The sequence below is a fragment of the Arachis stenosperma genome, chromosome 4 (assembly GCF_014773155.1).
Source record: "Arachis stenosperma cultivar V10309 chromosome 4, arast.V10309.gnm1.PFL2, whole genome shotgun sequence".
Taxonomy (NCBI): domain Eukaryota; kingdom Viridiplantae; phylum Streptophyta; class Magnoliopsida; order Fabales; family Fabaceae; genus Arachis; species Arachis stenosperma.
In genome coordinates this window covers 43,478,322-43,550,410 of record NC_080380.1, presented here as the reverse complement: position 1 = coordinate 43,550,410, position 72,089 = coordinate 43,478,322, and the positions used below count along the sequence as shown (strand labels likewise).

The following is a 72,089-nucleotide window of genomic DNA, read 5'->3' as shown; positions in this document are numbered from 1 at the left end:
ATGATTGGCTTCTATAGGAACTCAGAATCCAGATAGTGTTATTGATTCTCCTAGTTAAGTATGATGATTCTTGAACACAGCTACTTTATGAGTCTTGGCCGTGGCCCAAAGCACTCTGTTTTCCAGTATTACCACCGGATACATACATGCCACAGACACATAATTGGGTGAACCTTTTCAGATTGTGACTCAGCTTTACTAGAGTCCCCAATTAGATGTGTCCAGGGTTTTTAAGCACACTCTTCTTGCCTTGGATCACAACTTCATTATTTTTTCTTTTTTTTTTTGTATTCACTGATTTTTCTTGCTTTAAGAATCATTTTTATGATTTTTCAGATCCTCAGTAACATGTCTTCTTTTTCATCATTCTTTCAAGAGCCAACATTCATGAACAAAAAATTCAAAAGACATATGCACTGTTCAAGCATACATTCAGAAATCAAAAGTATTGCCACCACATCAAAATAATTAATCTGTTATAAAATTCAAAATTCATGCAATTCTTCTCTTTTTCAATTAAGAACATTTTTCATTCAAGAAAGGTGATGGATTCGTAGGACATTCATAACTTTAAGGCATAGACACTAAGACACTAATGATCATAAGACACAAACATGGATAAACATAAGCATGAAAATTCGAAAAACAGGAAAATAAAGAACAAGGAGATTAAAGAACGGGTCCACCTTAGTGATGGCGGCTTGTTCTTCCTCTTGAAGATCTTATGGAGTGCTTGAGCTCCTCAATGTCTCTTCCTTGCCTTTGTTGCTCCTCTCTCATGATTCTTTGGTCTTCTCTAATTTCATGGAGGATGATGGAATGTTCTTGGTGCTCCACCCTTAGTTGTCCCATGTTGGAACTTAATTCTCCTAGGAAGGTGTTAATTTTCTCCCAATAATTTTGTGGAGGGAAGTGCATCTCTTGAGGCATTTCAGGGATCTCATGGTGAGGAATTTCCTCATGCTCATGTCCATGAGTGGGATCTCTTGTTTGTTCCATCCTTTTCTTAGTGATATTCATGAAGACTTGGTCCAACCTTTGATCAAAGTTGACCCTTTTTGAGTTTGAAAGGGACCTCGGGGATCACCTTCTTCATGGCCACAACTTCATAGAAGTGGTCTTGATGCACCCTTGAGATGAATCTCTCCATCTCCCATGACTCGGAGTTAGAAGCTTTTGCCTTCCCTTTCCTCTTTCTAGAGGTTTCTCCGGCCTTAGGTGCCATAAATGGTTATGGAAAAACAAAAAGCAATAGTTTACCACACCAAACATAGAAGGTTTGCTCATCCTCGAGCAAAAGAAGGAAGAAAAGAGTAGAAGAAGAAGAAATAGAGGAGATGGAGGTGGCTTTGTGGTTCGGCCAAGGGAGAGAAGTAGTGTTTAGGTTGTGTGAAAATGAAGGAGTGAAGATGGGTTTATATAGGAATGGAGAGGGGGTGTATGGTTCGGCTATTATGGGTGGGTTTGGGAGGGAAAGTGGTTTGAATTTGAATGGTGAGGTAGGTGGGGTTTTATGAAGGATGGATGTGAGTGGTAAAGAGAATAGTGGGATTTGATAGGTGAGGGATTTTTGGGGAAGAGGTGTTGAGGTGATTGGTGAATGGGTGAAGAAGAGAGAGAGTGGTGGGGTAGGTGGGGATCCTGTGGGGTCCACAGATCCTGAGGTGTCAAGGAAAATTCATTCCGGCACCAAGTGGCGAGCAAAAATGCTCTTTATGCCAATTCTGGTGTTAAATGCCGGGCTGGTGCCTATTTCTGGCGTTTAACGCCAACTTCTTGCCCTTTCCTGGCGTTTAACGCCAGTCTGGTGCCCCTTTCTGGCGTTAAACGCCCAAAATGGTGCCAGACTGGGTGTTAAACGCCCATTTGCTGCCCTTACTGGCGTTTAAACGCCAGCAAGGTTTTCCTCCAGGGTGTGCTGTTTTTCTTTCTGTTTTTCATTCTGTTTTTGCTTTTTCAATTGATTTTGTGACTTCGCATGATCATCAACCTACAGAAAATATAAAATAACAAAGGAAAATAGATAAATATAGCATTGGGTTGCCTCCCAACAAGCACTTTTTTAATGTCAGTAGCTTGACAGTGGGCTCTCATGGAACCTCACAGATACTCAGAGCAATGTTGGAACCTCCCAACACCAAACTTAGAGTTTGAATGTGGGGGTTCAACACCAAACTTAGAAGTTAGTTGTGGCCTCCCAACACCAAACTTAGTGTTTGACTGTGGGGGTTCTGTTTGACTCTGTTTTGAGAGAAGCTTTTCATGCTTCCTCTCCATGGTAACAGAGGGATATCCTTGAGCCTTAAACACAAAGGATTCTTCATTCACTTGAATGATCAATTCTCCTCTGTCAACATCAATCACAGCCTTTGCTGTGGCTAGGAAGGGTCTACCAAGGATGATGGATTCATCCATGCACTTCCTAGTCTCTAGGACTATGAAATCAGCAGGGATGTAACGGTCTTCAATATTTACCAGAACATCCTCTACAAGTCCATAAGCTTGTTTTCTTGAATTGTCTGCCATCTCTAGTGAGATTCTTGCAGCTTGTACCTCAAAGATCCCTAGCTTCTCCATTACAGAGAGAGGCATGAGGTTTATACTTGACCCTAAGTCACACAGAGCCTTCTTAAAGGTCATGGTGCCTATGGTACAAGGTATTGAGAACCTTCCAGGGTCCTGTCTCTTTTGAGGTAATCTCTGCCCAGTCAAGTCATCCAGTTCTTTGGTGAGCAAAGGGGGTTCATCCTCCCAAGTCTCATTACCAAATAACTTGTCATTTAGCTTCATGATTGCTCCAAGATACTTGGCAACTTGCTCTTCAGTGACATCTTCATCCTCTTCAGAGGAAGAATACTCATCAGAGCTCATGAATGGCAGAAGTAAATCCAATGGAATCTCTATGGTCTCAGTGTGAGCCTCAGATTCCCATGGTTCCTCATTAGGGAACTCATTGGAGGCCAGTGGATGTCCATTGAGGTCTTCCTCAGTGGCGATCACTGCCTCTTCCTCCTCTCCAAGTTCGGCCATGTGGGTCATGTTAATGGCCTTGCATTCTCCTTTTGGATTCTCTTCTGTATTGCTTGGAAGAGTACTAGGAGGGAGTTCAGTAATTTTCTTGCTCAGCTGTCCCACTTGTGCCTCCAGGTTTCTAATGGAGGATCTTGTTTCAGTCATGAAACTTTGAGTGGTTTTGATTAGATCAGAGACCATGGTTGCTAAGTCAGAGTGGTTCTGCTTAGAATTCTCTGTCTGTTGCTGAGAAGATGATGGAAAAGGCTTGCCATTGCTAAACCTGTTTCTTCCACCATTATTGTTGTTGAAACCTTGTTGAGGTCTCTGTTGATCCTTCCATGAGAGATTTGGATGATTCCTCCATGAAGGATTATAGGTGTTTCCATAGGATTCTCCCATGTAATTCACCTCTTCTATTGAAGGATTCTCAGGATCATAAGCTTCTTCTTCAGATGAAGCGTCCTTAGTACTGCCTGGTTGATGAGCGGATAATTTATACGCTTTTTGGCATTGTTTTTATATAGTTTTTAGTAAGTTTAAGCTACTTTTAGGGATGTTTTCCTTAGTTTTTATGTTAAATTCACATTTCTGGACTTTACTATGAGTTTGTGTGTTTTTCTGTGATTTCAAGTAAATTCTGACTGAAATTGAGGGATTTGAGCAAAACTCTGAAGAAGGCTGACAAAAGGACTGCTGATGCTGTTGGATTCTGACCTCCCTGCACTCAAAATGGATTTTCTGGAACTACAGAACTCCAAATGGCGCGCTCTCAACGGCGTTGGAAAGTAGACATCCAGGGCTTTCCAACAATATATAATAGTCCATGCTTTATTCGAAGAATGATGACGTAACTTGGCGCTAAACGCCAAGTTCATGCTGCTGTCTGGAGTTAAACGCCAGAAAAACGTCATGATCCGGAGTTGAACGCCCAAAACACGTCATAACTCAAAGTTCAACGCCAAGAAATGCCTCAGCTCGTGGATTGATCAAGCTCAGCCCAAGCACACACCAAGTGGGCCCCGGAAGTGGATTTATGCATCAATTACTTACTCATGTAAACCCTAGTAGCTAGTCTAGTATATATAGGACATTTATCTATTGTATTAGACATCTTTGATCTCAGTTTTACTTTATTCTTCATCCTAGGAGATCATTGATCACGTTTTAGGGGGCTGGCCATTCGGCCATGCCTGACCCTCTTTCACTTATGTATTTTCAACGGTGGAGTTTCTGCACACTATAGATTAAGGGTGTGGAGCTCTGCTGTACCTCAAGTATTAATGAAGTTCTATTTTCTTTTATTCAAATCTCTCTTATTCTTATTCCAAGATATTCATTCGTACCCAAGAACATGATGAATGTGATGAGTTAGATAACCCTCATTATTATTCTCACTTATGAACGCGCGTGATTGACAACCACTTCCGTTCTACATGCAAAGAAGCTTGAATGTGTATCTCTTAGATTCCCCAACAGAATCTTCATGGTATAAGCTAGATGGATGGCGGCATTTATGAGGATCCGGAAAGTCCAACCTTGTCTGTGGTGTTCCGAGTAGGATCCTGGGAATCCGGAAAGTCTCACCTTGTCTGTGGTATTCCGAGTAGGATTCCGGTAATGAATGACTGTGACGTGCTTCAAACTTGTAACCTGTTGGGCGTTAGTGACAGACGCAAAAGAGGGATTCTATTCCAGTAGGGGAGGGAACCAACCGGTGATTAGCCGTACTGTGACAGAGTGCGTGAGCATTAGTTTTCACTGCGAGGATGGGATGTAGCCATCAACCATGGGTGATGCCTCCAGACTGGTTAGCTGTGCGAGTGACAGCCGCATAGGATATTTCCCCGAGAGGAAGAAAGTAGCCACAGCTGATGGTGAACCCCTATACAAAGCTTGCCATGGAAAGGAGTAAGAAGGATTGAGTAGAAGCAGTGGGAAGGCAGGCGTCCTTGAGTCATACAGCATCTTCATATACTTAACTGATACCTCTACTAATGAATCTACATAAGTATTCTATCCCTTTTATTATTTTTATTTTATTATTTGAATCTAATTAAGTATCATGTTTAATCCGCCTGACTGAGATTTACAAGGTGACCATAGCTTGCTTCATACCAACAATCTCTGTGGATTCGACCCTTACTCACGTAAGGTTATTACTTGGACGACCCAGTACACTTGCTGGTTAGTTGAACGGAGTTGTGAAAATAAACAGTGCCCTAAGAGTATATTCATTCAAAATCCAAGAAACATATAATGATGATCACAATTTCGTCCACCAAGTTTTTGGCGCCGTTGCCGGGGATTGTTCGAGTATGGACAACTGACGGTTCATCTTGTTGCTCAGATTAGGTAATTTTCTTTTCAAAAATCTTTTTCAAAATTTCTCTTTTCTTTTTCGTTTTTCTAACCATGTTTTTCGAAAAAAATTTTTAATAAAAATACAAAAAAAAAAATTAGAAAATCATAAAAATCAAAAATATTTTGCGTTTCTTGTTTGAGTCTTGAGTCAATTTTTAAGTTTGGCGTCAATTGCATGCTTTTAAAATTTTTCTTGCATTTTTTCGAAAATCTCATGCATTCATGGTGTTCTTCATGATCTTCAAGTTGTTCTTGATAAGTCTTCTTGTTTGATCTTGATGCTTTCTTGTTTTGTATTGTTTGTTGTTCATGTGCATTTTTGCATTCATATTTTCCATGCATTAAAGATTTCTAAGTTTGGTGTCTTGCATATTTTCTTTGCATCAAAAAATTTTTCAAAATTATGTTCTTGATGTTCATCATGATCTTCAAAGTGTTCTTGGTGTTCATCTTGACATTCATAGCATTCTTGCATGCATTCATTGTTTTGATCTAAAAATTTCATGCATTGAGTATTTTTGTTGTTTTTCTCTCTCATAATTAAAAATTCAAAAATAAAAAAATATCTTTTCCTAATTTTTCTCCAAATTTTCGAAATTTTGGGTTGACTTGGTCAAAAATTTTCAAAATTAGTTGTTTTTTACAAGTCAAGTCAAAATTTCAAATTTTAAAAAATCTTATCTTTTCAAAATCTTTTTTTCAAAAATCATATCTTTTTCATTTTTTTTATTTTTCGAAAATTTCAAAAATCTTTTTCAAAATATTTTCAAAATCTTTTTCTTATCTTTACATCTAATTTTCGAAAATTAACTAACAAGTAATGTGATTGGTTCAAGAATTTGAAGTTTGTTACTTTCTTGTTAAAAAAGGTTCAATCTTTAAGTTCTAGAATCTTATCTTGTAGTTTCTTGTTAGTTAAGTAATTTTAAAAATTAAATCTTTTTCAAAATATCTTTTTCTTAAAACTTTTATTTTATTTTTATCTTATCTTTTTCAAAAACTTTATCTTTTTCAAAATTTGATTTCAAAATATCTTATCTAACTTCTTATCTTTTCAAAATTTGATTTCAAATCTTTTTCAACTAACTAACTAACTTTTTGTTTGTTTCTTAACTTTTTCAAAACCACCTAACTACTTTTCCCTCTCTAATTTTCGAAAATATCTCTCTCTTTTTCAAAAATTCTTTTTAATTAATTAATTGTTTCATGTTTTAATTTTAAATTACATTTTATCTCTAATTTTCGAAAATCACTAACTCTTTTTCAAAATAATTTTCGAAAATTATCCCTCCCCCATCTTATTCTATTTATTCATTCATATCCTAACATCTCATCTCACATCTCTGCCATCCTCACAGTTGTGTTTCTTCCATTACATTACATTCTTTGTCTCCCCCTCTTCTTCTACCCCTTTCTTCTTCTACTAACATAAAGGAATCTCTATACTGTGACATAGAGGCTTCCTTTTCTTTTCTTGTTTTCTTCTCTTTCATATGAGCAGGAACAAGGATAAAGGCACTCTTGTTGAAATTGATCCAGAACCTGAAAGGACTCTGAAGAGAAAATTGAGAGAAGCTAAATTACAACAATCCAGAAGAAACCTTCTAGAAATTTTCGAACAAGAGAAAGAGATGGCAGAAGAAAATAATAATAATAATGCAAGGAGAATGCTTGGTGACTTCACAAAGCCAACGTCCAAGTTTGATGGAAGAAGCATCTCCATTCCTGCCAATGGAGCCAATAACTTTGAGCTTAAGCCTCAACTAGTTGCTTTAATGCAACAAAACTGCAAGTTTTATGGACTTCCATCTGAAGATCCTTACCAGTTTTTAACTGAGTTCTTGCAGATCTGTGACACTGCAAAGACAAATGGAGTTAATCCTGAAGTCTACAGACTCTTGCTTTTCCCTTTTGCTGTAAGAGACAGAGCTAGAGTATGGTTGGATTCACAACCCAAGGATAGCCTGGACTCATGGGATAAGCTTGTCACTGCATTCTTAGATAAATTCTTTCCTTCTCAAAAGCTGAGCAAGCTGAGAGTGGATGTTCAAACCTTCAAACAAAAAGATGGTGAATCCCTCTATGAAGCTTGGGAAAGATACAAGCAGCTGACCAAGAGATGTCCATCTGACATGTTTTCAGAATGGACCATATTAGATATATTCTATTATGGTCTCTCTGAATTTTCGAAAATGTCATTGGACCATTCTGCAGGTGGATCTATTCACCTGAAGAAAACGCCTGAAGAGGCTCAAGAACTCATTGACATGGTTGCAAACAACCAGTTTATGTACACCTCTGAGAGGAATTCCGTGAATAATGGGGTACCTCAGAAGAAAGGAGTTCTTGAAATTGATGCTCTGAATGCCATATTGGCTCAGAACAAAGTGTTGACTCAACAGGTCAACATGATCTCTCAAAATCTGAATGGATTGCAACATGCATCCAACAGTACTAGAGAGGCAGCTTCTGAAGAAGCTTATGATCCTGAGAACCCTGCCATGGCAGAGGTTAATTACTTAGGTGAACCTTATGGAAACACCTATAACTCATCATGGAGAAATCATCCAAACTTCTCATGGAAGGATCAACAAAAACCTCAACAAGGTTTTAACAATGGTGGACGCAATAGGCTAGGCAATAGCAAGCCATATCCATCATCTTCTCAGCAACAGACAGAGAATTCTGAACAAAACAATTCTAATTTAGCCAATATAGTCTCTGATCTGTCAAAGGCCACTTTCAGTTTCATGAATGAAACCAGATCTTCCATTAGAAATTTGGAGGCACAAGTGGGCCAGCTGAGTAAGAAAGTTATTGAAACTCCTCCCAGTGTTCTCCCAAGCAATACAGAAGAAAATCCAAAAGGAGAGTGCAAGGCCATTGACATAGTCAATATGGCCGAATGCACAAGGGAGGAGGAGGACGAAAATCCTAGTGAGGAAGACCTCCTGGGACGTTCCTCAAGCAAGAAGGAGTTTCCTATTAAGGATTCTGAGGAATCTGAGGCTCATCTAGAGACCATAGAGATTCCTTTAAATCTCCTTCTGCCATTCATGAGCTCTGAAGAATATTCATCCTCTGAAGAGAATGAAGATGTGACTGGAGAGTAAGTTGCTCAATACTTAGGAGCTATCATGAAGCTGAATGCCAAGCTATTTGGTAACGAGACTTGGGAAAGTGAACCTCCCTTGCTCATTAGTGAACTAGATACTTGGATTCAGAGAACTCTACCTCAAAAGAAACAAGATCCTGGCAAGTTCTTAATACCTTGCACCATTGGCACCATGAGCTTTGAAAAAGCTCTATGTGATCTGGGGTCAGGGATAAATCTTATGCCACTCTCTGTAATGGAGAAGCTGGGGATCATTGAGGTACAACCTGCCTTGTTCTCATTACAATTGGCAGATAAATCCATAAGACAAGCTTATGGATTAGTAGAGGACGTACTAGTAAAGGTTGAAGGCCCTTACATCCCTACTGATTTCATAATCCTAGACACTAGGAAGGAAGATGATGAATGCATCATCCTAGGAAGACCTTTCCTAGCCACAGCAGGAGCTGTGATAGATGTCAACAGAGGTGAGATAGTCCTTCAATTGAATGGGGACTACCTTGTGTTTAAGGCACATGGCCATCCCTCTGTGACAAAAGAGAGTAAGCATGAAGAGCTTCTCTCAGTTCAAAGTCAAGAAGAGCCCACACAGTCAAACTCTAAGTTTGGTGTTGTGAGGCCACAACCAAACTCTAAGTTTGGTGTTCAAACCCCATATCCAAACTCTAAGTTTGGTGTTGGGAATACCACACTTAAATTGACCTGATCACCTTGTGGCTCCATGAAAGCCACTGTCAAGCTATTGACATTAAAGAAGCGCTTGTTGGGAGGCAACCCAATTTTATTTATCTAATTTTATTTTATTTTGTTTCTTTGTTATTTTTATGTTTAATTAGGTACATGATCATGAGGAGTCACGAAAAAAATCAAAAAAATTAAAAACAGAGTCAAAAACAGAAGAAAAAAATTTTTCACCCTGGAGGACGCACGGGCTGGCGTTCAACGCCCAGAAGGTGCATCTGGCTGGCGTTCAACGCCAGAACAGAGCACCATTCTGGCGCTGAACGCCCAAAACAAGCAACAACCTGGCGTTAAACGCCAGGATGGTGCACAGCAAGGACAAACTGGCGCTGAACGCCAGGAACAAGCATGAAACTGGCGTTCAACGCCAGAAACATGCATTACATGGGCGTTGAACGCCCAGAACATGCACCAATGGGCGTTTGAACGCCAGAATGGTGTGCAAAGGCATTTTACATGCCTAAATTGGTGCAGGGATGGAATTCCTTGACACCTCAGGATCTGTGAACCTCACAGGATCCCCATCTACCTCGCCCTATCTCTCTATATTCATGGTCATCCCTTCTTCATTCACCACTCACTCTTTCCCATACACCCCACCTACCATTACAATTCACCTTCTCTTCCCCACCCAATCCCACCCATATAGCCAAATACACACATCCCTCCATCTCCTCCATCTCTTTTCTTCTTCTTCTTCTTCTTCTTTTCTTTCTTCTCTTGCTCGAGGGCGAGCAATATTTTAAGTTTGGTGTGGTAAAAGCATAGCTTTTTTGCTTTTCCATTACCACTAATGGCACCTAAGGCCAGAGAAACCTCAAAAGGGAAGACAAAAGCTTCTACCTCTGAGTCATGGGAGATGGAAAGACTCATATAAACTGGAATAGCTCAGTTGGTTAGAACATGTGGCTGCAAATCAAGAGATTCCTGAGATACCTCAGGGAATAAGTTGTCCTCCACACAATTATTGGAAGCAACTAAGGGTGGAACATCATGAGCACTCCATCATTCTCCAAGAAATAAGAGAAGATCAAAGAGCAATGAGGGAGGAGCAACAAAGGCAAGGAAGAGACATAAAGGAGCTCAAAAAGCACCATTGGACCTTCAAGAAGGCACCACCTTCACTCAGGTGAATTCATTCCTTGTTCTTATTTCTTTCTGTTTTTCGGTTTTTAATTATTGTGTTTATCTATGTTTTGTGTCTTTATTTCATGATCACTAGTATGTAGTAACCATGCCTTAAAGCTATGAATAAATTCTATTAATCCTTCACCTCTCTTAAAAGAAAAATGTTTTAATTCTAAAGAACAAGAAGTACATGAATTTCGAATTTATCCTTGAATTTAATTTAATTATATTGATGTGGTGACAATGCTTTTTGTTTTCTAAATGAATGATTGAACAGTGCATATGTCTTTTGATATTGTTGTTTATGAGTGTTAAAATTGTTGGCTCTTGAAAGAATGATGAACAAAGAGAAATGTTATTGATGATCTGAAAAACACCATGAAATTGATTCTTGAAGCAAGAAAAAGCAGTGAAAAAAAAATGGCGAAAATTTTAAAGCAAGGATCCAAGGCTTTGAGCATTAATGGATAGGAGGGCCCAAGGAAATTAAAATCCAGGCCTAAGCGGCTAAATCAAGCTGTCCCTAACCATATGCTTGTGTCATGAAGGTCCAAGTGAAAAGCTTGAGACTGAATGATTAAAGTCGTGATCTAAAGCTAAAGAGTGTGCTTAAGAGCTCTGGACACCACTAACTGGGGACTCTAGCAAAGCTAAGTCACAATCTGAAAAGGTTCACCCAGTTATGTGTCTGTGGCATTTATGTATCCGGTGGTAATACTGGAAAACAAAGTGCTTAGGGCCACAGCCAAGACTCAAAAGTAGCTGTGTTCAAGAATCAACATGCTTAACTAGGAAAGTCAATAACACTAGCAAAAATTCTAAGTTCCTAGAGATGCCAATCACTCTGAACTTCAAAGGAAAAAGTGAGATGCCAAACCTGTTCAGAAGCAAAAAGCTACAAGTCCCGCTCATCTAATTAAATTAATATTCATTGATATTTCTGAATTTATAGTATATTCTCTTATTTTATCCTATTTGATTTTCAGTTGCTTGGGGACAAGCAACAATTTAAGTTTGGTGTTGTGATGAGCGGATAATTTATACGCTTTTTGGCATTGTTTTTATATAGTTTTTAGTAAGTTTAAGCTACTTTTAGGGATGTTTTCCTTAGTTTTTATGTTAAATTCACATTTCTGGACTTTACTATGAGTTTGTGTGTTTTTCTGTGATTTCAGGTAAATTCTGACTGAAATTGAGGGATTTGAGCAAAACTCTGAAGAAGGCTGACAAAAGGACTGCTGATGCTGTTGGATTCTGACCTCCCTACACTCAAAATGGATTTTCTGGAGCTACAGAACTCCAAATGGCACGCTCTCAACGGCGTTGGAAAGTAGACATCCAGGGCTTTCCCGCAATATATAATAGTCCATGCTTTATTCGAAGAATGACGACGTAACTTGGCGCTAAACGCCAAGTTCATGCTGCTGTCTGGAGTTAAACGCCAGAAAAACGTCATGATCCGGAGTTGAACGCCCAAAATACGTCATAACTCAAAGTTCAACGCCAAGAAATGCCTCAGCTCGTGGATTGATCAAGCTCAGTCCAAGCACACACCAAGTGGGCCCCGGAAGTGGATTTATGCATCAATTACTTACTCATGTAAACCCTAGTAGCTAGTCTAGTATATATAGGACATTTATCTATTGTATTAGACATCTTTGATCTCAGTTTTACTTTATTCTTCATCCTAGGAGATCATTGATCACGTTTTAGGGGGCTGGCCATTCGGCCATGCCTGACCCTCTTTCACTTATGTATTTTCAACGGTGGAGTTTCTGCACACCATAGATTAAGGGTGTGGAGCTCTGCTGTACCTCAAGTATTAATGAAGTTCTATTTTCTTTTATTCAAATCTCTCTTATTCTTATTCCAAGATATTCATTCGTACCCAAGAACATGATGAATGTGATGAGTTAGATAACCCTCATTATTATTCTCACTTATGAACGCGCGTGATTGACAACCACTTCCGTTCTACATGCAAAGAAGCTTGAATGTGTATCTCTTAGATTCCCCAACAGAATCTTCGTGGTATAAGCTAGATGGATGGCGGCATTTATGAGGATCCGGAAAGTCCAACCTTGTCTGTGGTGTTCCGAGTAGGATCCTGGGAATTCGGAAAGTCTCACCTTGTCTGTGGTATTCCGAGTAGGATTCCGGTAATGAATGACTGTGACGTGCTTCAAACTTGTAACCTGCTGGGCATTAGTGACAGACGCAAAAGAGGGATTCTATTCCAGTAGGGGAGGGAACCAACCGGTGATTAGCCGTACTGTGACAGAGTGCGTGAGCATTAGTTTTCACTGCGAGGATGGGATGTAGCCATCAACCATGGGTGATGCCTCCAGACTGGTTAGCTGTGCGAGTGACAGCCGCATAGGATATTTCCCCGAGAGGAAGAAAGTAGCCACAGCTGATGGTGAACCCCTATACAAAGCTTGCTATGGAAAGGAGTAAGAAGGATTGAGTAGAAGCAGTGGGAAGGCAGGCGTCCTTGAGTCATACAGCATCTTCATATACTTAACTGATACCTCTACTAATGAATCTACATAAGTATTCTATCCCTTTTATTATTTTTATTTTATTATTTGAATCTAATTAAGTATCATGTTTAATCCGCCTGACTGAGATTTACAAGGTGACCATAGCTTGCTTCATACCAACAATCTCTGTGGATTCGACCCTTACTCACGTAAGGTTATTACTTGGACGACCCAGTACACTTGCTGGTTAGTTGAACGGAGTTGTGAAAATAAACAGTGCCCTAAGAGTATATTCATTCAAAATCCAAGAAACATATAATGATGATCACAATTTCGTCCACCACTGGTGCAGCTTGCATTCCAGACAGACTTTAAGAGATCATATTGACTTGTTGAGTCAATAATTTATTCTGAGCCAGTATGGCATTCAGAGTATCAATCTCAAGAACTCCTTTCTTCTGATTCGTCCCATTGTTCACAGGATTCCTTTCAGAAGTGTACATGAATTGGTTATTTGCAACCATTTCAATCAGTTCTTGAGCTTCTGCAGACGTCTTCTTCAGATGAAGAGATCCTCCAGTAGAGCTATCCAATGACATCTTGGACAGTTCAGACAGACCATCATAGAAGATACCTATGATGCTCCATTCAGAAAGCATGTCAGAAGGACACTTTCTGATCAATTGTTTGTATCTTTCTCAAGCTTCATAGAGGGATTCACCTTCCTTCTGTCTGAAGGTTTGGACTTCTACTCTAAGCTTACTCAATTTTTGAGGTGGAAAGAACTTTGCCAAGAAGGCATTGACTAGCTTTTCCCAAGAGTTCAGGCTTTCTTTAGGTTGTGAGTCCAACCATATCCTAGCTCTGTCTCTTACAGCAAAAGGGAATAGCATAAGTCTGTAGACCTCAGGGTCAACCCCATTAGTCTTGACAGTGTCACAGATTTGCAAGAATTCAGCTAAAAACTGATGAGGATCTTCCAATGGAAGTCCATGGAACTTGCAATTCTGTTGCATTAGAGAAACTAATTGAGGCTTAAGCTCAAAATTGTTTGCTCCAATGGCAGGGATAGAGATGCTTCTCCCATAGAAGTCGGGAGTAGGTGCAGTAAAGTCACCCAGCACCTTCCTTGCATTGTTGGCATTGTTGTTGTTTTTGGCTGCAATGGGTTCTTCTTCTTTGAAGATTTATGTTAGGTCTTCTACAGAGAGTTGTGCCTTAGCTTCTCTTAGCTTTCGCTTCAAGGTCCTTTCAGGTTTAGGGTCAGCCTCAACAAGAATGCTTTTGTCTTTGCTCCTACTCATATGAAAGAGAAGAGAACAAGAAAATATGGAATCCTCTATGTCACAGTATAGAGATTTCTTGAAGTGTCAGAAGAAAAGAAAAATAAAAGGAGAGGTAGAAGAATTTGAACTTATCAAGAAAGATAGAGTTCAAATTGTGCATTGAGGAGGAGTGTTAGTCCATAAATAGAAGGATGTGAGAAAAGGGGAAGAAATTTTCGAAAATAAAGTAAAAGATTTTAAAATCATTTTGAAAAATACTAATTGATTTTCGAAAACTAAGAGTGGAAAAGAAATCAAGTGATTTTTGAAAAAGATTTTAAAATTAGAAATTAAAAAGATATTATTGAAAACTTTTTTGAAAAAGATGTGATTAAAAAGATATGATTGAAAAGTTATGGTTTTAAAAAAAGATATGATTGAAAAGATATGATTTGAAAAACAATTTAAAAAGATTTTATTTTGAAAATTAATGACTTGGCTAACAAAAAAAGATATGATTCAAACATTAAACCTTTCTCAACAGAAAAGGTAACATACTTGAATTGTTGAATCAAATCATTAATTGTTAGCAAGTATCTTTGAAAAAGAAAGAAATAAATTTTGAAAACATATGATTGAAAAGATATGATTTGAAAAAGATTTGATTTTGAAAAATTTTGAAAACTTGAAAAAAAATTTGAATTAAAAACAGAATCTTCCCTCCTGTGCCATCCTGGCGTTAAATGCCCAGAATGGTATACATTCCGGCGTTTAACGCCCAAAACACTACCCTTTTGGGCGTTAAACGCCCAACCAGGTGCCCTGGCTGGCGTTTAAACGCCAGTTTTCCTTCTTCACTGGGCGTTTTGAACGCCCAGCTTTTTCTGTGTAATTCCTCTGCTGTATGTTCTGAATCTTCAATTCTCTGTATTATTGACTTGAAAAGACACAAATTAAAATTTTTTTGGATTTTTAATAATGAGGAATAATCAAAATGAAACTAAGACCAAATAAACAATGCATGCAAGACACCAAACTTAGAAGTTTGTATATTACTGACACTAACAAATTGAGAATGCATATGAGAAACAACAAAACACTCAAATCAAGAGAATTTAAAGATCAGAGCAAGGAAATCATCAAGAACAACTTGAAGATTAATGAAGACACATGAATGAATTCGAGAAATGCAAGAAGAATAAAAACATGCAATTGACACCAAACTTAAAATGAGACACTAGACTCAACAAGAAACATGCAATATTTTTGGTTTTTTTTATGATTTTGTAATTTTTTTGGATTTTTTTCAAAAATTGAAAGAAAATAAGGATATCAAAATTCTTAATGAGAATTCCAGGAATCATGCAATGTTAGTCTAAAGCTTCAGTCTAAAGAAATTAGACATGGCTAGCCAAGCTTCAGTAGGACATTGCATTCAAGAGCTAAATTGATGAGAATCAATCAGCTTTGGTGATGATAAGAACATCATCTTGAAACACTAGAATTCATTCTTAAGAACTTTGAAGAAAAATGCCTAAGCTAAGCAATAAGATGAACCGTCAGTTGTCCAAACTCAACAATCCCCGACAACGGCGCCAAAAACTTGGTGCACAAAATTGTGATCTCTACTTTTCACAACTCAAACAATCCCCGGTAATGGCTCCAAAAACTTGGTGCTCAATACCATGGTCTAAACATAATTTCACAACTTCGCACAACTAACCAGCAAGTGCACTGGGTCGTCCAAGTAATAAACCTTACGCGAGTAAGGGTCGATCCCACAGAGATTGTTGGTATGAAGCAAGCTATGGTCATCTTGTAAATCTCAGTCAGGCGGATTCAAATGGTTATGGATGATATATGAATAAAGCATAAAATAAAGATAGAGATACTTATGTAATTCATTGGTGAGAATTTCAGATAAGCGTATGGAGATGCTTTGTCCCTTCCGTCTCTCTGCTTTCCTACTGTCTTCATCCAATCCTTCTTACTCCTTTCCATGGCAAGCTGTATGTTGGGCATCACCGTTGTTAGTGGCTACAGTCCTGTCCTCTCAGTGAAAATGTTCAACGCGCTCTGTCACAGCACAGCTAATCATCTGTCAGTTCTCAATCAGGTTGGAATAGAATCCATTGATTCTTTTGCGTCTGTCACTAACGCCCAGCCTTCAGGAGTTTGAAGCTCGTCACAGTCATTCAATCATTGAATCCTACTCAGAATACCACAGACAAGGTTTAGACCTTCCGGATTCTCTTGAATGCCGCCATCAATTCTAGCTTATACCACGAAGATTCTGATTAAGGAATCCAAGAGATAAACATTCAAGCCTTGTTTGCTTGTAGAACAGAAGTGGTTGTCAGGCACACGTTCATAAGTGAGAATGATGATGAGCATCACATAATCATCACATTCATCATGTTCTTCGGTACGAATGAATATCTTAGAACAAGAATAAGCTGAATTGAATAGAAGAACAATAGTAATTGCATTAATACTCGAGGTACAGCAGAGCTCCACACCTTAATCTATGGTGTGTAGAAACTCCACCGTTGAAAATACATAAGAACAAGGTCTAGGCATGGCCGTGAGGCCAGCCTCCCAATGATCTAAGAACTAAACGTCCAAAGATGATCCTAAGATCTAAAGTGATCAAAAGATTCCAAGATCTAAAGATGAAAATACAATAGTAAAAGGTCCTATTTGTAGAGAACTAGTAACCTAAGGTTTACAGAAATGAGTAAATGACATAAAAATCCACTTCCGAGCCCACTTGGTGTGTGCTTGGACTGAGTATTGAAGCTTCTATGTGTAGAGACTTTTCTTGGAGTTAAACGCCAGCTTTTGTGCCAGTTTGGGCATTTAACTCCCATTCTTGTGCCAGTTCCGGCGTTTAACGCTGGGCAATTTTGAGCTGATTTGGAACGCCAGTTTGGGCCATCAAATCTCAGGCAAAGTATGGACTAATTGCTGGAAAGCCCAGGATGTTTACTTTCCAACGCAATTGAGAGCGCACCAATTGGGCTTCTGTAGCTCCAGAAAATCTACTTTGAGTGCAGGGAGGTCAGAATCCAACAGCATCTGCAGTCCTTTTCAACCTCTGAATCAGATTTTTGCTCAGGTCCCTTAATTTCAGCTAGAAAATACCTGAAATCACAGAAAAACACACAAACTCATAGTAAAGTCCAGAAAAGTAAATTTTAACTAAAAACTAATAAAAATATAATAAAAACTAACTAAAACATACTAAAAACATACTAAAAACAATGCCAAAAAGCGTATAAATTATCCGCTCATCATGCATCATTAAAATATCATGTAATTCTGGCAAAAAAATCTCATGAAATCATGCAAAATTCACAATAGTTGCTTGAATGAAGGTGTAAGTGTATTTTCACCCAAAACTTGCCTTGTTTACTAGGAAAATGCATGAAACTACCCTAAAACAGTAAAGAAAAGGTCAATGAAACTGGCCTAGATGCCCTGGCATCAAGCATCAATGCTGTTGATGATGATTGAGAATCTCTCAAACATCTCATCAATGCTTTCTCCATCCTTCATGGTAAACATCTCATACTCTTTTTACAGCATATCAATCCTTGTTTCTTTGACTTGTTTGGTAAACATCTCATACTCTTTCTCCTAAATTTTTTTTGCTGTCTTGCATCTAGATACCTTTCGATACTTCTCGAAGCTGATAGTACAGTGTAGCAAGTTGATAGCTTTAGCATTCAGCTCCAGCTTCTTTTTGTTATCATCGTTTCATTCAACTTGCTCCTTTGGAGTCACCACTCTATTAACACTAATCTTTATTGAAATTTTGGGAGTACTCATAACTATCCTCCATATGTTGTAATCAATTGATTGAATGAAGATCCGCATCCTTTCTTGTCAGTAAGCATAATTCTTTCCATTGAAGAAGGGAGGCCTGTTATTTGACCGACTCTCTATTAGCGTGTAGGTCACTGTGGTTGTGCCTAAGTTGTTCGCCATTGGACCTTTGCTCCAAGCTGTTAAGCTTGATTCTTGAGACCTTGACTCTTGATACCAATTGAAGATTTCAAAAGGCTTAGAGAATGGGGGTTGAATTTATGCCTTCTTTAACTTTGATAAAGCAAGTCTTAAAACAAGAAATAAAACTTGGCTACTGTTTAGTCTGTGCAGCGGATTATGCTGAAGACAATTTTTTTTGTCTCATAAAAATTAGAAAAAACAGAACTAAAGCAGAAAGGAAAAATGTGACACAACCATATATCCTGGTTCAGTTGCTTTGTGCAATGCAACCTACATCTAGTCTCCACCACAACGTTGGTAGAATTTTCACTATCAATCTAAGTATTACATACACCAATTTTCTAGGAGCCAACGTAATCCTATCTAGGCACACAAACTTCAACATAAGCTTGACTTGGCTAGGCAAATACCTAGACTCACCATACTAAGTGCTTACCTAACTTAGCAAGGGATACCTCTCTGGTATATGATACAAAACAGAAAATACAACCACAAGAAATCTGAAATCACTCTTAGTTTTTCTCTCAAGTGTTTTTCTTGACCTTTTTTCACTCTATGACTTTTTCACAATGCCTCTCTTTCTTGCCTTTTACCTTAGACAAAATACAAAGAAAGATATACATTGAAACAAAAATACAAACAGTAAATAATGAAGGAGATGATGATTCACAGTTTTGACTCTATGCACTGAACCTAGCATCTAAACTCATAACCTTGTTCTTCATCTTGGCGGAGTGCTCCTCTCTCTCTCTCTCTCTCTCTCTCTCTCTCTCTCTCTCCTCTCTCTCTCTCTAAGCTCTGATGAGATTCAATTTTTCTTTCTGTACCTTAGTCAGAGCTACAATTAGGGTTCTTCCCAAGTTAACTTCTTGGATCTTGGGCTTTTAGAAATCATCCATTGTCTTTCTTCAATCAACCCCCAAAATTAGGGATTTGAAATTTATTTCTTAGCTTAATTGAGGAGTGCAGATAAGTAGAGATGAGCTTGCTCAGAGATAATACCAAATTCAAACCCTTGAAATTGTTCTTTGGCTCCAATTAACAATTTGAGCCTTTGATTTACAGCAAAGATAATTAACCACCATTTTCTTCAAATTTTCCAAAACGGCGTTGCAGAGAATAGGAAAAGATGTGAAGAAATCAACTTGCATGCAAATGAAAATTATTTATCTTTAACCTCTGACTTAACTTAACATGCTTTTGATTGTCTTGATTTGACAATGTCTTCATTGATTAGCTTTTCTTACTTCCTCTTTAGTGTTTGAACACAAACCGAAGCTCTATCATTTAACCGAGGTGTACTTGTGAGCTTTAGCTTAGGTTTGATTCACTATAGTTGAATGGCAATGAGCTTGGTTTGTGGATCAATTTTCTTTCATCGTCCTTGAGTGCATTCGGCTTCATTGCTTTGGGCCGCATCTCAAACAAGTTTGGGCATGCACAATAAATAAAATAATTAAACCCAATTGAGTATTTAACCCAATATATCAATGTTTGTCATCATCATTAAATTAATTGTATTCTTAACTCAACATAAAATTTAAAAAGTAACAATTTAAGTAAATAATAATTTATAATTTATAAATAAAATTTTAAAACTTTCTAGTAATGACATCTAAACAAATAAATTCTCAAACTCAACGTATAAATATCACGTTAACATAAAAACTCCTCATTTATATTATTATAAGAATAAGAATAAAATAAAAAAAATTTATTTGTATTAGTATAAAGATAAAAATTGTATAATTTTTATATCATTAAAAATAATTATTTACTTAAATTAATTGCTTGAACAGTAAATAGATGATTGTATAAAATATTCTACGTTATTACTTATTAGTATATTAAAATTAAATACTTCTTAAATATATAAATATTTTGTGAGAAATTAAATTTTAAAAATTAAGAGTGAATATTATAAGTAAATCTTTTTAAAAAAATATGTTTTTATTTTTTTATTATAAAAAAGAGCCATAGTTACTTTTTAATGTAAAAATATCTTCAGCATAATATGATCTATAAATTAATTTTTTTAAAATTGCATCTCTTCTTTTTTTATATTCTACAAAAATTCAATAGCAACTAAGGAAATGAGCCTTCTAAACTCATTGGATCTTTTCAATTTAGGAGATTTAGAAGAGTTCGGTGTATGTTTTTTTTAAGATATCTTTTATTATTTTTAGTCTTATAAATGCATTTCATTATTTTTAAGTTTGAATAAAAAATAAATGTTTTTTTTTAATTTAAACTCAAACTTTTTTAGTTAAAATATAGTGTTTACCATCTTGATTATTCATACAATTATTTTTTGCATATTTAATAAATAGAAAAATGAGATAATGTGGATATTAATATGATAATCATATATAATGATTTATTATTATATAAGATAAATCACCAAAAATGTCCCAAAAATTTAAACACAAATAAAAAATACTTCTCAAAATTAAAATTATAAAATACTTAAAAAAATAAAAAGTATGATAAAAATAATTAAACATTATATATTTATTATTAAAAAGAGTTTTAGAGATCAAATTTTAGTTATGTTTCTTGTCACTGTAGTCAAAAGAATGAAGCATTTTTATCTTTAAAAATTAGTAAGTTTAGACAAATAATTTTTTTTACTTTTGATTTTTGAATGGCCAAAATTGTGTTTGAAAAGAAATAACAAAAAATATTTAAAAAATTAAATTTTGCTCTAATTTTTTGGATATACTTTTAAAATAATTATTCAAATATTTTTATAAAAATGTGAATCAAATGTACTCGTTTATTAAATATAAAATTTATTTGTTATTTATAAAAAATAGTATTTTCTTTTGTTATTTTATGTCATGTTCTTAAGTTTTTTGGAATATTTTTGTTGTTTTAACTTTTTAGAAATAGTTGTCATTTTTTCATAAATAATTTTTATAGTTTACTCTTATATTATGATATTCAAAGATTGTTTTAATACTTAAGTTAGAAGAGGATATGTTATAGTCATGAGTAATTACTCAAATCAATCGATTTTTAAAATCAAATATTTTGATTTTTAAAATTTTTAAATACAAAAAATAGTTCTAATATGTATTTTCATTAGATAATATAAGATTAAAACTAAAAAGTTGTATTGGGTCACAAAAATAAATATTAGAGACTGTTTTATATATTTTAAAATCTAAGGTAGTGTTTGATAAGAGGTGCTGGTACTGAGATTGGGAGATTGAGACTCGGTATTGTGTTTGGTGGTTAGAGACTAAAATTTTAGTTTTAGTCTTCGTCTTCAAAATTCCAATCTTTTCAGTACTTTTAGAAAAATAGAACACAGGAAACTAAAATTTTAAGAACAGAGACTGAAACTTTAACAAATAATTTTTTTTCAAAATACTCTGATCCCAAATTAATAATTTCAAGTTTACCCTCGTCTAATTCTTCAACCGCCACCTCTGTCCTATCGCCACTGCCAAGACCACCACCTCTCACCTCCCAACTCCACACCATCTCTCATTCTACCACCATACTTCTGTCATTATTCCTCTTTACAATCTATCATCACCAACAATAATATCAAGAACAATATCAAAATTAGAACAATAATACCAATAATAACATCAAATATTTCTCAAAATCTAAACAGAGGGAGAAGAGAAGAAAAGAGAGGAAGGAAGGAAAGAAGAGGAGACAACGACACAAAAAGAGGAGCCACCGACGGGTGCTGGATCGGAGTGGATCGTGGGTGCTGTGCTATGGCGACGAAGAGAGAGAGATAGCGAACAAAGGTGAGGGAACAGAGGCAACACGTGAACCCAAACAGAAGCGGCGTGAGTGAGAGAGAACGTGCACAACATGACGGCACAAAGGCGTACGTGGATCTGAACAAAGGCGGCACAATGCGAGAGAGAGAGAGAGAGAGAGAGAGAGAGAGAGAGAGAGAGAGAGAGAGAGAGAGAGAGAGAGAGAGAGAGAGAGAGAGAGAGAGAGTTTTATTAGTAAGGGTATTTTGGTAATCTCACTTATTTAAGTCTCTATTTTTATTTTAAACCAAATAAGATACTGAAACATAACTTAATTTTGTACACTTTTCACCAAACACAATATAAAGATTTAATTCAGTTTCTATCTCCCAGTTTCTATTTTTCAGTTTGAGTCTCTCCTCCAAAGTACTAACTATCGAATGCGGCTCAAAAAAACACTAACCTCACTTCTAGTTATAGATTTTAACTTTACAAATTTTAAGCACAACCACACTCAACTCAATTAAGTTCATCAACAATCCATATAACTTTAATTATGCATCTCAAATTTTCAATCTCTAACTTTATTCTAACCATTAAATTTTGTAAAATACTAATCCTACAAATCCGACACCCAGATTAATCCCTAGTTCCTTGAATTACTCAAGGCTTAGCACTTTCTTAATCGTTATCTAAGAAACTAAAATATCTAATTTTAAAAATTTCAAAAAGACTAATTTAAATAATTACTAATAAAATTATTATTAATAGAAAATTTTAATAGATCATTTATGTTCAGTGAAGAGGAATTAAAACCAATAGATAGATGAAGTCAAAGCTCATATTGCATTTATCTTAATATAGGTATATGTAGTTGCAAATTATTGTAGGCACAGAATTATCCTTGCCGCCATGCTATAAGCACCTATGCTACTAGTCTACTACCAGAATGGAGTGGGAGTAGATATATTGATCCTATGTATAGAATTGTCGCCATGCTATAAGCACCTATGCTACTAGTCAAAGCGTTCATGGTATTGAGAGGGGGTTTTCTCCTCAAGAGGTTATTTCTAAAGTGGTTCGAATACCAGTTGTGATTTAACCACAACATACCATGAAAGACAGTTGGAAGACCAATTTCCACTCAAGGTCATGAGTTCTCTTAATATGCACTACTAACGAGGTAAGTAATATAATGTAAAATTTTAAAAGTTTTAGAATAATTATTTAAATCAATTTCTCATATTTTTAAATTCGAACACTTTAGTTTTTTAAATTTTAAAATACACAAAATTATCCCAATGTTTATCTCTGTTAGATAATATAACTATACAATCCTCTTTAATTTGATCTCAAGGGTGAAAAATAAAATAATCTCCGAATAATTTAAAAATTTTCAAAATCTGACAAATTTTAAAAATTTTAAAATAATTATTTTTATTAAATGAATAAAATTAGAGAGAGAATGTATTGTCTAAATATGAGAAATTATTTTGTATATTTTGAAACTTGAGAAATTAAAATGTCCTTTATTAAGAATTTCATAAACTTATTTGAATAATTACTCAATTTTTTAAAGAACACATAAATCCTTAAATATTATAATTGTTTTATTATTTAAAAATAATAAAAAAATTATCATTTTTACCTATAAATGTTTAAGATACTGAAAAAAAAATCACAAAAGAATAAAACTAACCTTATATCCATCAAAAATAGAATTCGTCTAACAAAAATTTTTCATCTCTAAATTTTTATTAACTTCTTTAAAAAATCATTTAAAATTCCTAAATTACTCTTATCTTTACAATCATCTACTAGCCACTCCTCTCACCATAATATTCCAAACTCACCACTTCATAATTATACCCATATTCACAAAAAAAAAACCACAAAAGAATAAAACTAACCTTATATTCATCAAAAATAGAATTCGTCTAACAAAAAATTTTAATCCCTAAATTTTTATTAATTTCTTTAAAAAATCATTCAAAATTTTTAAATTACCCTTATCTTTACAATCATCTACTAGCCACTCCTCTCACCATAATATTCCAAACTCACCACCTCATAATTATACCCATATTCACCAAAAAAAAAAAAATCACAAAAGAATAAAATTAACCTTATATCCATCAAAAATAGAATTCGTCTAACAAAAATTTTTAATCCCTAAATTTTTATTAACTTCTTTAAAAAATTATTTAAAATTCCTAAATTACCCTTATCTTTACAATCATCTACTAGCCACTCCTCTCACCATAATATTCCAAACTCACCACCTCATAATTATACCCATATTCACCAAAAAAAAAAAAAAATCACAAAAGAATAAAACTAACCTTATATTCATCAAAAATAGAATTTGTCTAACAAAAAATTTTAATCCCTAAATTTTTATTAACTTCTTTAAAAAATCATTCAAAATTCCTAAATTACCCTTATCTTTACAATCATCTACTAGCCACTCCTCTCATCATAATATTCCAAACTCACCACCTCATAATTATACCCATATTCACCCAAAAAAAAAATCACAAAAAAATAAAACTAACCTTATATCCATCAAAAATAGAATTTGTCTAACAAAAATTTTTAATCCCTAAATTTTTATTAACTTCTTTAAAAAATCATTCAAAATTCCTAAATTACCCTTATCTTTACAAGCATCTACTAGCCACTCCTCTCACCATAATATTTGAAACTCACGACCTCATAATTATACCATATTCACCCAAAATTTCAACTCCCTATTCACCATCTTTACACTTCTTATCGCTGTCACATCTCTCTCAATGTTGATGGCTTGTTGTCATGAGATTTTATTTTGTCTCAATTCTTACTCGTTACTCTCTCTTTAAACTATCACCACCATCACCATAAAAAATAACAAATTTAGAAACTAATAATAATAATTCACAACAAAAACGAAAAATAAAATTTACAATCTACAATTCTCAAATATTTAAAATAAAATTTAAACAAACAAATAAAATAACAAGAACAATAATAGAAACAAAAATAGTTTCAGAATCAACAAAAAATGAATAAAAAGAATTAAAGCTACGACAGAAATTAGAGATAGAGAAAGATATTGTGGTGAAGTTTGTTAGAAAAGGTTGAAGTTGGGAAGAGATTAGAATTACAATGGCTGATAAAATAAAAAAAGATGGGGAACGACAACTTTTGAAAATTTTGAGAAAGAATGAAAATAGTAATGATGATGACACAGTGAGGAGTAGGCTTACTACAGAATTAGATTTTGGCCTTGTTTTTATAGGAAGGAGATAAAGTATAATTTTTTATCATATATTTTATAGATAGAATTAAAAAATTAAAAAAAATTAAAAATCGCACCTTATACTTTTAATTGAACGAAAAAAAAGGGTTATGCTACGGTGAGAAAAGTTATTTTATTCCTCATGTGTAGAAGTGATGTGGTTATTATCGGAGGGTTACGCGTGTAAGCAGTGTTTAGAGAGAGGGAGACAGCTTCTGCAATACTTTTAGAGATTGTAGATATTGTCGTTGTTTAATACTTAATAATGTTAAATATATTAGCATAATGGAAATGATTAAGTTTGTGGGCCTTTTTGGTATTTGATTTGAAATTTTTTAAAAAAATGAGTTGGATTGATAGTAGATATTTTTTATCCATCAAATAAATAAAAATAGAATGAATTTTTTTTCATAAAATCTGTGTAGGTATAATAATAATAATAATAATAATAATAATAATAATAATAATAATAATAATAATAATAATAGTAGTACTATAAATAAAAGAATAATATTATTATAATAAGAATAATTTATAAATAAAATTTTTAAATTAGTTCAATAACATCAAAAATTAAATATCTAATATATTAAAAAAGTGTATTTAAAAATTTAAAAAGTATCAACCTAAGTAGATAATTTTAAATTTAAAAAATAACAACCTAAGTAAATAACTTAAAATTACAAAATAATAATTTAAATAAATAATAATTTATAATTTAAAAGAATAAACTGGAAATAAATTAAAATTTAAAAAGTAACAAGTTAAGCAAATAACTTAAAATGATAAAAAGAATTTGTTGTCGATAAGTTTGCTAAAAAAAATCGATGAAATAAATAAATTTATCAATGATTTTATTTTTTAAAAAAAAACAATAAACTTACCAATTAAATAGGTGTAATCAAACATAGGAGTATTGAAAGTGTCAAAACTCATAAAGCTAAATTCATACTGTAAGATACTTGACGATTCTAAAAGTTTGTGCATATCGGTACGTTGGTTTAAATCCATATTAGTTGTTAATTTATTATGTGAAATTAGTTTCTTTGAAAATTATAATTTATTTGTTTTTTTCTTTAAATGAAAGAGTAATAATTAAATAATAAGAATAAAATGTAACTATAGTTTAAAAATTTTAAAAATACTAACATAAGTAAATAATTTATAAATAATTTTTTTAAATTAGTTCAATAATATTAAAAATTAAATACCTAATAAAGCGTATTAAAAAATTTAAAAAGTAATAATATAAAAAAATAATAATTTATAATTTATAAATAAAATTTTAAAAATTTTTAGTGTCAACACCTAAGCAAATAATTTTTAAACTTAATTTATGAGCACCATATTAACATAAAAACTCCCTATTTATATTATTATAAAGATAAAATTTTGATTTTTTTCATGCATATTACAAAAAATAATTATTTTCAAAACAAAAAAATAATTATTTACGAATGAACATAATTAAATATACGACAAAAATAATACCAATACGTTTACTTTTATCAAATTGAATCCCATTAAATTATTAATTTAAATTCAATCTATTTAATTTTTAATTTCAAAAACATTCAATACGTTTTTCTGTGTGAAAAAAATTACATAGGCACTTTTTAATTGCCTAATCATGCCATTAATACATTCTCTTGCACTTTCTAAACCATACAATTTTTTGAGTGTGAAAACTTTCAATCATTAGCTAATCTTAAACTATTTCATGATACCAATAATTTTCTTTCTCCAGCTAATTATATCATTATATACTATTTAACATACTAATAAATAAAATTTAAAACATAAAATTGATATCATTGCAACTTTATCCAAGTTAAACTTTATTCAAGTTGGCCATCTACATAAGAGTAAAATAATATATGTTAAATTTCAAGTTATTTGTAGTTTATTTTTTTAAATTATAAATTATTATTTATTTAAGTTGTTATTTTTTAATTTTAAATTATTTGTTTAAATTGTTATTCTTTAAATTTAAAGTTATTTACTTAAGTTGATACTTTTTAAATTTTTAAATGTATTTTCTTAATATATTAGATATTTAATTTTTAATGTTGTTGAACTAATTTAAAAATTTTATTTATAAATTATTTATTTGAATTACTATTTTTAAAATTTTTAAATTATAGTTACATTTTATTCTTATTATAATAATATTATTCTTTTATTTAAAAAAAGCTAATAAATTATAATTTTTCGAAAAAACTAAGTTCAAGATTAACATATTTTAATTAAATGTACTGGTATTATTATTATTATTATTATTATTATTATTATTATTATTATATCTACACAGATTTCATGAAAAAAAATTCATTCTATCTTTATTTATTTGATGGATAAAAAATATCCACTATCAATCCAATCCATATTCTTTTAAAATAATTTTAAATTAAATACCAAAAAGGCCCATAAACTTAATCATTTCCTTTACGCTAAAGCATTTAGCATTATTAAGTATTGCACGATAGTATTGCAGGAGCTGTCTCCCTCTTTCTAAACACTGCTTACACGCGTAACTCTCCAGTAATAGTCACATCACTTCTACACACCAGGAATAAAATAACTTTCCTCACCGTAGCATAACCCAAAAAAAAAATCTATTCCCACTTACTAAAAACTAAAAGAGAATAGTGTGCGAGGTACTCAAATGACGATAAAAAATGAGGATATTTTAATAATTTTGAGTAATTTTTTAAAAAATTAATAAAAATTTAAAATTTAAAATTTTTTATTTGGCGAATCCAATCTTTTATGGTATAATATTAATTTTTTTAATATTTTTTGTCAAACATATGAATATTTGCGAATAAAAATAGTAGTTTTTTTAATAATAAAAACATTAAAAATATTAAAATTGTTTTTTTATATTAAAAAAAAAAATCCAAAACCCAGCTTCCTTTCTTCCTCCCCGTGCCACTAGCAGCAGTCGTCTTTCGCTTCCCACCCCGACAACCATTTACCTCCTCTCCCATCATCTCCCTCCGCCACCCATCTACACACCTTCCCACCACATCCTCCTTCAGCCCTCTCCTCTTCCATCAGTCCCTGCTCTCCACTCCTCACCATTTTAACATTTTTCTCTCCTTCTGAGCCACGAGTTGCTACCTCTACCGGCGAGCTCGAAATCATGGTGGCAGATTCGGAGAGGAGAACCACGATTCTGGACCGTTCGAGAGAAAGAGGAGGAGAGGATCGATGTTCAAGTGATTGTGTTCGATGCCGCCGATCGTGCGAAGATCCTTGCGGCGGCGAAATGGTGTCAGTGTGACACTTAAAGTTTCTCTCTGGCTGCCGACAAGCCACCAGCATGAGAATGGTTAGTTTCTGGGAGGGGTAAAATTGGAATATCACAAAAATGGAGAGGGCACGATGGGAAAAAGAATTTCATTTAACTTCCTGTTCTTGTCTCTCCCTCTCACTCTCACTCTCACTCTCAAGTCCCTCAACCCCCAAGCGACCCTCTGAAATCTCAGCTGAACCCTCTCAAACAAAACCCTACTTCTTTCTCTAAAGATTCATATATATATCATTAGCAATTTAGCATTTCGTATGAGGAATATGCAGCATCATCATCCTGTGAGTCTTCATATTATTCTTTTCTTCTTCTTCATATTATTGTTTATTTGTCCCTCATCGTCTGTGTTGTTGAGTTTAGTACAAGTTTTATGGTAGTTTTTTGTTGTTTGTGTTGTAAGCTTGTGGTAAAAGGTGTGAAATTGGAGCATGAAGATGCAGAAGTAGTAATAATTGGGGGCATGGTGTTGGACATTCATGCCACACCTTCAATCGCTGCTAAACCAGGAACCACAACTCCTGGCAAGGTTACATTTTCTATCTCGTTCTCTATATTGTTCTCTTATCGGGGTTCCTGTAAATTACATGTGCTTATTAGTTGCTAAGGTATAACCTATAAATATAAAATTGAAAATGTATAAAATACATGTTTTAAATTGCCATCGATTCGTTTACTCGCTACAAAATGGTGTTTTTAACGAGTGATGATGATAATGATGATGGAAAATTGCATCCTAATGCTAAATGACTAGATGAGGGTGATGCCAGCCGGAACTGGTTAATGATGCAAAAAGAATAAATGATAATTGCTTTAAAGGGAGAATTCTTATTCTTCTTCATGTTAGGTCTATTATGTTCAAGGAGGTGTAGCAAGGAATGTAGCAGAGTGCATGTCAAAGCTAGGAGCAAAGCCATACATGATTAGTGCTCTCGGGTTTGACATGGCTGGTAAATAGATTTTACCACACATTCCTTTTTCATCGCTACGTTTTTTTATCCCTTGGATTATCCAGCAATGAGCACCTGCTGTAGAGAAACTTCATCTGGCCTAGTTTTGAATTTGTTAGTTTGTGGCGCAACTTGAAACATTCTTCTAATTTATTTTCCTGAATTTAGATGCATGTTTTGTCTAACGGATCACACCACAAAACTCTGTTTCTTTTTCTTTTTTTCTTTTTCAAACTTTGAATTAAAGTATATTTTTTGTCCCTGAAGTTTGGCAAAAATTTCAAAAATATTCGTAAGTTTTATTTTGTTTTAATTTTGTCCCAAAAATTTTCGATTTGCATCAAATAGACCCTTGACAGCTAAATTTTCAAAATATTTAAGACCAATTCAACAATAATTCATCACAATTATATTTGATTTGCTTGTGTTGAAGGTTGTTTTTATGTAGTTGTTGTTGAATTGGTTCTAAATTTTTTCAGCCGCTAGGGGGTATATTTGATGCAAATCGAAAACTTTTGAGACAAAACTGAAACAAAACAAAACTTAAAGTTATTTTTAAAACTTTTACCAAACTTTAGGGACAAAAAATATACTTTACCTAATAATATATAATATTGTTTTCTGAAAAGTTATGCAATTTGTTTGTTAGGAATGCATGCCAATCTAACCCAGGGGTTTTGAATTGAATTGCGATTTTAGTAGAAGGATAGTATGTAGGGTGGAATTGGAAAATAAATTTTGGGAAGAAACTTGCATGATTCTGCCTCATTTCTGTATAATTTTTAATTTGTAGGAAATCTGCTATTGGAGAAGTGGAAATCAACTGGCCTATCTATAGAGGGTGAGCTCTTTTTATTATTTCCCTTTCATCACATAGATACGTTATGACTAAGTAAAATAACAATTTAATTGTACATGAATGAATTTGAGGTAGGTATTTTGAAGGATAAAGTTATTGACACTCCAGTTGTGTGCAATATATTTGATGTTAATGGTGAGGTGGCAGCTGGTGTTGCTAGTGTGCAAGCAATTGTAAGTAGATCATTCATGTCTTAAGATACTCCAAACCAAAGCAAGCTAAAAGATGTACCTTAGAATCTCTGTAGTTCCATAATGACAGTTGTTGGTTTTGAGAGAAGCATGGGAAAAATATATAACGTTCAATAACATTGTTGCAGGAAAAATATCTTACACCTGACTGGATTTTACACTTCAAGAGCACTTTACTTTCTGCTCCGGTATTAATGGTTGATGCAAATCTGAGTCCTCCTTCTCTAGAAGCTTCTTGTAAATGTATGTTGCGTTTTTACACTCCTGCCGTGTCTTTGTTTGCTGGATTATGAACTAACTTGAATTTTATTTCTTCCCTTTGCATAAATACTCCTCAGTGGCGGCCGATGCAGAGTGTCCTGTCTGGTTTGAGCCAGTATCTGTTACTAAATCCCGAAGAATAAGTTCTGTTGCCGAGTATGTGAGTGCTATACTTTATACAAATGTGATATTCTTCCTCAGAACTATTTAATGATTTGGTCAAATGTGTCTGAGAAATTGGGAGTTGCAACATCCTGTAATAGACAATAGTTATAAACAGTTGTTTTGGTGTCAGCAACTCTCCTTGTGCGTCTTTGTTTTCATGATTTCTGTACCGGTGTCATCATTACATGTTAATTTAAACTCGTGCTAGCATGAGTGGAAAATTCTTTAGATTTATTAATTTGTGTGTGCCAACATATCTAAATTTGTCAACCACAATGGCTATTGTTCTCTTGCTTATAAAGTTCATCCATTGTGATCAAGTTGCTATATGTAACATGTCGCTGTACCTTGTTTAGGTGACATTTGCTTCTCCAAATGAAGTTGAACTTATTGCAATGGCAAATGCTTTATCTGGGAGCGATGAGTCCCATCCGCTCAAAGAATATCATAAGGAAAATAACCAGTCACCAGCATCGTCGTTTCAAATTCTGAAACCAGCAATATGTGTTTTGTTAGAAAAGGGCATCAAAGTGGTTCTAGTGACCCTGGGTTCAAATGGGGTATTTTTATGCAGTAAGGGAGGGCCAAACTGCATTAAAATCCCTGTAGAGAAAACTCGTCGGCATGGTTTTGGTGGAGAATTGTATAGGACTGTTATGCAAAGGTTTCCACCTAGTTCTTATTCTTTTTCAGAACATGGTAGAAGTTCTCGTCTCTTTGCATTGCATTTGCCCTCAGTTCCTGCATCAGTTGTGAGGCTTACTGGAGCTGGTGATTGTTTAGTTGGCGGAACTCTCACATCAATCTCTGCAGGGTTAGATATTATACAAAGCGTGTCAGTTGGCATTGCTGTGGCTAAAGCTGCTGTTGAGGCTGAGGCCAATGTCCCTTCTGCTTTCAGCTTAGCTACCATTGCTGGTAAGGTTTTACTTGTGTATGTGGATACAGCCATATTCATGCACATGTCGAATTGCTTCATTTGTTGCATGTTTAAAACTTGGAGAGTTAACAATCTGTTTATGGAATTGAATTATTTGGGATGGAAATTGTACGAAAAATACAGCCAAAACTTTATAATGTGCATTTTAGCTTTTAACTTTTAAGAATGTGCAAACCAACCAAAAACTTTCCTAAATGTGCATGTTAGCTAAACTAAGTGCCTATTCCTCCTAGAATTGTCAGTTATCTGTAAATCGTCCTCCGAACTTCAATATGGAACATTGCAATCATATTTTTATTTGAGTATTACGAGTGTTTGGTGTACCAATTGTGTGTTTTAATTTTTTTTTTGAATTTTTTATTTATGGAAAAGTTGTCATATCCACATCTAGAAAAGTTCAAGGGGTCGTTTTTCAAAGAGTTCAAGGTTTCTTTTAATGACAATCTTTATTGTTGGGTCTTGGGTGCATTCTAACCGTGATAGTGCCATTGCAATCTCCTTTTCCCCTGGTATCATTTTGTTTATGTTGGGGTCTTTCTTGTGCAGATGATGCTAAATATGTATACTCTAGTGCCAAAGTGCTATTCCACCAATCAATGTTGTGAATTTTGAATAAGCGTGGGCGATGAATTCTTGGAGCAAATGAAACAACTATACTCTCTGGCCCAAAGAAGAGATTTGGCTCATCTTATCAAGGTGCTTTTGCTATTGATATGAATTGATCTTATGGAAGTTCTACAAAGTTTACACATTCATAAGCGAACCTTTTTCTTTTTAATATTCGATTATTAGGTGTGAAATCCCCAGCGATGAACAAAATGTGTTATACAGTATACACTGCGTATGGGCATTTACAAAACATCAATGACGATTTGTGTTTTTATAATTAAAATAATATTTTTTTTACAAAACACGGTGATGTTTTGTGTTTTAATAATTAAAATAATATTTTTTATTACAAACCACCAGTCCTTTTATAATTAAAATTTTTTTATTAAATACCGTTATAACAGTGTAAAATATTAAAATAATTAAATATTTTTGTATTTCATGTTAAAATTATCCATTTATAAAAATTTTAGCCTTCATATGCAGGCTGCATAAAAAGCTCTTCAAAATAGAACAAAATTACTTGGAAATATATAAATATTTTTGTAAAATAAATATAAAATAAAAAAATATAAGTAGAAGATTCTAGTACTACAATTACTATCTTAATATAATAAAGATTAATATATTTACTAATATTATATATAAAGAGTGCGAGAGGAGAGTATTCAAAAATACTTGTAAAATAAAGTAAGAGAGAGAATATTTTATTGCTGTGTGTATATTACTTCTGACTATGTCTCCTATTTATATTTGTACAATATTAGCTTTTTTAAGTTTTGGAAAGGATGGTACTGTCTACATTAAAGATTTGTATTATCCAAGCACCTTTAATTGGATAAAACGTTGGTGGTCATCCATACTGTAACACTCCCTCTTGGATGACCATTATGAATATGCCTCATTAAAATCTTACTAAAGAAAATCCAATGAGAAAAACTTTAATGAAGGAAAAATAGTACAATATTCTTTGTGATGGAACTGTCTCATTAAAAACCTTGTCAAGAAAAATTCAATGGGAAAAAAAAACCTGACAAGGAAAAAAGAGTACAGTTTCCTCCTCTTATTGACATCATTTAATGTTTCGAAATTGGTGCATCCCAATCTTATGTACCAATCTTTCAAAAGAGGATTTTGGGAGTGACTTTGTGAATAAATCTGTCAGATTGTCACTTAAGCGGATTCGTTGGAAATCAATTGTCTCCTGATTTTGAAGATCATGAGTGAAGAAGAATTTAGGAGAAATATGCTTTGTTCTATCGCCTTTAAGTTGAGCAATGCATGCTGTATTATCTTCAAACAGGATAGTTGGAGCTATCTTATGATCAATCAGTCCACATGATGACAAAATATATTGGATCAAACTCTTGAGTCAAAAATACTCGCGACTTGCTTCATGTATCTCTAGTATTTCAAAATGATTAGAGGATGTTGCTGCAATTGTCTGTTTCGTGGATCTCCATGATATAGCTGTACCACCATATGTGAATAGGTATCCTTTTTGAGATCTCCCTTTATGTGGATCAGACAAGTATGCAGCATCTGCATAGCCAACTAATTGTGACTTGGATCCATAGGGATAAAATAATCCCATATAAACCGTTCTATGAAGATATCGAAATATTTGTTTGATTCCACTCTAAAGTCTTCTGGTTGGAGAAGAACTATATCTTGTTAGTAAATTTATAGCAAATGATATATCGGGTCGTGTATTATTAGTAAGATACATTAGCGCTCCAATGACTCTAAGATATAGTACTTCAGGACCAAGGATATCTTCATTCTCTTCTTTAGGACGGAATTGATCCTTTTCCACATCTAAATATCTTAGGATCATTGGGGGTACTCAAGGGATGTGACTTATCTATATAAAATCTTTTTAAGATCTTTTCTATGTATGTTGTTTGATGAATAAAGATCCCATTTTTTATATGCTCAATCTGTAGGCCGTGACAAAATTTAGTCTTTCTAAGATCTTTCATCTCAAACTCTTCTTTAGAGTTTTATAATTGTTGGAATCTCTTCAGGAGTTCCAATGATATTTAAATCATCAACGTACACAGCAATTATAATGAATTCAGATGCAGATTTCTGGACAGATATCATCATTCTTGAATTCATTTTTGGCCAGATATTCAGTAAGACGATTATACCACATTCGTCCAAATTGCTTTAAACCATATAAAGATCTTTGCAATTTGACTGAGTATAACCCTTGCAAATATTTATTGGATGCTTTAGATATCTTTAGTCCTTCAGGGACTTTCGTATAAATATCCCAATCTAATGAGCCGTATAAATAGGCTATTACCACATCTATTAAATGCATATGCAGTTTATGATATGCAGATAAACTGACCAAATAATGCAATATTATCGCATTCACTACAGGGGAATACGTTTCTTCATAATCTATACTGGGTCTCGGTAAAAAACCTTGTGCTACAAGTCGAGCTTTGTAGCGTACAACTTCATTTTTCTCATTTCGTTTTCTCACAAATATCCATCGGTATCCAACAGGTTTTACATCTTCTGGTGTACGGACTATAGGTCCAAAAACTTCACGTTTTGCAAGTGAGTCTATCTTAGCTTTCATGGCTTCTTTCCATTTTTGCCAATCATTCCTTTGTCGACATTCTTCGAATGATCTTGGCTCAAGATTCTTACTTTCATGCATGATATTTAATGTCACATTATATGCAAATATTTCATTAACAATTGTCTTATTTCGGTCCCATTTCTCTCATGTAAAGACATAATTTATCGAGATCTCGTCATTTTCACAATTTTCAGGTACCTGAACGTCTTCTAGCGTTAAAATTATATCAGAATTTTGGACAACTGCAGGTGTCTTTGCTATGTCTTTTCCAACAGGAATAGTATTTACCTCTTTTCTCTTTCGAGGATTTTTGTCTTTGGAACCGACAGGCTTGTCACGCTTCTGGCGTAAATTTGCTTCAGTGGCTATTTGTCCGACTGGGACATCAATTCGAATTGGGGGTATTTTTTGCTGGTATATAAGATTTGATTATCCTCTTTGTATCGGAAAATGCATCAGGCAATTCATTTGCTATTCTTTGCAAATGTATAATCTTTTGAACTTTTAGTTCACATTGCCCTGATCGAGGATCTAAATGCATCAAGGATTATGCATTCTAATTAAGTTCCTTTTTAGGAAGCTTATTCTCTCTCCTTAATGTTGGAAATTTTGATTCATCAAAATGACAATCTGCAAACCGGAATTTAAATACATCTCTATTTTGTATTTTAAGATACCTCACTATAGAGTGAGAATCATATCCAACATATATCCCCAATTTTCTTTGGGGTCCCATTTTGGTGCGATTAGGTGGTGTAATGAGAACATATATCGCACACCCAAATATTCTTAAATGGGAAATATTTGGCTACTAGCCAAAAGCTAATTGTATAGGAGAGAAGTGATGGTAACTTGTTGGCTTCAAACGAGTAAGTGCTACGGCATGTAAAATAGCATGCCCCAAACCGAGGTTGGGAGATTTGTTCTCATAAGTAAGGGTCTAGCTATTAACTGGAGGCGTTTAATAAGTGATTCTGCTAACCCATTTTGTGTGTGAACATAAGCGACTGGATGTTCAACACTTATTCCATTAGCCATACAATAAGCATCAAAAGCTTGGGAAGTAAATTCACCAGCATTATCAAGACGAATTGCTTTGATTGGATTTTGTGAAAATTGTGCTTTTAATCGAATAATTTGAGCCAGTAATCTCGCAAACGCCATGTTGCGAGAAGATAATAAGCACACATGTGACCATATCGAAGATGGGTCTATTAGGACCATAAAATATCTAAAAGATCCACATGCTGGATGAATAGGTCCACATATATCACCTTGAATCTTTTCTAGGAATTCAGGGGACTCAAATCCAATCTTTATTGGTGATGGCCTTAAAATTAACTTTCCCTAAAAACATGCAGCACAACAAAATTCACTAGTTTTAAGAATCTTCTAGTTATTTAGTGAATGTCCATGGGAGTTTTCAATAATTCTCCTCATCATGGTTGTTCCCGGATGACCCAATCTATCATGCCAAGTTATGAATTCATTTGAGCTAGTAAACTTCTGGTTTACAATGGCATGTGATTCAATTGCACTAATCTTAGTATAATACAATCCAAATGAAAGTGATGGTAACTTTTCTAATATAACCTTTTTATTTAAATCATGAGTTGTGATACATAAATACTCATGATTTCCTTCATTCATTGTTTCAATATGATATCTATTTCGGCGAATATCTTTGAAACTCAACAAGTTCCTCAAAGACTTGGTTGATAATAGTGCATTATTTATTATGAATTTTGTTCCTCTAGAAAATACAATCATAGCTCTTCCGGAGTTTTCTATCACATTGCTTGAGTCAATAATAGTATTAACATATTCTTCTTTTGGCACAAGATGGATAAAATATATATCACTTTTGAGAATGGTGTGCAAACTTGCACTATCTACAAGGCATACATCTTTATTATATGTCCTTGTCATTCTCTTCAAAGACAAATAATAATAATAATAATAAAATGAGTAACAGTACATGCACAGTAAAATTATTCACATGAATACTTAACAAACACACATATTAGGCTATTCCATCATTGATCAAATAGCCAATATTTCCTTCAGAATCCTCAAAGAAATTAGATACATCATAATGAGTGGTGGAATTTTCATAATTTGAAACAAAATTTGTTTCCTTTCCTTTGTCATCCTTTTTCAAGGATGCTTGATAAAGATCAACTAGGTGTCTTGGGGTACGATGGGTACGTGACCAATGGCCATTTCCACCACAACGGAAGCATTTATCCTCAATTGGTTTACTTTGCCCATTGTTTCTTTCTTTATCCTACTTCTGGTGGGATCCTTTCTTGTGAATATAATTCTTCTTCCTTCCATAATTTTTTTTATTACCAAAATCTTGCCATTTATCTCTTCTAGGGTTATGATTTGTCGCATTTGTTTTAGAAAATGGGGCGGTGCCAGCTGGGCGCGCTTCATGATTTTTTAAGAGTAACTGATTGTTGCGCTCAGCAACAAGAAGGCAAGAAATTAGCTCAGAATATTTTTTAAATTCTCTTTCTCGATACTGCTGCTGCAGGAGCACATTCAAGGTATGGAAGGTTGAGAAAGTTTTCTCTAACATATCGGGCTTGAGAAAGTATCACCGTCTTTTGATGATTATACCTTTCTTTAAGGTCTTTCCACAGATGTGCAGGATCTTTTAATGTGAGATATTTATTTTCAATCATTCGTCAAAACGACGACGAAGGAAAATCATGGCCTTGCCTTTATCCTTTTGGGATGCATTATTTTCAGCCTTAATGGTATCTTCAAGATCCATTGAATCAAGATGAATTTCAGCATCTAATATTCATGATAAATAATTGTTTCCAGATATATCAAGAGCATTAAATTCAAGGTGAGAGAGCTTCGACATAATAAAAATTTGTTGCCTGAGTCTTCTTAAAATTTGATCAGAGTCTCGTGTTGATAACGTGTTGTAAAATAAATATAAAATAAAAAGTATAAATAGAAGACTCTAGTACCACAATTACTATCTCAATATAATAAAGATGATTAATATATTTACTAATAATATATATAAAGAGTGAGAGAGGAGAGTATTCAAAAATACTTGTAAAATAAAGTAAGAGAGAGAATTGTATTAGTAATATAAAGTGAGAGAGAAAATTTTATTGCTGTGTGTGTATATTACTTATGACTATGTCTCCTATTTAAATTTGTACAATATTAGCTTTTTCAAGCTTTGGAAATGATGGTACTGTCTACATTAAAGATTTGTATTATCCAAGCACCTTTAATTGGATAAAGCGTTGGTGGTCATCCATACAATCACAAATATTTTATTGTTTTTAGTTTTTTCCTATAAACGGTGACTTGATGGTGACCGGTTGATGTGTCACCGATTAGGGATTTGCAAATTGTGGATGGGCGCTTACAAATAGCAAAACATATATTTAGGAGTGTTCATAGATCCGATCCAATCTGTATATTCGCCGTATTTATTCGAATTTGATTTAAAAATTGCGGATATAAATTTGATCTGCAAGATTATTGGATTAGATCAGATCAGATTTGCACACTAATCGAATCGAATTGCGAATTTTGTGTAGCTATTCGCATATCTGTGTATCCGAAAAATAAGGAAATAAATAAGTAAATATTTTTTTATATTTTATTTCAACTAATAATTATCATATAGATTGTATTATTTTAATTTATTATTTAAGAAAAGTATGTTTAATATTATTTTTAATTAATCAAATTTAATTAAATTGATTTAGTATAATAAAAATTAATTATGATTATTATATTCTAAGTTTTATTGTTAAATTTGGTTGAATTTGATTTATAAAAATATTTAGATATGTATTATTAGTTATGTTATTATTACTATTATCTATAAGGTTATAATATTAGTAAAAAAATTAAAAATAATTAATATAAGCAAAAAACTTGCAATAGATGGTGTTCATACCCTGGGTCAAGCTGTCCGACCCGGGATGTTTAGCGACAAGCCGACCGACCTCTTCAGGTCAGACTATCCGACCTCTTCTCAAAGAGCTCGGCCAAATGCCCGACCTTTTCTCAAAGAGCTCGGCCAACTCGCCAAAGGAGCCCAAAACAGGCCCAAAACGAAGGAACACGGCCCAATCTAAAGGCAGCCAAAGCCCAGAAAGATAAAGACGGTTTCCTTGAAGATAAGATGACCTCACTTAAAGATAAGATAAAGATAAGATTAGATAACTAACTTATCTTATCCACAGGAGGCCACATCTCACCATTATAAATACACTAGAGCACCCAAGTATAACTCATACTCTGATTCTACTCAATACCTGTTTAATACCCATGCTAACTTAAGCATCGGAGTCTCTTGCAGGTACCCCCCACCCTCCGGTGACGAAGGATCAGCAGTGCAGCCAGTCCAACAAGTCGGACACGACAGCTCCGGCCGTCTCCCACCAGTCGGACACGTTAGCACCAACCAGTACAGAAGATCTCGTCCGAGATCGACCTCCAGTTTCAGGTAACCCTCGGAACATTGGCGCCGTTGCCGGGGAACCTGGAAGTCATCCCACCACCATGGCGGACAACCATGACAACGACCACGATTCAGATCTAGAGGATAGAACGCCGCATAAAAACGCGGACGCCATCCCCAAAAGCACACCCCAAAACGGGGGAGATATGTAACCTGCAAACACAGAAATCATGGAAGCACTACAAGCTCAACAAAACCGCCTCCAACAACTTGAAAAAGAAGACGAGCATCAACGGGAAGTCAAGAAGGACCTCCGAAGGGAAACTAGGCGACGCCGAGAGTTAAAAGATAAGCTCTTAAAACTCGAAGTTGATCTCAAAACCGAGACGGCTCGATCCAGTCACGAAGATAGCCCCCACAAAGATCAAGACCCATTCACCAAAGAGATCATGAAAGCTAAAGGTCCCAAATGACTTCAAAGCTCCCAACGTGACTCCGTACGATGGCACATCAGATCCAAGCTATCATCTTAGCAATTTCAGAAGCAGGATGTATCTCACGGAGGCCTCAGATGCAATCCGTTATTCTCCATCCAGAAGGACAAAGCCAAACACGCATCAAGCCTATTAGGGATCAAGCAAGGAGATCGAGAGAGCCTTCGCAACTACATGGAAAGATTCAACAAAACATGTCTGGACATACAAAGTCTGCCAACAGAAGCAGCTATCAGGGGTCTCATCAATGGTCTACGAGAAGGACCTTTTAGCCACTCAATATCCAAGAAGTACCCAATCATCTCGGAACGAGGTACAGGAACGGGCAGAGAAGTACATTAACATGGAGGAAAACTCTCGACTAGGAGAGATCTCAAAAACCGAACATTCCTACTCCTCTCGGGATAAGGATAAAGAGTCCAAGGAAAAAAAAGATCAACATGGAGAGAAGCCTAGAAAATACCACAATTACACCCCCTTCGAGTGTCTGTTGTGGATATTTACCGAGAAATATGCAACATTGAGAAGATCCCATCAACTCGCCCAATCAAAAACAAAAGAGGTCGGACGCGTTGAAGGTCCACCTCACACCGAAGAGGTCGGGCGAGTTGAAGGTCCACCTCACACCGAAGAGGTCGGGCGAGTTATGGTCCACCTCACACTAAAGAGGTCGGACACGAGTTTAAGGTCCACCTCACACCAAAGATATCGAGCGAGTTTAGGGTCCACCTCACACCAAAGAGGTCGGACAAGTTGAAGGTCCACCTCAAACCGAAGATATCGGACGAGTTGAAAGTCTACCTTACACCAAAGAGGTTGGACGAGTTAAACATCTACCTCACGCCAAAGAGGTCGAACGAGCTGAACGTCCACCTCACACCAAAGAGGTCGGACGAGTTGAAAAGGACAACGGAGTACGAACAAGCCTTCCGAGATTTCAAAATTCTTGGGGCAATCACCCATTCTTTCCAGACCACGGGAAAGTGAAGAACTCATTACACCTCGTAGTGGGAAGTCAGACAATAGCCTCAGCACTAGTCAGAGAAGATGAAAGTGGGCAACAACCCGTCTACTTCATCAGTAAAGCTCTACAAGGGACCGAACTAAACCATCAACAGATAGAAAAAGTTTGCCTACACCCTCATACTCACCTCTCGATGACTCCACCCATACTTTCAAGCTCACACTATCAGAGTTCGGACCAACCAGCCCATAAAAGACATCCTACAGAAAACAAACTTAGGTGGAAGAATCCTACAGAGGACAGCTCGGATAATTCGGGGGACCCTGGACAAAACCAGAAAACATCTTGGACAATTCGGGGGACCCTGGACAAAAACAGAAAATAGCTCGGACAAATCGGGAAAAATGAAGTCCGACACATAGAAACATAGAATGCCCGAGCTGATGCATTTTCAAAACCAGCCAGTACCAATAACTCGGACAACTCGGGAACATGAAGTCCGACACATACCTCAGGAGCAGAATGCCCGAGCTAATGCACTTTCAAAACCAGCCAGCACCAACAGCTTAGACAATTCGGGGATATGAGGTCCGACACATACCTCGGGAGCAAAACGCCCGAGCTGATGCATTTTCAAAACTAGCCAACACCAAACTAGGGGGCAATAACAGAATCCTCATCCAGGCTACATCACAAGACCACAACAAGTCAATCTCAGGGATGTACTCAGGGTCAGCCACAGTAACACGCATTAAAAAACTATGGAATCCAGCCAATTAGACATGCCGTCCGGGATCTTAGTATACATCTCAAAGACATAGGTCAACTATGGGGTTACTACCAAACAACTCGGGCAACAACTCAAACAATTACAGCAAAATATCAGGTGTCAGATACAACAGTAAAAGGGAAATCCCAGGACTCACACGAAGGTCCAGGGGCACCCTTTGGAGGCAACAACGGAGCAAAAACCCAAATACAAAGTCAAAGCTTTACATCAAAAAGCATGCCAACTTCCACATTGCCCCACCAGAGGAGCTCATCAGTGTAACATCACCTTGGCCGTTCGCAAAGAGGGGACTCGACCTCCTCGGACTATTTCCCCAAGGATTGGGACAAATCAAGTTCCTCATTGTAGGGGTGTTCATAAAATGGATTGAGGCAGAACCCCTAGCTAGTGCCACTGCTCAAAGAAGTCAGAAATTCTTGTACAGAAACATTATTACAAGCACCAATTCACATCCGTAGAACACCCACAAGCCAATGGACAAGCAGAAGCTGCCAACAAAGTCATACTAGCTAGGTTAAAATGGAAACTACAGGACGTAAAGGGAGCTTGGGCTGAAGAGCTCCCACAAGTCCTATGGACATATCGGACAACTTCACACTTCACCACGGGGGAATCACCCTTCCAATTGATTTACGGAATGGAGGCAATGATCCCAGTAGAGATCAAAGAAGGATCCCCCAGAATGATCTTCTACAATGAAGAGGTCAACTCCCAAATCCAAAGGAAAGAACTCGACCTACTTCCAAGAGTCCGAGAGAGAGCTCCGATCAAGGAAGAGGCGTTAAAACGTCGAATGGCCTCAAGATACAATCAGAAGGTAGTGCAGCGAAGCTTTGCCAACAACAACCTCATCCTAATCCGAAATGATATCGGAACAACTCGACCTGGAGAAAGAAAGCTAGCAGCCAACTGGAAAGGACCATACCAAGTTGTTTAGAAGAACTGGGGAAAGGTTGCTACAGACTGTCCGAACTCGAAGGGCAAGAGCTACCAAGGTCATGGCATGCCTGCAATCTAAAAAGGGCACCAGGCCGAGATCCAAAAAGATTGCCCGACCTAGAAAGGTAAGTACTAACATGTACGCACTCTTATCTTTATATTATTGTTTAAAAGATTACAGATTCCCTAAAAAGTTTCCTACCAAGACGCCCGACTACGGCAGGTCGGCAAGGTGAAACACCAAAATCACCGCCCGATCACGACAAAGTCGGCAAGATGAAAACCAAAATCATCGTCCGATTACAAAGCGACAAGTCGGCAAGGTGAAAACCAACTTCACCGCCCGACCACGATGAAAACCAAATTCATCATTTGATTTCGACAAAGTGAAAACAAAATTCACTGCTATACCAAGACGCATTAATCTGAAACGCAAATTTCACTGCCGGATCACGACAAGGTCGGCGGGGTGAAAACCAAATTCACCGCCCGATCATGATAAAAGTCGGCAAAGATGAAACCAGAATTCATCACCCGATTTCGACAAGGTCGGCAAAAAAGTGAAAGCAGAGTTCATCGCCCGATTATAAAGCAACAGATCGGCAGAAAGTGAAAAACAATTTCACTACACGATCACGATAAAGACAACCGTCCGATAAAGGTGAAAACGCGATTCACCCAAAGGACGATCTAGAGATGACAACCACTTTCTACAAATCGGCAAAGATGAACACAGAATAATGTAAGAAGTTATCGAAAGTGATCTAAAAAAGAACCTGACGAGGTCTTACGGATCGCTAAAATAATAACTTAAGGACTGGTTGAACGTTAAGAAGTCGAACCAAGTCGGCCAACCCTATTAAAGAGGATTACTTTAACTTAGAAGGGCCTGACATAACAAAGTCAGCCCAAAACAAAAAGTTATACAAGTAGTCCCTGAAAGAGATCTGACAAAGATCCAAGAAAGAGGACTACAAAAAATAACTTAAAGGAGACCGGCATAACCAAGTCGGACTCCTACCACTAAAAAGTTATCAAAGTAATCCCTGAAAGAGATCTGACAAAGGTCCAAGAAAGAGGATTACAAAAATAACTTAGAAAGAGATCGACCTAACGAAGTCGTTTTCCTACAAAAACAAAGTTATAAAAGTAATCCCTGAAAGAGACCTGACAAAGGTCCAAAAAAAAAAGAGAATTACAAAAATAACTTAGAAGAGCCCGACATGATGAGGTCGGACTCCTACAATAAAGTTACAAAAGGTGATCCCTGAAAGAGACCTGAACAAGGTCCAAGAAAGAGGATTACCAAGTAACTCGACAGGATCCGACATGACAAAACTACAAAAAGTTATAAAAAGTAATCCCTGAAAGAGACCCGACAAAGGTCCAAAAGAGAGGATTACTAGAAATAACTTAGAATGGACTTACAAGAAGAAGTCGGACCAACGAAAGCTACAGCTTGGACCGACAAGAAGAAGTCGGACCAATGAAAGCTACAGCTTGGACCGACAAGAAGAAGTCGGACCAACGAAAAACGTGCGCTAAAACGGACATAGCTCCGCCCAAAAAGCCACGTCTCCACGACAAGGCTATCAAAATTGTTCAGACTGACTAAATAGTATTCTACGAGAACACTAAAAAGTCGTCGGACAAGTTAGCCCCAAGGACCACCTCGACCAAACAGAAAGTGGACGAAACCAGAAGTGATCAAAAGAGGTCGGACAATAAAGTACCGACACTTTACAAAGATCCACAAAAAAGGACAAAGACATCTCGCAACGGCCAGAGGAAGGCCAGAAATGCTTTGCTAAACGAAGTCTTGGAAAAAGACACTTCTTAAAAGGCAAAAGCACAAATAAAAGACGGAGCTAAAAAGTCATTCAAAACAAACTATAAAGAGGTTCCCCATCGGAACACTACCTAAAAAGTTGTTGGATTATGACTAAAAAGCCCGAACAGCAAAGACAAACAAGTCGGAAGAAGGCTGAAAAGTCCCCTCAACAAAGTAAAAGGGGCAATATCAGACTCGCACAAGGAGAAACCATTCAAAGATCGACCAAAGTCAGGATGCTTGAGCACGACTTCCCCGAAAAGATCGAAACTCTGAAAGCACGGTCTCACGGAAAAGTCCGAACTCAAGCAGGGGCAAAGTCATACAGGTCGACGTCAACTAAAGAAGAGGTGCAAGTATGATCTCAAAAAAGAACAAAGCCATAAAGGTTCAAAAACAACCTAAAGCTCAAATGTGCTCAGCCAAAAGGGATACAACTCCACTCAAAGAAGGCACAATCTCAAACAGGGCTACGAACGTCATCCGAGACTAAAAAAGGTTCTACATAAAGAACACTAAAAAAAAAAGTCATTGGACAAATCACTAAAAGTCCGGATATCAAGCCGCAAGGACAACTTCGCCAAAGCAGATGGTTGTCAACACAAACTTAAAGCAAGGCGTGATCCAGAAGGCAAGGGTAGAAAACCCACGCTACCACTCAAAAGAGGTTGGACTGTGAAGTACCAAACCTCTAGAAAATCTACAAAGATTGCAAAGCAATGAAGAAACAAGCCAGACAGATGCTTGAGCACGACTTCCAAAGAGATCGAAGCTCTGAAAAGCATGATCTCATGGAAAGATCGAACTCAAGCAGGGGCACTGTTCATACCCTGGGTCAAGCTGCCCGACCCGGGATGTTTAGCGACAAGCCGACCGACCTCTTCAGGTCAGACTATCCGACCTCTTCTCAAAGAGCTCGGCCAAATGCCCGACCTCTTCTCAAAGAGCTCGGCCAACTCGCCAAAGGAGCCCAAAGCAGGCCCAAAACGAAGGAACACGGTCCAATCTAAAGGCAGCCAAAGCCCAGAAAGATAAAGGCGGTTCCCTTGAAGATAAGATGACCTCACTTAAAGATAAGATAAAGATAAGATAAGATAACTAACTTATCTTATCAACAGGAGGCCACATCTCACCATTATAAATACACTGGAGCACCCAAGTATAACTCATACTCTGATTCTACTCAATACCTGTTTAATACCCATGCTAACTTAAGCATCGGAGTCTCTTGCAGGTACCCCCCACCCTCCGGTGACGAAGGTCAGCAGTGCAGCCAGTCCAACAAGTCGGACACGACAGCTCCGGCCGTCTCCCACCAGCCGGACACGTTAGCACCAACCAGTACAGAAGATCTCGTCCGAGATCGACCTCCAGTTTCAGGTAACCCTCGGAACAGATGGTTTGGTTAATTTCTTGGAATCTAATTATTTGAAGCGAAGTTAAAACTAACCCTAAATAACAATGACAATTTATATTTATTCCAAAAGATATATGACTTAGTTTGGTAAAATTTTTATTTTTTAAAAATAGTTTATAAAAGCAAATTTTTAAAATTTAGTTTTTTTTTTAATTTATAATATATGTATTTGATAAATTAAATTAAAAATAATTTTTAATAAGCATAAGTAACAATAAATGTGTTTAGTAAAATAGTTTTTAAAATTTAAAAATATTATAATACAGTTTTGTTACACATAAATCTTTTTGGCAACCAAGTTCAACTAAGTTGGCCAAGCCTAACAGAAACTAATCTCAGATTAGAGTGCGTGTAAACCAAGGTTCTGAAAATCGGATCGGACCGGCCGGTCCGACCGGTTTAACCGCAAACTGGTGACTTTACGGTTTGGTTCAACATTAAAAACCGCCAAAATCAAAACCATTTTTAAACTGTTGAACCAGCTGAGAATCGGTCGGTCGGACCGAACCGGGACCCAGCCGATTTTCTTATTTTGCCCAAAAACGCCAAAACACAGCCGTTTAGCATTTAGTGAAACACCCCAACCCTACCAACCCTAACTTCCTCCAACTTTCCAACAGCGCAGCACACATTCCCTCTCTCGTCCCTCCCATCGCCCTCGAACTGGCCGTTCCTCTCAACACCGGCGAGCTCAATCCCCCCCTTTCGTTTAGCTGCCGGACTGCTCCTGACGCTGTCGCCGGTTGGAGCTTCGAAGCTCAGTCGGTCCCTCACTTAGCTAACGTCTCAGACTCTCAGCAGTGGAAGCACAGTCGCCGAGCTCGCCTCCTGCCTCCTGCCTCCTGCCTCCGTCGCGTAGCTCTCTTCCTCCATCGCAAGCTCTGTTCCTACCTCCGTCGCCAGTTCTGTTCATGCCTCCGTCGCCAGCTCTGTTCTTCTTGGTATTTTACTATTTTTTAACAATAATTGTTGAATAATCTCTGAACTTGTTATGGCCTTATTGGTTGAATAATTGTTAATTAATCTATGAATTCCTAGGTTGAATAATAGGTTGAATAATGGTTGAATATTTTTAATTAATAATTTTGAATTTGTGATTTATTGATTTTTCATTTTTCTTCTTCAATTATTGTTGTCTGTGGTTTAGGATTGATAATTTACAGTTCTATTGTCTTTAATTTCTATTTTGAATTTTAGTTTTATAGTGATTGACTGATTTTGTTTGATTCTGTTATGGTTCTGCTTCTGTCTTTCGTTGTTAATTTTTTTTGTTGTATACCTGTTGCTGTCCTTGAGAGTTGAGAACTTGAGATTATTGAGTTGTTGTATTTGAATATTTGGATACTGTAAAGTGCATTTGCGCATATTCCAGATGATTTAGAAGAGAAGCTGGTGAATAAGGTTTTAAAATGTGAAATCATGTGTTGTTGCTTGAATTTTAGAAGAGCAATGTAATTTATTCCTATTTATGATTCCATAAGACCAAAGTTAAATTAACAATTCAGGTGGAGTTGAGTTTTGTTTATGAGTAATTAAATGCACGAAACAAGAATAGGATTGCTAATTAAATTTGGAATTTTTGATTAGTGACTTGTTAAGGTGCTCTTGTTGTTATGCTGCTGTTTTGTTATGCCACTGTTGTTGTTATGCTGCTATTTTGTAATGGTTGTTGCTGAATGCTACTCTATTTTACTGAAAACTTATTCTGTTTTGCAATATTGTTGAATGCTGTAGGCAAATTTAGGTTAAGAAAACTTACTCTGTTTTGCTGAAAATTTACTCTGTGTTGCTATTTTGTTAATGCTGAAAACTTACTCTTCTTGGGTCTTGGCTCCTGTTTTTAATTGCTGATGGCTCCTGCTTTAGGTTAAGAACATGGTTAATCATTGTGTTGTGGCTCCTGGTTTTAGTTGCTGATAGTTCCTAACTTGTTATTTTTCATTGTGTTGTGGGGCTATTTTTAATTTCATATCTGTTTTTCATTGTGTTTTGTAATTGCTGGCTTTGTTTTCTAATTGCTGGTTTTGCTAATGGCTCCTAATTTTTTTGTTCAAATTTGCTAATGGCTTTGATTTGTAGTTGCTGGTTGTGCTGGTTTTGCTGGCTTTGTTTGTAATTGCTGGGTGAAGGTTTAGTGTTTTGAATGCTTTTGAATTTTTGTTGAAATAGTTATTGATTTCAGGGTTTAGAGTGATTATTTGTTGCTGGTATTTAACTTTAGTTGCTGTTAAGTTCTGTTAAGTTGCTACATTCAAACTTGTGCATTGGACTATTCATCTTCACTTGCAATAACAAAAAGCTTCTCATTTGATTATCCATTAACTACCTCATTTTCTGGTACCATTCCTTTTGTTATGGCTTTAGCTGAAGAAATTGGAGGGGCTGGATGAAGAGACATTGATGCCTCAGAAGTAGGGGTGGCAAACGGGCCTTAATCCGCTGGGCTGGCCCGATTAACCCACCAAAAAAGATGGGCTGGGCTGGAAATTTGAGACCGTCGAAAGACAAAAGCCCGCCTAACCCAAATCGTTTAAACTGTGGGCTTTGGCGGGGCGGGGCGGGCTTCCCTGGCGGGCTAAAGCTTTTTTTTTGCTGAACCCATTACCCATGAACCCACCCACCCGACCTGACCCGACCCAATCCCCATTCCCCACCCAGCGAAACGGCTGAAACCCTAAATTGAATTCCCAATCCCTAATCCCTAATTCCAGATTTGCAGCTGCCTCACTCTCACAGTCTCACTCCTCAGTTCCTCGTCAGTACTCAGTCGTCTCGTCTCCAGTCTCCTCAACGACTCTCAGTCTCTCACTCGGTTCCTCAGTTCCTCAGTTCCTCACCGTCAGTTTCTCAGTTCCTCACCGTCACTCTCAGTCTCTCACTCGGTCATCCTCAGCTCCTCACCGTCACTCTCAGTCTCTCACTTCTATCGTCCATCGGCCTTAGCTCGAACTTCAGAGTTCCGTCCTCACCCCTGACGGTCGCTGAGTCGGAGTCAGTTCCTCACCGTCGATCTTCGGTTGTCGTGGCCTACTGAGTTATAGCCACTGCTGCTGCTCCTTCTGGCCGTCGTCGCTGTTGCCTGCTGGTCTCGGTCATGGGCTCCTGGGTCTTATGACTTGTCCTCTGACTCTGCTGGTCTCGCTCTCGGTCACGGCTGCTCCACGCTCTGGGTCTTGTGTTTTGTGCTGTTTGATATAGGTAAATTAGAGTTGATATTTGGTTGAATTTTGATTATGGTTGATATTTGGTTAAATCTGATTATGGTTGAGTTTTGATGATGGTTGATAATAGTTGATATTTGCCTATTTGGTTAAATCTGAGATTCAGAAATTGTTTCTTATTTTTTGTGTTATTTGATAATGGTTGAGTTTTTAATATGGTTGATAATGGTTGATTGTTGGTTAAATACTTGAATCTGATGCAGATTCAGAAATTGTTTCTTATTTTTTGTGTTGTTTGATAATGGTTGAGTTTTGAATATGGTTGATAATGGTTGATTGTTGGTTAAATACTTGAATCTAATGCGGATTCAGAAATTGTTTCTTGTTTTTTGTGTTGTTTCATAATGGTTGAGTTTTGATTATGGTTGATAATGGTTGATATTTGGCTGAATACTTGAATCTGATGCGGATTCAAAATTTGTTTCTTGTTTTTTATGTTGTTTCATAATGATTGAGTTTTGATTATGGTTGATAATGGTTGATATTTGGCTGAATACTTAAATCTGATGCAGATTCAGAATTTGTTTCTTGTTTTTTGTGTTGTTTCATAATGGTTGAGTTTTGATTATGGTTGATAATGGTTGATATTTGGCTGAATACTTGAATCTGATGCGGATTCAGAAATTGTTTGCTGTTTTTTGTATGGTTTGCTAATGGTTGAAAAACCTAGTTCATATAAACAATTTACATTTACTTTTATTTCAGAAAATATGAATTCTGAAAATGTGAGTAACCTTGTTACTACTGGAGTTGGTTCTGAGGCTGCTCTGGTCGAGGTTGATGAACCTAGTTCGAAAAGGCTAAGACCAGCAACCTCCGATGTTTGGAATTTTTTCGAAAAGCTCGGTCCAGATAAGGATGGAGTAGAACGTGCTGAGTGTAAAGGATGCAAGAAAGTGTTTAAAGCTGGAGGTAAGCGATATGGAACTTCTACTATAAAACGACATCTTGATAGTTGTACTCAAATTAAGCATGAAGATATTGGTCAGACTATAGCAGAATTGCAACTTAAAATGGGTTCACTTAAAATTGATTCAGGAGTGGCTAGAGATATGTTTGCTGGGTATGTAGTTGCTGGGAATAAGCCTTTTAATATGGTTGATGATAGGAGATTTAGAAATTGGGTGAAATATATTAGTCCAACTTTGAAACTTCCTTCTAGGAATACGGTTAAGGCTGACATAGTGAAAGTTCACAAGAGAGAAGCTGCGAAACTTAAAAAAATTTTAGTTTCCATTCCAAATAGAATTTGCTTAACATCTGATCTTTGGACTTCCAGTACCAATGAGGGGTTTATATGTTTGACTGCACATTTTGTTGATGAGAAATGGAAATTACAGAGTAAAATTCTCAATTTTTGTCATATGCCTCCTCCTCACACAGGATTTGAGTTGTCTTCTAAAATCTTTACGCTTTTGACTGAGTGAAAAGTTGATAAAAAGATTTTTTCCATTACTTTGGATAATGCTTCTTCTAATGATACTTGTGTTGAACACTTGAAAAGTACTTTGGATGTGCATGGTTCATTGTTGTGTGGTGGTGAATTCTTTCATGTTCGTTGCTCTGCTCATATTTTAAACCTTATTGTCCAAGATGGAATGAAAATATGTGGTGATGCAGTGTATAAGATTAGAGAGTCTATTAAGTTTATGAGAAAATCTGAAAGTCGAATGGTTAAGTTTAAAGAATGTTTTGAAGATATTGAGGGACTTGAGTATACGACTGCATTATGTTTAGATGTTCCTACTAGGTGGAATTCACTTTATGCAATGCTTGCAAGTGCTATTCCTTATAAGAAATCTTTTGAAATGTATAAAGTAAAAGAAGTTGGGTTTAGGGAGTATTGTCCTTCATCAGATGAGTGGAGAAGAACTGAAAAGATATGTGATTTATTGTTACCATTTTACGAAACTACCAAGTTGATGTCCAAAACTTCTTACCCAACATCCAACTTGTATTTTTTACAAGTTTGGCAAATCCAGCTTATTTTAATGAATAGTTTGAAGAATGATGAAGTGCTTATAAGGAACATGGGAGAAAAAATGATGATTAAGTTCAAGAAATATTGGGAAGAATACAGTGTTGTTCTTGCATTTTGGGCAGTTCTTGATCCTAGATTTAAACTCAACACTTTGGTTCATTGCTATAATGAGATTGATCCTATTAGTGCTAAAGACAAAGTGGAGCTTGTGAAGAATAAGTTATATAAGCTTTTTGAGGTTTATGACCAAAATTCCTCTACAACTGTAGAGTGTTCTTCCCAACTTTCAAGTAATTTTTCTCAAGCAACATCTTCTGCAATTGGAACTCAGCTTATTAAAATTGTTGTTGTAAGTATTTTTATCTACTTGATTATATGTGTTTTTTATTTTTCATGCTTTTTGATTCATATATTGTTTGTAATGCAAAGGATTTGATGTCCCATAATCAAGAAGTTGAAGTGAAAAGTGGAAAGAACCAACTGGATATTTATTTAAGTGAGGCAACATTATTTTGCAATGATGCAATCATTGATGTTTTGCAATGGTGGAAAGACAACCATCATCGTTTTCCAACACTATCACTAATGGCACGAGATTTGTTGAGCATTCCATTACTACCGTGGCTTCAGAATCTGCATTTAGCATGGGTTCTCATGTTTTGAATAAGTATAGAAGTCGTTTGTTGTCAGATAATGTTGAAGCGGTGATTTGCACCAGAAATTGGATACGTGGATATGATGATTTTGGTATATTATATTTATGACATACATACTTGAGTGATTTTGTACATTATTATGTACTATTTTGCTAATATATTTAATTACTTTTTTCTAGAGGAAGATAAAGATCAGGAAGATATTGCAAAAGGAGAAGGCTATTTTTCAGGAGTTGGTTCCAATGATGTTATTGACTTATATGAAGATGAAGATGAAAATTAAGTGTATTAAATTAAGTTTAATTTGCTTTGAAGACTATTTATAATTATGTTTTTGGACTTTGGATTATATATTTATTTTGTCTATGGGACTATTTATAAGTTATAACTATGTTTTTGTATTTTGGATAATTGGATTATGTTTATTTATTTTGAAGACTATTTATATTTAATATTTGTATTTATATTGATTTAAATAGAAGATATTAGATATCTCCTTATAAATATAAAAAAAAACAATTAATTAGGCAGGCTTAGCCCGCCAGCCCGCCATTAGGCGGGGCGGGCTAGGATTTTGGGACCGCCTGGATAGGCGGGGCGGGGCGGGCTTCCCCGCCTGACACCCCTACTCAGAAGACACCACCACCATCAACATATCCTTGTTACTTGAAGGTTTCTTTAGCACAATAGTTGAAATCACAATCATAATTACATAATATATTTAAATAATTATTCCAAAAAAATAGAAACTCACAAGAACATCTTGAGGTTTTGATGATTGATAAATCTTTATGTTGATATTTAATATTTGAAATTTTTTATACTATTTAACTTGAGTTTGTATATTAATAAGATTATATGAATTTAATTGATGACATTTAATGTAGTTTTTTAAATTTGAAAACTATTTTAATATTTATATTATACTATAATTATATTTTAGGATGTTTATTTATAGTTTATTTATTATTTTATTTTAAAAAGGTTTTTTCGGTTGAACCACTAGTTAGACCGGTTGGACCAGTAAACCAGTGAACCAGTAGCTAGAGCAGTTTGATGACCGGTCCAATTTTTCGAACCTTGGACACTCTCCCAACTGTTAAATAGTGCAAACATCATTATGAAAAATGATTTTTCTCCCTTGATCAAAACCGCAACGCTCAAAATTCAAACCAGGCTCAAAATCTTTCAAAAATCTCTCAAAATCGTAGCGAAAAGTCAAGAAAGTGTCAAAGCTAAATTCGAAATCTTCATCTAGAAACACAGAAAGAGAACACGAAAGATTATTGAAGGTACTATTCACTAATCATCCAGTTTTTTTACTTTTCTCTTTCTCATTTCGATTGCAAAACACTACATAATGATATTTCTGTTTATTTAGTAGATTTATTTTGTGTTCTTGCGTTGAATTACGTATTACTGTTCTCATTATATGCTTCATTTGGTAATAACTGTGTTAGGTTGGTGTAAAAATGTTACGCATAGGTTAAGCTATATTTGAATGTATTTGAGGGATTTGCATATATTTTTGTCCATTTTTCAGGAATTTTCTTCATTGATTTGTTGTAACCATCCATAGAATTTTGTTGTAGTGCTTGTGATATCATTTTATGCACGTTTGATTGAGTTGCATGTCTTTTTGATCTCACATTGTATGATGTAATAAAAAAATAATAGCAGTGTATTTGGTTCCTCTTTATGCTGTAACTAGACAATAAAATATTGTTTTTGTGCTTTTGATATTATTTTGTACATATTTGAGTGATTTGCATATGTTTATGTCCATTTTTCAAGAACTTTGTTCATGAATTTGTTGTAACTACCCATAAAATTTTGTTGTAGTGCTTTTGGTATTATTTTATGCATGTTTTATTGAGTTGTATGTCTTTTTTATCTCACATTGTATGATGTAATAAAATAATAATAATAGTGTATTTGGTTTGCGTTTCGGTATATTTCATGTGAATTGAGTTGCACTTGATTTTTTTGTCCTTTTTTCTTGTAACTATCCCATAAAATTTTGTTGTAGTGTTTCTGGTGTCATTATATGCATGTTTGATTGAGTTGTATGTCTTTTTTATCTCATTGTGTGATATAATCAAAAAATAATAGCGGTGTATTTAGTTTGTCTTTCGGTGTATTTCATGTGAATTGAGGTGCATCCGGTGCTCTTGTTACCTATTAACCTTTTTTTAATTCCTTACAGAAAAATGACAAAATAACAAGCGTCAAAATATAATGTAAGCGTATATGTGTTTGAACAATTCAATTGTTTTTGTATAAATATAGTTTATTTATAGAAAAATCATGATTTGAGATGCTCCACAAGATCCATTCACGATAAATTTCACAACATGAGCGATGACAAAAAAAGTCATTGTTCAAGAACTGAGATTCGCTGGTATGATGCATATCCCTCCCATAAATGTGCCACATAAGCTATTGAAAGAATTGGCATATTCATTCGATCTGTATAATAACACACTGGACACACGATATGGTATAATCAAGATTACCCAAGAAAATATAGCAGCTGCCCTTGGCTTGACTATATCTGGTAGAAATCTATTTTGTAATATATTTTGTAAATAAAATTTCGGTGTATTATCAAATTATTTCTGTGTTATTGAAATATTTTTACTGCTTTTGCAAGGCTATACTATCAGCCAAAATTAATTTTCAAGAATTTAGTGAGGAGAATAAGAAAGTTGTTAGAAACTTCTAAGACAAAACTTTGTCGAAATTGACAAGCTCTATGATGGAGATGAATGTCGATGAGGAAGAAAATCGGCTGAAATTCAAGAAGACATTCATGCTCTATATTCAAATGTGCTTCTTGTTGCCGACAACGATAAACAAAATTTCTTCGGTTCACATGCCGCCCATTCTTCACGTGGACACAATACGTGAACAGAATTGGAGTGGTCATGTGCTCAACTTTCTCATCAACCGCATTAAAGAGCACACATTGGAAAAGAATTATGCTGTTAATGGCAACCTCTTTGCTTTGATGATTGTATATTTTCATGAATTCACACACAAAAATAAGTCAGTACATGCAATTCCTGGACCACCATGGGTGCAACGTTGGACCGAAAAATTACTGGTTAAAAGAATACAAGTTGAGATTAAGAATGATATGGTAACTCAACAGAATTTTTTCTTTAATTTCGGGGTGTATTTGTTTTAAATATATTGTATAAACAAATATTTTTTCTATTTTAGGGCAACGTGAAAAGAACATAACTGAGAAAACAACCAAAAGACAAAAAGAAGGGAGAAAGGAATGAAGAAAAGAAGGAACAAAAGAAGCCATAAAAGAAAAAGACTATTTGTTCAAAAAGTGAAAGTGTTGCTGAGTCTGAGTCTGATTCTGAACATGACTCAGATGAGACACCAAAAAGAAGAAAACTACCAAAAAGGATGGTAAAGAAGTACATATTATTTTTCGATATATTTTGTCAATTTTATTGTGTTTATTTGCCTGATAATTATTTGTTTTTCCAAGATGAAATCCAAAAAAAAAAGAAGCACATAATTGAGGATTCATCTTCCGAGAAAGAAATTAAATCTGATGATGAGTAAGATTCAAAATCTATCATTATAATGCTATGTGTTGCTTTTTGGTCAAAATTTTATTTAATAACAGAATTTTTTGCATGTATTATCAGAAGTGAAGAAAGTAAGGGAATAAGAAAAAAAGATTGACCAAAAAATTTTACAAACCTGCAAAAAAGTAAGTAGTATTTTTTGGTGTATTTTATCAATTTTATTATGTTTATTTGTCTGATGATTGTTTGTTTTTTCAGTATGCAATCCAAAAAAAGCACATTATTGAGAATTCATCTTCCGAAAAAGAAACTGAATCTGAGGATGAGTAAAATTCAAAAAACTATCATTGTAATACTATGTTTTTCATTTTCGTTAAAATTTTATTTATTAACAGAATTTTATGTATGTATTATCAGAAGTGAAGAAAGTAAGGAAATAAGAAAAAGAAGATTGAAGAAAAAAATTAAAAGGCCTGCAAAAAAGTAAGAGTTTCTTTTTGGTGTATTTTGTCAATTTTATTGTGTTCATTTGTCTGAGGATTGTTTGCTTTTTCAGAATTGAATCCAAAAAAAGAAAACATGTGGTGTTTTTTGGTGTATTTTTCTAATTTTATTGTGTTTTTTTTCTCATGATTGTTTGCTTTTTTAGGATGTAGACAAAAATTACTAATATTCCAGAAATTGGGCTCCACTCCACCCAAACTCACTATGATTCTTTATAAATGTAAGATTCAATATCTGAAATTCTTTCTTTGCTAAAATTTTCTAAAACCTTATGTAATTACTCTAGTTTTACTGAATAATGTTTATTTTATTTTCAGAATGCCACATGTAAATTTGGCAAGTGAAAATAATCTTGTGTTTTTAACACAGACAAACTATCATAGCAGTGTAAATCAATCAAGTGATAACATGTAATTTTTATTTCTCTTATCATTTTTTAATTTTTGTGCTATCATATTCTACTTTTGATTTTGTAACACCCTATCACACTTAATCTTATGCTTAAGTCATAAGACTGAGATAGTAAAGGATTACGACCTCTAAAAGTAAATATTATAATAATAATAATAATAATAATAATAATAATAATAATAATAATAATAATAATAGTGAAAGAGATATTTAGCTAGGAGCCTTGAAAAGCAGGTAAAACAAAGTTCGTAAAATAAAAAGCGCAACGCTCAGGGAACGAGATTACTTGCGTGCAAAGAAACCGAAAGTCAACGAACATAATATAACAGAAACTACGAGTAGAGAGCCAAAAAGATAGATAATAACAAGCTCCTAACTCAGCCTGCGAAGTCAAAGCTAGCCGGAGAATATTTACATACATATATACATATACATAAATAAAACCCTAGCTCTTAACGTCTAAGAGGAACAAAATAACAAGTCAATCAGAGAGAGTTAAGTATATGTATATACATAAGCTATATATCAAAATAAATCCAAGAACTACTTCGCTGCGGAAGTCCAGACGCCTAGCGAGGAGCCTTTTGACCTGTATCTGAAAAACACAACACAGTATGGGGTGAGAATCGGAGGTTCTCAGCATGGTAAAGGTGTCACGCACAAAATATATAAGGTCCTGGGAATGCCAGAGGCAATCCTAAAACTCTGATACTTAGATTATAAAACTTAAAGAACTAAACAGAAACCATAAATCAGGGTGGTTCTCTAAGGCTTTCTCAACTAAATCAACTCCTTAAATCTAGCTGAAACTTAAATAGAATCCTCAATCTCTCCACCTTTCCTCCATTTCTCCATCTCCGATATTACAAAGACAAACAGGCAGACAAAGCAAGCACTGGTAGAATACAGATAATACAGATATCAATTATGACAATTAGCATATTTTAATCAATTAGGCAATTCCAATTAATGCACAAACAAGAAATACATACAAATGCATATGATGCATGCCTGTCCTATGGCTGTTGATATCAACTGTTGGTTACGTAGCAATCCCGACATGTTCTGAAGCTCAAAAATACACCATAGGGAGAATTCCTAAGCTGACATGGGGAAGAGAATGCCCTCAAGCTCAATAATATCCATGTGACGAATCCCAAACTGACATGGGGAGAAGAGACAACACCCCAAGCTGACATGGGGAAAACAATACCCCAAGCTCAATGTTATCTATAGGACTAATCTTTGGCTGACATGGGGGAGACAACACCCCAAGCTCAATAACGTTCAATCTTTAGCTTACATATGCATCTCCTGCATACTCGCGATACTACTGCACTTTCTCAATAAATCACAAGCATTTACTCATTCCTCTTATATTTTATGATACACAATTATAAATTCATAACTCGTCTCATCGTCCTCATTTCGTTAATGTCCATGATTATCTCATTCATTAATCTCAATATTACATTATTCTTTTAACTGCCTCATATATCTCTCTTCCATCATCTTATCAAAATAAAAGCCATCTTTTCCAATCTTTAGTTTAGTTATCTTCCTTCATCTCTAACTTACCTCCTTTTTCCTAGCTTCATCCTATTGTTAAGCTTACTAACAATATTTAGACTAAAGAAATGAAAGTAGAAATCTAGAGGTTCGATTTAGAGCTTTAAAACATAGAATCTATTTTTGCTGAAAATAGGGCCACGAGTACGTATCGGTACGCGTTTAGGCCAAGACACGTACGCATCCCCTGATTACGCGTACGTATGCAAACCAGGCAGTAGCATTGTCTGCAAAAAGGGGTATATGCGTACGCAAAAATTCCATGTCACGCGTACGCATGGAAATGCGTTTTTCCAAAAATTTAACTAAGCCTAAAAAGCTGCAAAATTGCTATTTTAAATCCCAAACTTTCAGCGCACATAACTTTTTCGTCTTAAATCATTTTCCTTTCATTCTTCGAAACGGCATAAACTTCACGGACCCAATTTTCAGATAAAACAAGTTTGAAACCATTCAAGGGTCTGGAAGCCAAGTTATGGCTCGCTGCAGTTTGGCCAAAAACCAATTTTTACCCAAAACCTCAAAACTCAATTTTTTTGCAAGTTCCTTTCAAAAACCAACCTACAACATTCAAATTCAGCACCAACTCATACAATATCATAGCAATATCACTCCACATCCAACAATCACCCATTAAACGTTAATTTTCAACAATATTAATGCTTTAACTTCACTTATATCAACATGATCATCTATACTCCATTTCCTATACAATTTCATTACCATCAACTTGCCAACTATCATCAATACATCATTCAACAAGCTATTTCGATATCCAAAACAAACAACAATCTCCTCATCCTACCATTTCTCAATTCAATCATATCATGCATCAACATCTCAAATGACCAACAAGATGAGCATATCCCTATTCATCACTAAACACTAATCCAACCAACATTAAACTCACAATATATCACTTAACACTTATTCAACAAACACCAAATCCATATCACAATTCTTATCAAGGTTACTAAACATTAAATATACTCATACGTTCCAACTTATTCTTTGGTCACCTAGCTTAAGTTTTTACAGAATATTATATATTAAATACGCAAAATCTAAACCATACATTAGCCGATTTCTACGTATTTCCCGAGACCTCCCACTAATGCACCGAGCACAGCCCCAAGAGATCCGAAATCACCAAGGCAACATCACCAAATCTTCCACCAAGACTCAAGTGTCCACAAATCAAGCTCCAATTAATATATATACATATACACATAATGTCGCATTACCACACATGTACATATCCAAATTTAATACCCAACACACAAAATTAGAGAATTAACTAGAGTTCTAGGATTTTCATCTTACCAATGGGAAATTGGGGCAAGACTCGACAAGTCCACCAAGTTAACTCGATCCTAAACACCGAAATTACACAAAATCTCAACACCATAGCCCAAGGAATTTGAAACTGGAAATGAGAAACTTGATCAAGAAAATGTGACTTCCTTACCTTACAATGTTATGGGCTTTGTAGAGCTAAACGCCGCAGACGCGTGACCGTAAATGGTGCGGTGATCGAAACTCGGAGCGAGAAGTTGTGTGGATTTGAAGTGGAACCAAGGGTTTGGAACCTTGGAATCATAGTTATCAAACTCGGACCTGACCGGCCGATTTGACCAGAAAATTGATGAACCAGACCCTAAACCGGTCCGGATTAATGCTGCACGAAATTGTGATCTCAATGGCACCAACAACTTGGTACGCATAATTGTAATCTCAACTCTTTTTCACAACTTCGCACAACTAACCAGCAAGTGCACTGGGTCGTCCAAATAATAAACCTTACGTGAGTAAGGGTCGATCCCACAGAGATTGTCGGCTTGAAGCAAGCTATGGTCATCTTATAAATCTCAGTCAGGCGAATTCAAATGGTTATGGAGTTTTAATAATTTAAAAGATAAATAGCATAAAATAAAGATAGAGATACTTATGTAATTCATTGGTGGGAATTTCAGATAAGCGTTTGGAGATGCGTTGTTCCTTCTGAATCTCTGCTTTCCTATTGCCTTCATTCAATCCTTCATACTCCTTTCTATGGCAAGCTGTATGTTGGGTGTCACCATTGTCAATGGCTACTTCCCGTCCTCTCAGTGAAAATGGTCCTCTACGGTTTTTGTATAGCTAATCAACTGTCGAATTTCTCGTCTCAGATGAAAAATACCATGTACAGATATCGTATGGCTAATCAGCTGTTGGTTCTCGATCGTGTAGGAATAGGATTTACTATCCTTTTGCGTCTGTCACTACGCCCTACAGTCGCGAGTTTGAAGCTCGTCACAGTCATCCCATCCTAGATCCTACTCGGAATACCACAGACAATATTTAGACTTTCCAGATCTCAAGAATGCTACAAATTGATTCTAGCTTATACCACGAAGACTCTGATCGTGAACCAGAAGGCTAAGAGATATGCATTCAAGCTCGTTTGCATGTAGAACGGAAGTGTCTGTCAGGCACGCGTTCATAGGTTGAGAATGATGATGAGCGTCACATAATCATCACATTCATCATGTTCTTGTGTGCGAATGGATATATTAGAACAAGAATAAGTATAAATTGAATAGAAAATAGTAGTAATTGCATTAATACTCGAGGAACAGCAGAGCTCCACACTTTAATCTATGGTGTGTAGAAACTCCACCGTTGAAAATACATAAGTGATGATGATCCAGGCATGGCCGTGAGGCCAGCCCCCAATGTCTAAGGACTAAAAATGATTCAAATATATTCCAAAAGGTCGTCCCAAGATGTCTAATACAATGGCAAAAAGTTCTATTTATACTAAACTAGTTACTAGGGTTACAGAAACAAGTAAATGATGCAGAAATCTACTTCTGGGCCCACTTGGTATGTGCTTGGGCTGAGCATTGAAGCTTTCACGTGTAGAGGCCTTCTTTGGAGTTAAACGCCAGTTCGTAACTTGTTTCTGGCGTTTGACTCTAGCTTGCAACTTGTTTCTGGCGTTAATAAGACAGAAAGCTGGCGTTGAATGCCAGTTTGCATCGTCTAAACTCGGGAAAAGTATGGACTATTATATATTGCTGGAAAGCCCTGGATGTCTACTTTCCAACGAAATTGAGAGCGCGCCATTGGGATTTCTGTAGCTCCCAAAAATCCATTTTGAGTGCAAGGAGGTCAGAATCCAACAACATCTGCAGTCCTTCTTCATCATCTGAATTTGATTTTTGCTCAGGTCCTTCAATTTCAGCCAGAAAATACCTGAAATCACAGAAAAATACACATACTCATAGTAAAATCCAGAAATGTGAATTTTGCTTAAAAACTAATAAAAATATACTAAAGTATTTCCTCAAGAATTCTCCTTTGATGAGGCTACCATTTTTGCATATTCTTCAACCACTCTTGCCTTGTTCACCAAATCAGAGAAAATACGAATCTCCATAGGAGCCACAGCAGTCATGATGTCGTCCTTCAAACCCCTTTGATACGTGATACACTTCTAGCTCTCATAGGTTTCCGGGACACCCTGACATGCGCTAGAGAACCTACAAAGTTCCTCAAACTTGCTCGTATAATCTGCCACAGACAAGGAACCTTGCTTCAGCTGCATAAGTTCCATCTCCTTTGCTTCCCTTGCAGACTCAGGAAAATACTTCTTGTAGAAGGCCGTTTGGAATACATCCCAAGGAACATCTGCATTCTGGAGCTGTAGCAAGCGGCATTCTACCTACCACCAATGCTGGGCCTCTTCCCGAAGTTGGTAGGTAGCAAACTCTATGTATTGGTTATGCGAGACATGCTGCGCTTGTAGTGCGTGTTCCATAGCTTGGAAATAGTTATCCGCTTCCATGGGATTAGTTGAACCTCAAAAACTCGGAGGATGAACCTTGAGAAAGGTCGCCAAGGTCATCGGAGCACCTCCCGTGTTATCTCCGTTTCCTCCCGCATTCTCATTCGCATTTCCTTCACCATTTTTGTTTCCGTTTCCGTTTCTGGCCGGTTGGCCTAACCTCTGCACAGCTTGCAGAATCGCAGTAGCGGTAGCCCTCATGATGTTTGCAAGATTCGCCATTGCCGCCATCAGGGACGGATCCAGAAATAATATTATGGAGGGGGGCAATAACGCATATAATATTAAAAATTATGTAAAAAATTATATAATATAAGATGTATTACAAAAATATATCGACAGAGAATATATTTTAAAGTAAAAAAATATGTGTATACTTTTTACTAACGAAGTGGTCGATTTTTCGTATCATAAAATTCACCGATAATGGAATTTGTGTCAAATTTTTCAGTAATTTTCTTTTCAATATAATTAAAAGACAATTAATAAGAAATTCATCTTTTATTTTGTTTCTAAGTTATTTTTCACAATATTCATGGTTGAAAAAGATTTCTTAATTGTAGCAGTTGAAACAGAGAGAATTAATATCAAATGAATAAAAAAAGACGGCCACAAGAAGAAAAAGAATTCACTTTATGAGATTTGAAAATTTTTATTTAATTAAAAAATATTAGTAATAATATCTTTTTCAGATTTCTTTAATATTGTTACTTACTTTTTAGATATTAAAAATTATTAATATTTAAATTAGACTGGACTTTTATTTATATTAGACTAAATATTAAATAATTTTTTTAAAAAATTAAATTATACATAATAACTTATTACAATTAAAAAAAGTTGGGGGGCTGAGGCCGCCACTCGCCTCCCCTTATGTCCATCCCTGGCCGCCATGAACTCGGCATGGTTATCAACTAGTTGCTCATTCTTACTCTCTCCTCATGAACGCGTACGACCTTGTCCACGAGTGGTCATTAAGGTTCCTGTCTACACTAAACAATCGATATCAAGGTGATCAGTCTCAATATCAAAAGCCTAGTGCTTCATTTACCCCAAACAGGCACTCACAAACAAGCATGCTATGAAATATCAAGTAGATAACCTAATAGCATCAAAGAAAAGACACACATAGTATGCAATGAAGCACAATCGGTCCATCCTTCAGGCTCACGAGGACGAAACGTTCACACGAAGCTAAAGCACAAGACACAAGATATAGGTGCAAGAGAGTAAACATATATAAATATAATATAATAGATCATCGGGAACTAGCCACAGCTTGTGGAGTTTAAGCCGACTAGTTACAAATAGATAAATACGGAGTTTTGGAATTAAAACATCTTATACAACCTATCTCTCAAGTAAGCCTCTATGGCCATAAAATAAAATACAAAGAGATGTGAGAGTAACTATAATAAGGTAAATAAGAAATAAACCAAGCAGGAACCATATTCTGCTCTGTCACCATATCCGCAATCTCACCGAAGTAGATTACGACCTGCATCTGAAAAGCAACAACAAAGTATGGAATGAGAACCGGAGGTTCTCAGTATGGTAACTGTGCCCACTGATGTAAGATGTAAGGCTTCGGGACACCAAAGGCAATCCTAGAACTCCACATTACATACTGATATTCAAGCTTAGAACAAAATAAATAAAAGAACTTAAACCTAAACCAGGGTTATCTAAACTTAAGGGGGGATTCTAACTAATACTAATCACACCGCTGTATCCCACAGCCTTCGCCAACCTTACTTTCGTGCGATTCCATCGCCACCGCCTACCTAACCTTCTTAGCACCAGACAATCACAATTAATGCAAACAAATAAAATATAAGTAGAAGCATATAAAGCAAGTAGTTCAAGTAAGCAAAAAGGCATATTATACAACTAGGCAAACTCACGTAGTCAAAGCAAACAAGCACGTAAAAGATGCATATGATGAATGCATATCCTATTGGCTCGTGATATCACTTGTCGGTCCATAAATGCCAACCCGACATATCCTTTCGGATGTCAGTTTTCTACCGCACCCACAAATATAGTGTCAGGCACACTCTATTGACCCACGGATATAGTGCCGGGCATACGCCATTCACCCACGGATATAGTGCTGGGCACACTTGCATGCATAACCCAAGGATATAGTGTCTGGCACACTCTTTCAGCAGAAAAGATTATCAATCATAATTCAATCCCAGGGACATAATACCCTGCACACTATCATACTTAACCCAAGGATATAGTGCCTAGCACACTCTCATTATTCAACAAGATCATCATTCCTCTTTGAGTCTTCAACTCATCATAACCATCATCAATTCATCACTTCCATTCCGAGCTCATTAGTTCATCAATTTCCCAATCCATTGTTAACAACCACCATATGCACCATTCTTCCTTCCCACTCAACTAACTGTTCTACAATACACCAGAAACCTAAACTTCCGTCTGCTAGCTATTCTGAGAAAAACCCAAATCAAACCCCTAGGACCTTTTCCATGTTCTAGTACCCGAAAATAAGTCAAAGAGTCTTAAAATGGTATTATAGAAGCTTACAACCTTGTCGGGAAGGTGAAACAGTTGAAAACAAAGTTTAAAATTATGAAATAGGGTGTGTACGTCAGCACAGGGGTGTGCGTGCGCACACCCAGGAAGATTTTGAAAGTGTGCGTACGCACAGGTACTAAAATTTATAAATTCTATTCACTCGCACAAGCTGTGCGAGCGCCCCTAACAGACGTCCCTTCCCGACTTGTGCGTGCGCACAGGGCTGTGCGTGCGCACAGGGCTGTGCGTGCGCACAGGGCTGTGCGTCCGCACAGGTCGTAGGGGTGTGCGTGCGCACACCCAGGAAGATTTTGAAAGTGTGCGTACGCACAGGTACTAAAATTTATAAATTCTGTTCACTCGCACAAGCTGTGCGAGCGCCCCTAACAGACGTCCCTTCCCGACTTGTGCATGTGCACAGGGCTGTGCGTCCGCACAGGTCGTATTTCGTCATTGATGTGCGCGCGCACAACTTATGCTAGCACTCTACCAGAGCCCTTTTCCCTGCCTGTGCATATGCACAGGTCTATGCATCCGCACGGAATAACATTTTCGCAGGGTTGTGCATGCGCACAAGGCTGTGCGTGTGCACATATCAGAAATCCTGAAATTCTGCAACTGCAGAATTTCAGATTTTTAACACCAAGTTTGAATGATCATAACTTCCTCTACAAAATTCTAAATTTTGCAAACTTTATATCAAATCGAAGGGTTTTTAATAATCTTTGATTCTAATCCAAATTCAACAAATTTTGAAAACCGAAGCAAAAGTTATGATCAGACAAAGTTCACAAAAAATCTATTTTTACCCAAAATCTCATCAACTTAATTTTTAACCAACCCTCGATCCAATACCAATTCAATCACATATCAACCATACCAAAACAGCTGAAAATTCATACAAATACTACTTCAGTCATTTTCTCACTCACACAACTTTCTAAACCATTCAACAATTATAAATCCAACCAAATTCACATTTTTCAAATTTCCATTAACCTTATTAACATCAACATGACTTCTCACCACTTTCATCATTATTCAACTATACCACATCCAATATTTAATATCTCAAATTATCAACCCCTTCAACACTCATCAATCCAAACATCAAATATAAAACACCATAATCAATCTTCCACCAACACCTTCACCAATCATCATTCTTTCACTATCAATCTTTCTTAACAACCTCATTCATGCTTTATACCAATAATCAACAATATACATTCATTCAAAATTTAATATACCTCATACCTCAATATCATTATTTAACATCATTTACAAAATCAATTCATCAAGCATCGTCAACCAACCCACATCAACAACCACTATAAATCTTCATCAATTCCAACAATTTATCACCAAAAAATAACTAACATTAACCAACATCATAATACATCATTAGCACTAATAATCCTTAATAATCACCATCATTATACATTTAACACAACAACCATATATCCAATTCAATCATATCCTATGGGCTACTAACCTAAGGGTCCATGAATATTACATATTACATAAAGGAAACTGAAACCATACCTTTACCGATTCCCAATATGCTCAAACATTCCAATCAAGCTTCCACCAAGCTCCAAACCATCAAAGTCACACTAAAAGCCACCACCAACTCCAAAAACAAGCTTCATACATACAACATAACCATACATCAACAACTAAAACTCATACTATACCAAACCACAAGGATAAAGAAGTTCCTTACCTTATCCAATGAGATTAGGGGTAAAATCCATCAATTACCCGCTACTAGAGATTACCTAAACAACCAAAACCACAAAATCTACTCAAAACCATGACTCTAAAAATGCAAAAATCTAAGGCACAAAACTGGGAAGTGAGACCCGATTTCTTACCATATTTCTTTAGATAGAAATGTGGAGCTCGATAAGAGCTTCACATGGCCGCAAAGGGCTTGTGATGCGTGAGCATCTTGTCTATCTTTTTCTAGTAAATTTGCATCTAAATTGTTGAGTTTAATTAAGAATTAATTATATTTTAGCCACTATGGATGTTATTTTGAGTTTTGTGCAATTTTATTTATTTTAGGTAGCATTCGGAGGGATTTGATGAAGTTTCTGTAGAGAAAAAGAAGAAACCAAAAAGATGACCAGCGAAGACCGACGCGGACGCATGGCTCACGCGACCGCGCGGAATGGAGAAATAGCAATGACGCGATCGCGTGCTTGACGCGAATGTGTGGACTGGAATATGCACAATTGACGCGAACGCGTGGACGACGCGGACTCGCCACATGCACGGTCTACAAAAATACAAATAACGCTGGTTACGAATTTTGGGCTGTTTTGACCCACTTTTCAGCCCAGAAAACACAGATTAGAAGCTGCAGAATGGACAAATCAAGTGGTCCACAACCATCAACTGAAGATCTGTTAATTAATTTGAATTTAAATTCGAATCTTATCTTTTAGGAAAGGATATTATTTTTTGATTTTAAACCTATTAGGATTAGTAATAAATAGAAACTCTGTACATTTAGACAGGCACGAGATTGTTACCACAATCCTTATTTTCTACTCTGAACCATGAGCAACTAATCCTCCATTGTTAAGGTTAGGAGCTCTGTCTATTTGTAATGGATTAATTCGTTTGATCTTTCTAATTTATTCCATGCTTTGATTTATATTTCAATAATTGTTTTTGCTCTTTATTTTATGAACATGGGTGGAACGGAAGTATGACCCACGTTCTAACTGAGTTTCTGTAAAACTTGGAAAAGCTCTTTACTTGAACAACAGCTTGAAAACATATTCTCCTAAATTTTAATTATTTGGATTTAATGGGATACGTGACATATAATCCCCTTATTTTTGGGTAATTAGAATTTTTGTGGCATATAAACTGAAAATTGATTTTTACCCTCTAATTGGAATTAACTGACCAAGGAATTGGCAGTTAATGAATTTTAGAGAAGACTAGGAAGGTCTAAGGAATTAGGGCCTAGTCACATATAGTTTGCCATGAAATTATATCTTGCATGATTAAATTAGTTAGTAATAAAAATTAATCCGAAAAAATAGATAACTCTGAAACCTTAACTATTTTCTACATATTTTATTCCCAACTCATTGCTGCTTTTGCTTTCTGAAAGTCTAACATTAATGTTTAATGCTTTTGAACTTTCAACACCCTTTTCTGCTTGCCTAACTAATCCTATCAAACGCTATTGTTGCTTGATCTATCAATCCTCGTGGGATCGACCCTTACTCACGTAAGGTATTACTTGGTACGACCCGGTGCACTTGCCGGTTAGTAAGTGTGGGTTATAAAATCCGCATCAAGTTTTTGGCGCCGTTGCCGGGGATTGATTGTGATTAAAAACTATTAGTTATTTGATTGCTTAGATTAGGCGTTTTATTTTTAATTTTATTTAAATTTTATTTTAAATATTTTCAAAAAAAAATTTTAATTTTAATTTTTTTATTTCGCTATTTATTTATTTTTTCCTTTTTTCCATTTTTTTCCTTTCGTTTCCTGTTTCTTTTTTTTTTAATTTTTTTCCTTTCTTTAAAAAAAAAATCCTTTCTTCCGTTTTTTTGTTCGTTTCGTTCCCTGTTTCTTTTTTTTTATTTTACTTCTTTTTATTTTATTTTTTTCCTTTTTCAAAAAAAAAAATTTACGTTCTTTTTTTTATTTTTTTATTTTTATTTTCAGTTTGTTTTTTTTAAAAAATTATTTTCGAAATTTTTTATTTAAATAAATAGGACCAATATTTCTCTTAATTTCTGAAATTAAGTTTGGTGTTGACTATTTATTATTTTTCTTCTTTTTATTTTATTCAATATTTTTATCTCTTTACCCAGGTTACCTCACTGGGAATTCTCTACACTCTGACGTAGAGATTCCCACTCTTTCTTGTTTTCTGTTTGTTTATGCGCAGGAACAGAGACAAAGAACATCTCTTAGACTTTGATCCTGAACCTGAAAGGACTTTCAGGCGGCGTTTACAACAAGCAAGACTTTGCAAGGCTGCAGAATCCACTATGGCAAATAATAATGCTAATGCCAATGTGGTAAATCCGAATGGGGATGATCAACAGAGGAGAGTGCTTGGCTCGTATTCTTCCCCTACTGCGGATCTTTATGGAAAAAGTATTGTGGTGCCTCCTATAAATGCAAACAACTTTGAGTTGAAGCCACAATTGGTCACCTTGGTGCAACAAAATTGCCAGTATCATGGACTTCCTCATGAAGATCCAAATCAGTTCATATCTGATTTTCTGCAGATATGTGATACTGTGAAGACAAATGGAGTGAATCCAGAGGTGTACAGACTCATGCTTTTTCCGTTTGCTCTGAGGGATAAAGCAAAGCTGTGGCTAGATTCCCAACCAAAGGAGAGTTTGGATACTTGGAACAAGGTTGTTACTGAGTTTCTCACAAAATTTTTCCCACCTAAGAAGCTGACTAAGCTTAGGTTGGAGGTTCAGACTTTCAGACAGAAGGATGGTGAAACCCTGTATGAAGCTTGGGAGAGATACAAGCTACTGACTAGGCAATGCCCTCCAGACATGTTCTCCAAATGGACCCAACTGGATATCTTTTATGAAGGCTTGGGTGAGATGTCCAAGATGAGCCTAGACACTTCTGCAGGCGGTTCATTGCACAAGAAGAAGACACCAGAGGAGACTATTGAGCTGATTGAATTGGTTGCAAGCAACCAATATTTATACTCATCTAACAGGAATCCTGTGAACTCTGAGACCCCTCAGAAGAGAGGCGTGTTGGAAGTAGAAGCTGTTAATGCTCTTCTTGCTCAGAACAAGCTGATGTCTCAGCAAATAAATTTACTTACTCAACAGATGGGTGGCATGCAAGTCTCAGCTATCAACACCCAAAATCCAACACAGGAAGTCTCTTATGACATGGCAGGTAATTTTATGCAAAATGATAATTATGATTATGCTCAACCTTCTTCTGAACAGGTGAATTACATGGGGAGTGGTCCTAAAAATCCCAACAATGATCCATATTCTAAGACATACAATCAGGGGTGGAGGAATCACCCAAATTTTGGATGGAGGGATCAACCTCAGAGACCTCAGAACTTCAACAATAATCCTCAGGGCGGTTTCCAACAGAACAATGATTTGGAAGCAATATTGACAGGTTTTAGACAGGAAACCAGAGCATCCATCAAGAACCTGGAGATTCAAATGGGTCAAATAGCCACCAGAGTTAATGAAATTGATCAGAGGACTACTCATAGCCTTCCTAGTAACACAATTCCAAATCCAAGAGAAGAATGCAAAGCTATCTCCGTGATAAGTGGACAAGTGGCAAGTACGGAAGCACAAGTAATGCAGAAAACCAGAGCCTCCATTAGAAATTTAGAGGTGCTAGTGGGCCAACTGAGCAAGCAAATACTTGAGAGGCCTGCAAGTACATTTCAAGGTGATACAGTGGTGAACCCAGGAGATGATTGCGAGGTTATTCAATTGAGAAGTGGTAAAGTAGCTGGCTCTGAGACCAAGGCCAATGAAGAGCTAGTTGAAAAGGAAGCTCCGGAAGAGAAGAAGGAAGAAGAAGAGCACGCCCCTCCAAAGCGTGCGGACAACCCTTTCCCAAACTCTCTCGACACTTATCCTACACTGCCAATGGCTCCTGAGTACAAGCCTAAGATGCCATATCCTCAGAGACTTCAAAAGGAGACCAAGGACAAGCAGTTCTCAAAGTTCTTGGAAATCTTCAGAAAGTTACAAATTAATATTCCTTTTGCTGAGGTCTTGGAGCAAATGCCTATCTATGTCAAGTTCATGAAGGAGCTGTTGTCAAAGAAAAAACGTTTAAAGGGAGATGAGACAGTAGTCCTGACTAAGGAATATAGTGCTGTAATTCAGAATAACTTGCCAAGGAAGATGCCAGATCCAGGGAGCTTTCAAATTCCATGCACCATTGGGAGCACAACCTTTGAGAAAGCCCTATGTGATCTGGGGGCAAGCATAAATCTAATGCCCCTATCTATGATGAAGAAGCTACAAATCCAAGAAGCACAACCCACAAAGATAGCATTGCAGATGGCAGATAAATCTATGAAGCCTGCATACGGATTAGTGGAGAATATCTTGGTCAAAGTGGATAAGTTCTTCCTCCCAACAGACTTTGTGATTCTGGACACAGGGGAGGATGAGAATGCCTCTATAATTCTAGAAAGACCATTTCTAGCCACTGGAAGAGCTCTGATTGATGTAGAAGTGGGTGAATTAGTACTTAGAGTGCATAATGAGCAACTGGTCTTTCATGTCTTCAAAGATATACATCCAACAGGTGAAGAAGAGATGTGCATGCAGGCAGAGCTTATTGATCCAAACCTTCAAAAACCGCCTGATGATACACAGCAGGATCTGCAACTCAAACCTCCCTTGGTAACAGTCAATAAAATTCCTCCTGACATCAAACTTAAGTTTGGTGTTGGGAATGCATCATCTACCAAGGAAGAGGTTCCCAAGAAGAAGAAAGTACCAAGAGGATGGAGAAACAAAAAGATCCCCACTGAAGGTTTCTCCCCAGGAATGAAGGTAGTATTGACCAGCAATCCAGCATGGGTTTATACAGTAATCAGAATCCTCTCTCTGGAGCATATTGAGCTACGTTATGGAGACACAGGAAAGAAGTTCAAAGTAAGGGGTGAAGAGCTGAGCCCCTATGATCCTCCTCCTTAGAGGAGCTGACCGTCAAGCTAATGACGATAAAGAAGCGCTTGTCGGGAGGCAACCCAATAATTTCGTATCCTTAGCTATTTTTCATAGTAGTAGTTTTCTTATTTAATTTTTATTAAGTTCTTTCTAATATTCTGACCATGCATCTATCTTATCTCAGGAACCGAACACCTCAAGCTATTTTTCAAAAAAAAAAAAACGCACACACGACGCGAAAGCGTCGCTGACGCGTTCGCGTCAGATGGATGTGTGTGAAAAATAAATTTGACAGAGAGTTGCGCGGGAGTGGCGCGAGAATGGAGCCTTTCGCACAAACAAGCCCACGCGATCGCATGCTCCACGCGCTCGCGTCGCTTGTGATTTTTCGCCATCCACGCGGCTGCGTCACTGACGCGGACGCGTGATCTGCGAAATCAACGTAAAAGAGTGTTTAGGCAGAGAGTTGTGCTGGCTTGGGGCAAGAGTTGTGCTAAACGCACGGAATTGGTCATGCGGACGCGTGACCGATGCGATCGCGTCGATTGCACAAACGGCCATCCACGCGTTAGCGTGACCGACGCTATCGCGTCGTATGAAAATAGGCATCCCAAGCCATGCAAACAGAAAGTCGCGCGGGCACGCTGCTGGCTTCGCGCGAATAGCATAAAATCCAGGGCACGCGATCGCGTGCTTGACACTTCCGCGTCATTTTGGAAAGGTGCGACCCACGCGACCGCGTGCTTCACGCATTCGCGTCGCTTGCGCCACACTAGTTCGCCGCCAAGTTTTCTTTTTCTTTCTCTCCCAATCCTAATTCTCTTTTATTCTTTTATCCTTTTATTTTTTTTCTCCTCATAATATTTATCCCTTCTATTTTCAGTTCTTATTTGCTTGAGGACAAGCAAACCTTTAAGTTTGGTGTTGACGCTGTGCTTATTGGTTTTCTAGCACAAAAGGGAGGCAAATCATCTTCACGGAGGAGCACAACCTGAAGAATAAAGCGACCGCTAGGATAACTAAGGTGGTTGAGTTCCTTTCATTTTTATTCCTCCCCTCTTTTTTCTATGTTATGTTCCGGTTTTCTGCTATTTTACTTTGTCTATTTCATGATATTTTATTAGTTAGAATCCTAGGATTTGTTTTCTTTTAATTGCTTTAATGCTGAAAAGATGTTTCATGTACCACTCACTGAACTTGAATCTAAAAAGAAAAGAAAAAGAAGTGATGTATTGCATGAGAATTGAGTTTAA

The 72,089-nt window shown here is 35.9% G+C and overlaps 2 protein-coding genes and 2 non-coding genes across 8 annotated transcripts; 3 read left to right on the top strand and 1 right to left on the bottom strand.

Annotated features, from left to right (window-relative positions):
- Window positions 1-13,496: 13,496 nt before the first annotated feature.
- On the top strand, window positions 13,497-13,604 carry LOC130978312 (small nucleolar RNA R71). The gene has a single exon (XR_009085963.1). It is a non-coding gene; the product is annotated as a small nucleolar RNA R71 (small nucleolar RNA).
- A 14,433-nt stretch (window positions 13,605-28,037) lies between these two features.
- LOC130973644 (pseudouridine kinase) lies at window positions 28,038-52,175 on the top strand. 5 transcript variants are annotated; one of them, XR_009084219.1, is made up of 12 exons: window positions 28,038-28,715; window positions 28,835-28,960; window positions 29,279-29,381; window positions 30,175-30,222; window positions 30,316-30,413; window positions 30,560-30,674; window positions 30,770-30,852; window positions 31,214-31,775; window positions 32,344-32,493; window positions 49,814-51,438; window positions 51,519-51,836; window positions 51,925-52,175. XR_009084219.1 is itself a non-coding variant. In XM_057898264.1 (9 exons), exons 1-9 carry the CDS (start codon window positions 28,689-28,691, stop codon window positions 32,400-32,402), a joined length of 1,221 nt encoding a protein of 406 aa, XP_057754247.1. In that variant the 5' UTR covers window positions 28,038-28,688; the 3' UTR covers window positions 32,403-32,810. The 5 variants fall into 5 exon arrangements, 1 of the variants encoding a protein (XP_057754247.1); XR_009084220.1 differs by lacking the exons at window positions 49,814-51,438; window positions 51,519-51,836; window positions 51,925-52,175 and adding an exon at window positions 35,200-36,632; XR_009084222.1 differs by lacking the exons at window positions 49,814-51,438; window positions 51,519-51,836; window positions 51,925-52,175 and adding an exon at window positions 34,927-34,945.
- Window positions 49,819-52,028, top strand: LOC130974925 (zinc finger BED domain-containing protein RICESLEEPER 2-like). Its single transcript, XM_057899763.1, has 4 exons — window positions 49,819-50,449; window positions 50,540-51,379; window positions 51,780-51,836; window positions 51,925-52,028. The coding sequence occupies exons 1-4, from the start codon at window positions 49,819-49,821 to the stop codon at window positions 52,026-52,028; spliced, it is 1,632 nt and encodes a 543-aa protein (XP_057755746.1).
- A 16,436-nt stretch (window positions 52,176-68,611) lies between the features above and the next one.
- On the bottom strand, window positions 68,612-68,717 carry LOC130977859 (small nucleolar RNA R71). Its single transcript, XR_009085532.1, has one exon. It is a non-coding gene; the product is annotated as a small nucleolar RNA R71 (small nucleolar RNA).
- Between the last annotated feature and the right edge of the window lie 3,372 nt (window positions 68,718-72,089).

Excerpts from the sequence above, each read along its gene's own strand:
- LOC130973644 (XM_057898264.1), top strand. The coding sequence starts at position 28,689 with ATGAGGAATATGCAGCATCATCATCCT. Across the intron at positions 28,961-29,278 it reads GAACCACAACTCCTGGCAAG|GTCTATTATGTTCAAGGAGG; the intron begins GTTACATTTTCT and ends TCTTCATGTTAG. Across the intron at positions 30,223-30,315 it reads AACTGGCCTATCTATAGAGG|GTATTTTGAAGGATAAAGTT; the intron begins GTGAGCTCTTTT and ends AATTTGAGGTAG.
- LOC130974925 (XM_057899763.1), top strand. The coding sequence starts at position 49,819 with ATGAATTCTGAAAATGTGAGTAACCTTGTTACTACTGGAGTTGGTTCT. Across the intron at positions 51,380-51,779 it reads GTGTTCTTCCCAACTTTCAA|ATAATGTTGAAGCGGTGATT; the intron begins GTAATTTTTCTC and ends GTTTGTTGTCAG. Across the intron at positions 51,837-51,924 it reads ACGTGGATATGATGATTTTG|AGGAAGATAAAGATCAGGAA; the intron begins GTATATTATATT and ends ACTTTTTTCTAG.